At 34.0% G+C, this 56,103-nt stretch overlaps 1 protein-coding gene across 4 annotated transcripts; it reads right to left on the reverse strand.

Annotated features, from left to right (window-relative positions):
* Positions 1-26,410: 26,410 nt before the first annotated feature.
* Positions 26,411-45,996, reverse strand: LOC131155696 (uncharacterized). 4 transcript variants are annotated; one of them, XM_058109008.1, is made up of 9 exons: positions 45,753-45,996; positions 45,397-45,513; positions 31,730-31,791; positions 31,393-31,629; positions 31,146-31,313; positions 30,937-30,986; positions 30,198-30,330; positions 27,163-27,200; positions 26,411-26,904 (listed from the first exon to the last, which is right to left on the reverse strand). In XM_058109008.1, exons 1-9 carry the CDS (start codon positions 45,793-45,795, stop codon positions 26,808-26,810), a joined length of 945 nt encoding a protein of 314 aa, XP_057964991.1. In that variant the 5' UTR covers positions 45,796-45,996; the 3' UTR covers positions 26,411-26,807. The 4 variants fall into 4 exon arrangements, with proteins under 4 accessions (XP_057964991.1, XP_057964995.1, XP_057964992.1 ...); XM_058109011.1 differs by having other exon boundaries at positions 26,794-26,904; positions 27,163-27,213; positions 45,753-45,940; XM_058109012.1 differs by lacking the exon at positions 31,730-31,791 and having other exon boundaries at positions 31,393-31,547; positions 45,753-45,940.
* Between the last annotated feature and the right edge of the window lie 10,107 nt (positions 45,997-56,103).

A 56,103-nucleotide genomic window follows, 5' to 3' on the forward strand; every position in this document is an offset into this window, starting at 1 on the left:
GTAGATGATTCTATTGCTGATTGCTATGATGGATCTAATGTTGAATCATCTATTGAATATTGTGATAGTTTTTTTATTAATGCACTTGATGATTCTCATGTTGAATACTGGAATATATCATGCAATGAATCATCCGATTGCCCTAGTGATATCTATGTTATTAGCTCAGACAATAATCCATGTGATGCATGCTATGATGACTCTTGTGCCAAATCATGTAATATATTTTATGATGAGTCATCTATTGGTTTTGATAATAATACTGTATGCATTGATTCATATGAATGTTATCGTAATAAACTTTGTGATGAATCATGTATTGAATTTTACAATGAAAGCAAACCCTCACATATAGAACTAGAAAAGACCTCATTTAAAATGCATAGAATTCTAGTTGAGATATCAAAGAAGAAAACATTCTTGAAAGATGAAAATGAAAAGGTGGCAAAGCACTTAAATGATTTGAAGGAATATCGAGCCACACTAGAAAGGAGAAAAATGGAGAAAGCTTTGAAAATCATTTGCTTAGAAAGAAAAAGTAAAAATTATTCTAAAATGTTTTTCAAATCCCCAAGTGATAAAGACAACCTAAACAACCCCTTCGGGCCTAAAAAGAAAATTCGTTTCAAAAAGGGTTCAGGTTGCTTACATAGAACCAACAGACTAGCCTCACTGAAGAGAAATGGAATAAATAAGCACAATTCCTCACGTGTATTCTATACCTGCTTATTTTGCAAATCTGTGTGGCATACGTGATTTAATTGCTTACTAAGAAGTGCCAGAGGACTAGAAAAGGAAATGAAATGGATAATCAGCGAAGCAAACCCCGTAAGACTTGGGAAAAACAAATTCAAATTGAAAATGCATTCTTGCTGTCCTTCCTTTGTTCCTAGGTTTAGGGGTTGTGACGATTGTAGGATTAGGAAGTGATTGATGATTAAAACGAAATTCTTAGTATGCACACTCACAAAGCTATCTTGTTATACTAAGAACCTTTATCCACTTCCAAATGGACATGGCATGTACACCCGGTATTTAGTTCTAATTGCTTAACCCCTACCGACATGAAAAACATAAAGTTAAGCAGCAGTTGTCCATTGCACAAAGTTGAATTTTAGGGTTCCATCTTATATCTCACATCACTATACCCTAAACTCACTTTTAAACATGAAAAGCCTAAAACGAAATCAAGATATCACTCTAAGGCTTAAAGCACCATTGATCTTGAATGACTTATGCATGGTGTGCTTCTCTTAGCTATAACTAAGTTAGAGGTGCCTTCTAGGGAATTGGACCCTTTGAATTTAAGTTGCAAATCCTTCCATTCTGATTTATCTCATCCATGGGGATTCATCACCAAACCACGATCATACTCGGTGAATTTTTCACTCATCTTTTGGTTCGTATCCTTGTTTCTCTATGTCATCATTTCTATAGGATACTCTCTAATCATCACGAAGCACAGGTCTAAGAAAAGTCCCATACTCCTTTGTGCTCGGTGCCAAAATAGGTCAATAAGTCTATTCTTGGTACACACTTCATTTGAGCAATATCTTTTCACCAAGAATCCCTAAGATTTATGTTTATGCTGTAATATATCACATCTGGACCTTAGGAAGAACTTTGGATCAAAATCAGGCAAAAATAAGAAAATTTCACTATGCTCGGTTGACCAAGCACTTCAGGTATAAAATACCTCGGTCGACCATAACAGTGTTGACTTTGACCCTTACGGTCGACTGAACCCTAGTGAACAAATTCCCTCGGTCGACCAACAGTTTCGGTTTCCCCCTGGTCGACCAAAACATGGCACAGTGCACCTTCTCGGTCGACCGACCCTCCTAGTTCATTTTCGCCTCGATCGACCGAACTGTGTCGATGCCTGGGAAATCTCAAGTGTCGGTCGACCATATCGGCTTCTGGTCGACCGAGCTGCGATATATATATGGTTTTTCTTCATTTTCAGCTCATTTGCGCGAGATTCTTGAGAGATTTTCCATTCCTTTTTTGCATTTCCATCAATCCAAGCCTCACATTCTTCATTTCCATGGCTCACATTGAAGCCCATGACCTTGCACGTGCAGAAGATAAGTATTTTCTCTCAGATAGGTGCAAGGTATGGTATATATGGGAGTTCCATCCCAAGGAGGCAATACTAGGTAAGATACTCGACTTAGATTTCATGAACCAGTACTTTCGAAATATTATAGACATGTTTGAGTATCAGGGGTGGAGAACCTTTATCTCCTACCAGCCTGGGGAACATTACCCGACTTTTGTTAGGATGTTCTATACCAACCTGAGTAATGATAAGAACGGGTACTTCTCCCGAGTTCTGAGGACAGATGTGCGTTTTGACGCACAGTATATCTCTGACGTCCTCAACATTGGTCGTGGTGACTTTGAGTGCCCCGATGTGGTTAACTCCTGGATCTTTAAGCAGGAATTTATTGTAGCCCCATTTGCCAACCTAACCTTGGCTGAACCTGGCACTGCTAGCCAGAACCACCCACCACATTATAGGCAGTTCACCCTAGAGGCTAAGATAGTGCACCATCTGATCACCTACAATGTCCTGCCCAAGGCGGGATCTAAAGTGCACGTATCATTTTTAGACTGCTTTGTTATGTGGTGTTTATTCGCTCAGAAGAAGTTGGACCTGCCCAGTTTGATTATCCATTGGATGATGGTCAAGACGATTGGCCACCAAGTGATAATGCCATATGGGGGCATTCTGAACAAGCTGTTCAGGAACATCGGAGTCACGAGGACGAATGTGGCTTCACTAAAGTTGAGATGACCAGCGGACGCTTTCTCTGGAGTGACCCTTAGACTGATGGGGTACGAGCTCGTAGGGAATATTTGGGCGCCCTCTAGAGCAGCAGCAGCACAGGTAGAGGCCCCACAGGAGCCACCACAGCCTCCACAGCCATCGAACGTGGATCTCATGGCTGCTATCTCCGGCTTGTCTGACATGTTCACACAGTTTCGAGGATCAGTCTAATCAGACTTGCAGGATTTGGCATCGTCATCCACTGCACTTCAGAAGGAGTTCCAGCAGCACTCCATCTCTACTACCAGCCGCCTTACAGACTTGGAGCGGTCCATGATAGCTAGCTTCAGTGAGCTGAGTGACCGCATTCAAGAGATGCAGGATGAGAGAGATCGGATGACTATGGACTTCGATTTGATGCCGCCAACGATGGTGATGGAGGAGAGGATGGAGGAGATGATGGAGGGGAGTTCTAGACTCCGGAGTTGTCCGCAGATCAGATAGTGTGGCCTTGATTCTTTTTGTTTTATCTTATATCATCTAGTCTGTACTGAATAAAAACAACTCCTTCCTTTTATTTTGTACTCTCATGATACTTTGACATACTGCTCTAGTTATTTATGATATATATATCTGCAGTTTCTTGACTTGCATGTTCTAGTGGTTAAATGTGTATTGTATTGAAATGCATGAGTAGTATAGAATGCCTACTGCATGGCGGATGCAGTTTTTGAGAATTGCCTGCTGGTAGATGATAGGTTCTTGCATGCCTTACTTCTATGATACTGTCTGTTTGAGAACGGTTTTTGTGTAGGTAAAATTTGGGAAATGTCATGTTTACAGTCGGCATGCTGCCGAATTTTCTGTAGACATTTGCCCAAATAATTGAAACATTACTTATGTGTGCCAAATGTATATATATATATACATGTGAAGTAATTGCTTCATCATTTGCATACATTTAGGAGGGGCATCTGAAAATAAATTTCTATTTTGTTTTGCTTACAAAATATGTTTGGATTAGATCTGCTATTAAATCAAGTGTGGCTTGGGCTTAAATGGAATGTATTAATCATAAATTTGAAATATGCTCTTGTTGCCACAGTTACTTGATTTGCCATATGATCTTGCATGTGAATCTTAAATTCTTTTTGGGATCATTATGGTTATGATTTTTCTGTTATAATTTAGTATGTGCATAATTGACAACCCAGAAAAATGTTGCTTGATTGTCTTAAAATTAAAGTTCTCTTTTTCATCAAGCAACTCCCCTAGTACCTTTTGCACATATCAAAGGGGAATATATATTTATTATATACATATGTATATCTATATCTATATACTATATATATATATATATATATATATATATATATATATATATTTATGAAAGCAAGAATTAAACTCATATAGAATATATTGTATGTTTTGCTAGTGTGCTTACATGCCTTCATGACTTGTGCTTTCTCTGTATTAAAATTTTGTGTCATGAAATCTCTTAAGGGCGTTGCATTACATAACTGGTTCATTGATAATATGTGAAAATGCATGTGAACTAGTTAGACTATATATATGCTCAAACCTTCTTTTTGGTATCATATGCCGTGTGTCTTTAACTCAAATCTTCCACGGGTCTTATGATATGTTTCAACTTCAAATGGTTTGTATATATTTCTGGTCTAATCATGTTTGATATGTCTTTTGAACCTCGTAATAACCAGTTATATCGTTTGTGTGCTTAATTGTTGAGGTTATCTTTGTCAGTCTTTGTGCATAAGTATGACTATTATATTATTGAATGATTGAAAGATTATACCTCTAATCTATGCGTTCACCATATTGAACTGTTTGAGTAGTCATGGATAAATTGTTAGGAAATATAAACTCAAACATGTTACATATTATACAAGATTTATTTTTGAAAGTCCAATTTACAAACGGCACTCTGCCGAAATTTTTCTAAATCTTTCCAAAATTTCCTTGTATAACTGTACTATTTACCCATGGCCTAGGATTTTATTTCAAATGGCCTTTTTTGCTGTTTCCAAAAGGGGGAGATGGAAGGGAGCAAAAATAATGGGTTTGTTTAAATACATTAGATGCATATTGTGAGGGGGAGCCTTCTTAGGCTTAACCCTCTATCTTTGTTTGTCGTATTTGTCATCGTCAAAAAGGGGGAGATTGTTGACCTTATTGGTCATGCCCGATTTTGATTATGACAAATACTCATTGTATCTAATGAGTGTTTGAGTTTTTGTGCAGGAACTAAGATTGTTAAGATCAAAATGTGCACAAAGCAAGCAAAGCCTAAAGACCAATTTATAATTCAGCATTGTAATATATTTAATTGGTCTGTAATAGTAAGTAGGTATTTGGTTTGTAATAAGCTCACACACATCACATGTATGATTTACTACGTAAGCTCAAACAAACCATGAATGAGACAGGACCTTAGAAAGACCTTAGGTCGACCGACACCGGACTTTTTCGATGTCTTCAAATTGGACCCCAAGTCACCCTAGGACACACACATTTACACATATGTTTGTTAGGCACTTGAATAGGGCTTGTATGTTTCGAAACGGGACCGAAATACACACATGGTGCACTTTCGGTTGACCAGCCAAGTTAGTTCAAAAAGCCCTGGTCGACCGAAACCTCCCTAGGTCAAAAGTTTGACTACTTGGTCGACTGAACCAGGTTGTTCAAAGAGACCTGGTCGACCGAAACCCTCCTTGGCCAACATTTGACCATCTGGTCGATCGAGAACTTTTGTTCTCCAACTACCTGGTCGACCGAAGGGTCCTTGGGAGAATTCCAAACGGTCTTGGTCGATTGAACCAGCCAATTCAAAATGGCCTGGTCAACTGAATCTCGAAAAATTGAGAAATCGCCCTCTATTGGTCAACTGAGCCTTTAGTTCAAGACTCCCCTGGTCGACCGAACCATATGAAACTTGGTCGACCGAAACATTTCAGGTCGACCGGACCTCTCGGGTTGCCCTGATTTTTTACCGCAGTTAATATTTTTAAACAGGGTTAAAATGCTTTAAACGTCATTAAATTTCCCTAATAATTCCTAATAGGTCCCCAATGGTCTTATTTTCTCCCGTGCCTATATATATGAGATCATTTGAGAAAATTAGCAATGATTAACCACTTTGATTAGGGGAGAATTCTCTGAAAACCTAAAATCCTATACTACTCATTTTCTTACTCAAATCACTCATACTTGTCTTCTATTATTGCCTACATCATTTGTAAGTTGATTGAGTGTTTTGCTTAAATAGGTTTGCTCTCCTTGTGCTACTTGTTTGACACGATTTTCTTGAAAGCCAAACCTAAGGATTTTTAGGGGGCTTTTGCTAATAAGCCTATCCTAAGAAGACTTTGTTTGATCTTCTAAGCTTGCACCTTTATTGCAAGATCTTGAGAAGATTGTATTTGTTTTTGGTTGCAATAACTTTTCAAACACTTCCAAATATCTATTGCACTTTTATCTTATAAAACATTTGAAGAGATATTTGTTTGTGTGATAGTGATCCTTGTTGCAATATTCTTTCACTCATATATTATTTTTTGAATACAAAGATTACACATCTTTTGCAAACCAAGCATATACATCATTTAATACGTACATGCTTGAGATATCTTGTTGATTGAAATACTGGAGACTTGACATCTTTGTGTGAACTTATTGGCCGAATATCTTATGATACAAAGATTGCTTGTTTGACACTCTCACGTATGCATTACACTGATAGAAAACACTTTTGAGAGTTGAACCATCTAGACCACATTGAGCTTACATATTGAATCATATTGTGGTGTATGTTATTGCGCGCATTTGGGTACATATCTGCTTTACACGAAAGCACAATCATTGTACCATCTGATTATATACACATTTGCTGTATATCTAGGCACGGGCCTGAAGAGGGAGACTAGCCCTGGAATAGTCCCGGATTGCCTTAGACCCAATTAGGAAAGCTAAGTACGTCGTCCTGTTAAGGCGTGTAGGTTGAGGTCAGCCCCGCTAATTGACCTAGTTAAGGTTGAGGTCAACCCTGTGTTAATTTGACCTGGTTGTAAACGGTGTCACTCCACCCTTAAGTGAGCTATTAGTGGAATCCTCTAGCTTGCGAGCTAGAGGCGGGGAGGTAGGCATAGTTGGCAGAACCCCGATTATATATCGTAGGTCTATTTACATTTCAGCACTTTATATTTACCGCACGTATATGTTATTGTATCAATGATGTGCATGACTTAAATTCCACACATCATTTTTATCTAGGCATTTGGAATCGCACAAAAAGATCCTAGGTTTGTATAATACTGATTGTAGGATTAGTTGAACCTAGGAAGAAAGTTTAAAATTTCCAATTCACCCCCCCCCCCCCTCTTGGGAATACACATTTTCTAACACTTCTTATTTTCAAATTTAATTGACTTGCGCCCTAATCTTTTTGGAAACTTGGGGGGCACTCCAAGTAAACTTGGGCGGCACGAATGTGAATGTTTTTAAAGCCTATATCTACATTTTTTATGAAAATCAAACCTACCAAGCATTGAACATTCTTTCAAAATCTCTTTCACTCAAAGCTATCTTGCTATCTGTTCTATGCTCTGAATTGCTACGAATTTCTTGACAAATCTCCAAGCTTTTTACATCTTCTCTGAAGCATATGATTAGAGTTCTTGATCCCTACCAAGAGAAGTATAACCGGTGATATTTACATTAAGCTTCTTGTTTCATTCCTTCGATATTTTTAAATTGAAGTATATTAGTTTTTCAAAGTGTACTAATCAGCTCTTTGTGAGAGCATTCTCTGTACATCTATTTGATTTGTCTCTTGTAGATTGACGATTCCAAGGATTGTTTGGATTATTGGCTAAGCGTGGGGATATCGCTTAGAGAGGCGGGCTCTAACCTAATTAAATGAGTGACCGAACGAGCGTACATCGTTTGGAGAGGCGAGCTCTAGCCTACTGAAGGAGTGTGTAAACGGTCTTGTTCCACCCGGCAAAGGAACTGATTTTAGTAATCCTTTGGTGGTATGCCAAAGGCGAGGACGTAGGCTAAGTATAAGCCGAACCTCGTAAAAATCCCGGTCTCACTCTCTCTTTCCCTTACTCTTTATTTTCAGCACATAAAAATTGCATGGATGATTTAAATTTCTAAATCATAAATACTACGTATATTTGGAAATCAAGTAAACTTAAAGTTTAATTTTGATTTGGGATTGCGAAAACCGAAAGGGAGTACGTTGGTTAAACCATATTTTTCGGAAACCATACGGGAGTGCGTTACTTGGTTAAACACCCAAATATAAATTAATTAAGAGTTTATTTGAATTCTGAATTTTGGGAAGAGTGTGAATGTTTCGTTTAAAATCATATTAAAGAATCAAATTCATTAATACAGGGCTTTATATCAGTAAGCATAAATTATCATTCACTACAAGGCTTAGTTCAAATTTATATCCATAGGGTTTATATGAACAAACAACCATTTTAAGTTCTGTATATTTCAATCTTGGTTTGGTTGTTTGCTTTCAAAATTATGGTTGATTGGTTTGGTTGATTGATTACTTGAATGATTAAATGTTTGTGTGGTTGTGGATTTAATAAAGAAATAATTTTTTGCTAAATGTTTGAAGAATCAACAATAAGTTAAGAATTCCTAAAAAGATTTAAAAGAAAATTTTTAAAACCCAATTCACCCCCCCTCTTGGGACTACACCTTAGTTTTCAGTATTATTTAAGAGTATTTATCCTCCTTTTCCCCCAAAGCTTTCAAATTTCAATCAAATCCTTTAGAGCTTTATATCCTTTGAATGTGTTGAATGGCTAACTTGGTTGCCTAGGTTTTAATCTATATGAATGCATATATTTCAAGGAGACCTATGCACATGTAATTAAAATTGGAAGTCATTTAATATTGTGCCTCTTACGCATTGAAATTCATATGAAAAGAGGCAAAAGTAGGCTTAGGACCCTAAGAAATATTGTTTATGACTTTTTGGTCCTCTAAGCCAAAGCTTTCAAAGCCAAGCTTGAATCATTAAAAATCTTAAAACACTTGACTAAGATGTTGAAAGATGAATGAGGCATAAGATGGTTAAGTGCATAACTCAAGGGGAGCATTTCTATTTCATAACTATAACTTAATTAAATGCTCTATTTTTATGCCCATATGTCTATATAACACTAGCACTATTGCATACTATCCATATTATAATTAAATACTTAAATTACTTTGATAGATAGTGATTAGTGATTATCTGGTATTGTGCACTGTTATTGAATATACTAATTGAGAATACTAGATTGCATGGAACGCCATCTGCAAGGCTGTTACAGAAATTTATTTACTTGCATGCTTGTATGAAATGCCAACTGCAACAATTGATGCAGTGCTTTGTGAATTGCATACTGGCAATAGATTCTAGGTTGTTGCATGATTTATATGAATTATTTGCTAAAAACAACCAAATTTCAGGTACATGGTAAAATGGGAAAATGTTCAATTTACAGACGGCATGCTGTCGAAATTTCATTAGAATAAAACCATGTACTAAGATGATTATGATAAAATAAATGTTAAATATTTTTGAAATGATGAGTGAAAGTTAAATGAATATTAAATTTCATCCTTGCATAATCATCGTAAATTCAAGGGAGCTTAGCTCCATTCCTAGAAGTAAGAGTATAAAAGATTCACATGCATCACTTCACTTTTTCAATATTGAGGCTCTTTTGAAAAACCTTGAACATCATATCGTATGCTTAAAGCTATATGATCAGATATGGATTGTTCTCAAGGCTATGAACATTAAATCATGTCTTAATATATCTTTTCTAATGCATTTGCAGTCTATAGAAAGATTATACTACTTGCATAATAGAGTAAATTAATCTTTATCTAGTATATTTATATTCTAAGATATTTAAAATGATTGCTTATACGGCTTAGAACTCTTAGGGAATCTATGCTTTGATAAGTTTAGGCAATTCATTGCATTTAAGTTAGAATTCAAATTGAAAGGGGGAGCATCTAAAATTAAAATTCCACATTGATATGCTCACAAACATTTTAAGGCTTAGATCTATGTTGTAATTCATTGTTGCATGTGCTTATTTGTAATATTTTTATTGAATACTTTAAGTGAAAAATATAATACTTAGCCATATACTCTTTGGATTTGTCATATGATCCCTGTTTTTAAATTTACTGATATCTTTGGGATCTATATGATTGATTTTTCTGGTATATTATGAATTGTGCTCAAATGTTAAATCAGAATATTGATGCTTGCTTAAGTCTTGCATTAAAGTTTCTTTTTCAGCAAGCATCATCCCCAGTACTATTTATATATTTTTTAAATTTATTTATATATTTCTTTTAGTGCATAACTGGCTCAGATTACATATGGAAATGCATGTGAACTAATTAGACTGAAATATTTTCAAAACTACTTCTTGCTATCATATGTCGTGTGCTTTGAAATCAAAACTTTCACGGGTCTTATGATATGTTTAAACTAAAATGGTTTGTATATATCTTTGGTCTAACCAAGTTTATCATGTCATTTCAATCTTTAATGAACAGTTACACTGTTTCTGAGTACTTAATTGCAATATTTTTCAAACAGTTATAAAATTATTTTCTATGCCCAAATCTTATACCAAAAGGGGGAGTGTTGTCTAAACAAAATGAAAATTATTTCAAAAGGGGGGAGAGTTATTTTTTACGCTAAAATTTTTAATGCTCATATGGTTTTAAAACTTAGCCCTTTTGCTTATGACAAAAGGGGGAGAATGTTTTCTAAGCAAAATGAAAATTATTTGAAATTTTTTTAAGGGGGAAATATTTTTAAAGGGGTTAAATATTTGAACTGCAAACATCATGTATTTGTGCTTTAAATGTCAAGACTATATGCATTCATTTGAAATGTCTTCTTTCGCGCTTGATCTACAATGTTTATTTTTTAAGTTATGCATATTGGTAGGGGGAGTCTATTCAGGCTTAACTCATTTTGCTCATGTATGTTTGTCATCATCAAAAATGGGGAGATTGTTAACTCTTTGTGTTGTTCTCTCTTCCCTTCGCATTTTAATTTCCGCACTTTAATTTCTACTCATGTATGCTTAATTATATTGTCTTGTTTTTTGCATACATTATTATTTGTGCGATTTGAGACTGATTGGGAAAATACTGAGACTACTATATGTGTTTAAATATTTGCTCAGTTATATATATTGTTAGGTTTATAGTTGATTAGACAGACCCTCGGTTGCGTAATACTGGTTGCGGTTTCAAATTGAACACACATAACCTAAGAAGAATTTTTAAATACCCAATTCACCCCCCCCCCCTCTTTGGAATACACCATTCCTCTCACATTTTAAAGTGATAAAAAATATATTTTTGAAATAACATATAACCAAAATATAGTTATCCAATGATTTTAGTTTTTTTATTAACAAATAGTAATTTGACATAATTATATGTTGACTTAGTAACATTTAGACTTTTCTAAAACAAATAAAAGTTAAGTTGTTGGGAAAGTGACTAATATTCAGAGCAGATCACATGTACCAGAGAAAGCTATATGACGCAAAGGGCAAAGGGACAGAAGCAAGGTGCGGCTAAGGAGGGCAAATCATTTACGGTTTGGGGCCTAACCGTCAATGGTTTCAGGCAATAACTGCAAAGAGTTTTCTTTTGCTCCAAACCGTCGACGATTTGGTCAAATATCGATGGTTTCCATCAGTGCAGTTTCAAATCGGAGGCTTGTAGATTAGCCTTATCTGGAGGATTTTCCTTCGGGGGAACACTATAGATATAGTTTAGGTTTACTAGCAATCTTTTATAGGTATTGGATTCATACTTAAACAATATTGTAACCCAAAGATTGTAACTTTGACATTGGTCATAATGAAAATCGAGGTTGCTGCTTCCATGGACGTGAGCTATTGCTGAACCACGTAAATCTTGTGCGTTCTTAATTGCGTTTTTTTTTTTTTTCTTATTATTTTTTTATTACTTCTTGAGTATATTTCATCATTGAGTGATTGCATTAATAGTTGTTGATTGTTTCGTGTTTGATTGTGTGTTTCTGCTGTGCGTGTTCAAGTTAAACGAACATCAACATTAATGCAATGAGTTATAATATAAAAAAAATGAATGGTTTTCTTTTAACAAGGAATCAAAGTTGGTGAATTGATTTGATATATTAGAGAAATTAATGGGCTTTCATAAGATTGAGGCAAACAAAATATATTAAGGAAACGGAAAAATCAACCATTACTCATACGTAACTACGAACACAAATAGGTAAAACGAATACATCATTAAATAATTGAATTTTTAATAAAATAATTTTCAAATAAAACAAAAATATTATATTTTTGGATAAAATGCTTTCGAATTAGAAATTGCATATACATACATGGGTGATTTCATTTTAAATGACAAGAAAGAGATGATTTTCAATTCTTGATATAATTTGATTTCATAAACCATGTATTTATAGGCTTAGAAAGAGTCTTATTTATGCTACTCAAAATTACTTGGAGTGTCTTCCAAGTTTCTAGAAAGTTTGGGGCATAAGAAATTTAAATTTGAAATTAAAATATTTAAAAAATATAGTCGTTGTCGAGGATCGGTCACCTGAACTATAAGTTCAGTCGCCTGAGCATTCAGCGCACTGTTTTATTTTTCTGTTGAAAAACAGGGACAGGCGCCTGAGGTCCAACTTCAGTTGCCTAAGGCTGCACTGTCTCTTCAGAATTCTTTCAGGAAAATCTTCAGTCGCCTGAACAGATAAAAAATCTATTTTTCTCTTTGTTTTCAAAACCCTTGACTTTCTTGCTTTCTTACATTTAAAATATATTTTCTGGGGTTTTTAAAATAAGGTCTCTAAATCTATTTTATCCCCTAATGAGTTTCATCTTATCCAAAATGATATTTAGAGTTGAAGTACTTCCATGAAACTTCCTAAAACTCAAAAACTCTTTTGTTCTTTGAAGTCTTCATGAATATCCTTTCTTTTTCCTCGAGCATGATCATTCTTTGAGCTTCATTTGCTTTAACTATCTTTAGTCTCCTTGAGCTTCCACTGAATCACTTTGTAAATGTAGTATGACTTTAAGCACTTGATGATCTTTGGTTATTCTTTCTTGATCTTTTTAAACTTGTTATTTTAGAGTTCGTGAAATTTCATCACTTGAACACGAATTAGTTAAATCATCTTTTATTTGTTACCATCAAAACAAAATGTAAAAGCCTTGTTAGGCCAACAACACATACGTAACTGCGAATACAAATAGTTAAAACAAATACATCATTAAATAATTAAATTTTCAATAAAATTGTAGAAATTTTCAAATAAAATAAAAATATTATATTTTTGGATAACATGCTTTCAAATTAGAAATTACATATACATACATGGATGGTTTCATTTTAAATGACAAGAATGAGAACTTTTACTAAAAATAAAAAAAAATTTGATGTACTTCACCTATCTTTCAACATATCGTATCACATTATTTTTTAAAATAAATAAAGTATTTATGCCTTTGTGTGTTAATGGTAATCAACTTCTTATCGTCGTCATTGGTATAACATAAAAATTATATAATAAAATGTAGGGTAAAACTCACTGATTTTTTTTCAGAGATTTGACTAAAAGACAATAATCTCTCTTAAGCTTTAAAAAATTTAAGAGACCTCTCTTAAGGTTTTAAAATTTTAAAAATCTTCCCTCATATTTTTCAAACATAAACCTCCCTTTGAGGGTAGAATTATTTTTTTGGTAAACCTAATAAAGGTTCGTAATATTTTTAAAAACTTAAGAAAAGTATGTAATATTTTTTAAATCACAGAGGAACTCCCTATTTTTTTTTTTTTTTTGTCAAATCTCGAGGGGAGGTGATTATCTTTCGTCCTAAAATGCATATTTTATAGGGATAACAAAAAAGTAAGTGTGAAATGTCAAAAATTGTCTTAATTTTACACATTTTTTAAATATTAACACATGCTTATAAGAGGCACGGCAACGGGGGCAACACTGTAAAATCACCGTAGAAGGGTACAATCGTAGTTTAGCGCAAGTAGGAGGGTGAATATATAAACACGCCAGACTGTCCCGCCAAGCCTCCTCCAATGGCAACACTCCACTATTGCTTTTTGACCTGCGGCGCCCATCCCCGAGCCCACGGTAAACCGTAAATATGGGTTAAAAAGTTTCCTGGTTAAAAAGAGAAAAGGTTGAAAACAAACACGCCCCAGCAGGCCGCCCCCATACTTCAATTAAAGTTGGATTTCTATCCACCCCTTTTTTCTCCATCGCATGCTATTTATGATTGAGTCAAGTTTTGTGATAGTACCTGCCTCGTGAAGAGAGAAAGTAGACCGTTGTTCCGATTCGCTCCATTTCCGGCATCAATTTTTTAGGCTTGCTCCCACGAACGAAACGGTACAGATGTATTTAAGGAATTTTTTTAATACCTTTATATGGATAGGATTAGTATAAAAATATATTGAAATTAAAATAGTATTCCTAAGAGGAGGGTGAATTGAGTTAATTAAAAAGTTTTAGTTCTTTTTAACTTCTTACTTGTTTTAGTGCAACAATAAAAATGTAAGTTGATCAATCAATTTGTAATCACAACCAAAACATACCACAAAGTACTGAAATTTAAATAACTCAATCAACCACGATATTAAAATCAATCAATCAAGATAATCAAGAACTTGATGCTTTCAGCTTTTAGTAATAGTCCTGTGTTTATATGCAAACCCTATTTTGATTTTGATTTGTAATACGCTCTCTTAGTCAAGGTTTCTACAAATTAACCAACGTACTTTCTTGTGGGTTTCTACAAAAGGTTAATTAAAAAAGTACTTTCTAAAATTAAGAATCTTCTTTGAATGTTTTACTTAAGCCTTACAATCAACAATATGCATTCAACAAATAAAAATATAGTGTAGAAAGTAAAGAGTAAAGTAGAGAGAAAAACACCAAGTTTTTACGAGATTTGGCTTATCCCCTACTTACGTCCTCACTTTTGGCAAACTACCAAAGGATTCCAATATATTAGTTCATTTGCTGGGCTGAACAACACCGTCACAACCACTCCTTAATTAGGCTAAAGTCTGCCTCTCAAAACGATATTCCCTTGATCGGTCCAACGACCCAAGCACTCGAACCGTCAGCGAATCTACAAGACAAGAGTTGAAACAAGGTGTACAAGAGATGCTCTCAAAAGAGCTGATTACTACAAATTCAGAGCTATATACTTCAAAGCAAATCAAATATGAAATTTAGATTGAAATCCCAAGAGTGTATCACCGAATGATTCTTTCAATGGATGAAAGAATTTAGAATTGTAGCACAATACTAAAGATTGAGAGTCGGCAAAGCTTTAGTAATTTTCGTGCAAGTTGAGAGTGAGAGAGCCCTTAAGAGTTTGAGAGCAATTGAGAGATTATGAATGTTGTAATTGATTCTAGGTGATTGAATTAATTGATCTTAGGTGTATTTATAGTGTTAGAAAAACATTTAACTTAATCCCCAAGTTTACTTGGAGCAGTGTCCAAGTTTTGAACAGGTTTGAATCCCAAGTAATTTATTTTTCAAAAATATGTCTGTTATAGAATTTAAAATCTGCCGCGTGGTAGTAGCCTGAGGGGTTCTCATCAGTCGCCTGTCAATGAATTACACAACTAAAATACACAGGCAATAGGGTGGCAGTCGCCTGTCACCTTGGGGTCAAGCGCGTGTCACTGAATAACCCAATTTTAAAAAAGAAGCAGAAGGGTGACAGTAGTCTAATGAAATTTCATCAGGCTTCTCATTTTGCACCATCAGGCACCTGTCAAGACCCAGACAGTAGCCTGGCGACCTTCTGTCTATATATTTTAAAAGCTTTTAAAGTGGCAGCCTACTAACCATGTTCAATTAGGTGCCTATTAAGTAAAATTCTGGCTTTAAAAATATTGTTGTTTTCTCTCTCTTTTCTTATCTATTCTTGGAATATTAATTTGTTTTCTTTGAAAAATATGTTCAAAGATTTTAAAAATTAGAGTCTCTAGGTCTCTTCATTCCTAATGAGTTTCAAAATGAAATTTCATAATTTGAAAATACTCGAAGTACTTACAATACATTTCCTATTGGCTCTCTTCATTTCTTTTGAACACTTTGAAAAACTTCATCAAGTTGTTGCTTTGAGTTCCTGAATTTTCAATATTGATCACTTGAGTTGATATGAGCTTTCAATGTTCTTGTAATCTTTGAGTCTTTCCATGTTGGTCTCTTGAGCTTTCAGAATTGATCACTTGTCTTCATAAAGTATGTTTTTGTTTCAATATTTGAAATATCACAACTTTAAAGAACATTAAATAACCTTACTTTGTTATCATCAAAATCAAGAGTCTTAAGTCTTAGTTAGACCGACAATCTCCCCCTTTTTGATGATGATAAATAAAGAGAAAAGATAGGTGAACTTTAAAAGTCTCCCCCTTACAATAAGTATAAATCTTCAAAGTTAATATAACATGAAATCACAATTTCAAATACTTCACAATTATAGCATTTCAACAAGTGATCATGCTTCTATATAAATTCATCATTTCATAATCATCATGCATACTCCCCCTTTTGACATGAGCATAAACATATTCCAATATATTCCAAAACATAATATATTCCAAAATATACATATCATAACCATTTTTTGCTCATACACATACTCCCCCTTTTGACATCAAACAAAAAGGAAATAATACAAACATATAAAGAGTAAGTGTACCATACATAACAAAATATGAACAAAAGTCAAAGTTTCTAAAAGTTACAAAACATCATAGGTAAGCATAATCAAGCACTAGATTTTGAAGTACTATTTTCAGCAACTTCTTTTCCTTTGGAACCTTTTCCTTTAGAAGCTTCTCCTTCTTCCTCAGTCTCTTTAGTAGAGTCCTCATCAGATTTTTCTTTAGATGCTTCATCACTTTTCTCTGATTCTTCATTGGATTTAGTTTCACTAGCAGGTGTTGAACTGATATCCATGGGGGTTGCACTAGTGATATGTTGTTCTATCTTTTCAAGACACTGATCTAGCGATGAGTATTTAGTGTACATAGTGGAGACTTTTTCTTGAAGTGAAGTGAGACCAGTCCGCATATCAGAGCTAAAGCTAGAATAATGCTGGTAGAAGGGAATGAACCATGTAGGCATATCAACTTCTTTAAGAGCTGGATTAGGGTCTTCTGGCTCCGGTTGTGTAGGCCTATTTCTTCTATACAACCATCCTTGAGTGTACTTCTTGTAACCCATCAATTTTAGTATAGTTGAGGAGAATAGATCATAATGGGTTCTTTTCACTAGTTTGGAAGTGTGAGGACTTGAAGGTGAGAAAAAATCAAACAGAGTATTACTCCATAGGGAAGTACAATTCTAGGAGCTTCCAATTTCATAACCATCCATTTAAGAATCAAACTTGCTAAATCCAACTTCTTTCCTTTGAGTAGGCACCACATTACAAAACAATCCAAGAAGGACACATGATCATATGATCTTGCTCTAGGAAGGACATTGTAGGCAATAAGTTTGTGAAGAATTAAAACTCGTAAATTAAGCTGCTTATAGAGTGGAGGATTGCCAAAGTAAATAGGAGGATCATTCAGCACAAGTGGCAAAAACTCTTGTGGAGTGAATCCCTACTCCATAATCCATTGTTTTTCAATGGGATTGCACTCGAATTCATCACTCTTTATGCGAAGAATTTTGCCTAAAGAGTGTGGTGTAAGGGTGATGGTTTGTTCTAGTAGATCGGTAGAAATACCTACCTCCTTCTTCATCAAGGTTGAATAAAAAATTTTGGTCATATCAGGATAATACCCTTTGGCTTGGTGTTTAATAAATTTATCCCATCCTATGTCTTTGAACAAAGCTAGGATTTCAGGAAAGTCTAATTCAAAGAAGGGAATATCCAAGACTTTACCAAATTTTGGATCAATGGTTGAGATGTGATTTCGATACAATGATTTGGCGTGAGAGGAGACCAGCCATTTCTCTACTTCATCGTTACTTGCTGAGCGAGAGTAGGAAGTTTTGTCCTTGTTTGCAATGGTTTTTATTCTTGGCATTTTGAGATGTTGATTGAAAACCGAAACCCTAGGTTGAGGAGGATTAGGGTTTGATGTGGTGAGGTGGTGATGGAGTGAGGGACGAATTTGAGAAGGAGAATGGAGAGGTAAAAAGGAAAGAAAGGATTTTTAAGAGCTATAGAAGAGTTAACAGTCGGCTGGGGTTTAAAAAATGTGTTTTTCGCATGTTTTAGAATTGAACCACCGCTCAACAGGTGCTTGTATTTGAAGGGTTAGGAGCCTGTTGAGTTATATTTCAATAGACAGTAGTCTGTCAGGCGCCTGCCATTCAGCTGGTAGTCGCCTGCCATGCAGGCTGCTTGCATATTTTTCTGTTGTCTCTTCTAGTTGACTTCACATATATGTAACATTCCTAACTCTCGTCTAATAAATACAAATCGATCTTCTAGAAGTGGTTTTGTAAATATATCAGATAATTGATCATTTGTATTGACAAACTAAAGAACTATTTCCTCCTTTTGAACATTATCTCTGAAGAAATGATGTCTAATGTCAATGTGTTTAGCTCTTGAGTGAGATATTGGATTCTTTGAAATATTTATAACACTTATATTGTCGCACTTAATGGGAATTGTTTGGCATTCAAGATTGAAGTCTTTTAGTTGTTGTTTCATATATAGTGTTTGTGCACAACAACTCCCAGTTGTTATGTATTCAGCTTCAGCTGTGGATAATGCTACGAAATTTTGCTTTTTCGAAAACCAAGAGACTAGTGAGTGTCCTAGAAAGTGACAAGTACCACTAGTACTCTTTCTATCTATTTTACATCCGGCATAATCCGCATCTGAATAGTTTATCATTTCCAAATCAGTTTCCACAAGCCTGGATCAAGGGTTCCTATCAAGTATCTTAGAATTCTTTTGACTGCAACTTGATCAAATTCCTTAGGTGCTGATTGAAACCTAGTGCACATGCACACACTAAACATGATATCGGGTCTACTAGCTGTTAAATATAGTAAACTGCCTATCATTCCTCGATAATGTTTTGTGTCTACTGGTTTTCCCTTTTCATCTTTATCAAGGCTTGTTGAGGTGCTCATAAGGGTTCTTATGGGTTTACTTTCTTCCATATCAAACTTTTTCAGCATATCTTTAATATATTTAGTTTGATTTATGAATGTTCTATTTTTGGCTTGTTTGATTTGTAACCCTAGGAAATAATTTAACTCTCCCATCATACTCATTTCAAACTCTTTTTGCATACATGTTGCAAAATATTTACATAGTTTTTCATTTGTAGCACCAAATATGATATCATCAACATAGATTTCAACTATTAACATATCTTTGTTTTTGGTTTTCATGAAAAGGGTGGTGTTTACCTTTCCTCTTGAAAAATCATTTTTAAGTAAAAATTTACTTGGTCTCTCATACCAAGATCTAGGAGCTTGTTTTAAACCATACAAGGTTTTAGTCAATCTAAATACATGATTGGGATGCTTTAGGTCTTCAAAACCTGTTGGTTGTTTTACATAAACCTCTTTATTTATATACCCATTTAAGAAAGCATTTTTTACATCCATTTGATATAGCTTGAATTCCTTATGGGTTGCATAGGCTAGGAGCATTCTAATTGCTTCAATTCTTGCTACAGGGGCAAAGGTTTCATCATAGTCAATATCTTCTTCTTGATTATATCCTTGAACTACTAGCCTAACCTTGTTTCTAACAACTATCCCATTTTTATTTTTCTTATTTCTAAAGACCCATTTAGTTCCTATGATCGAATGATCTTTAGGTTTGGGTACTAATTGTCATACTTGACTTCTTTCAAATTGATTAAGTTCTTCTTGCATATCTATAATCTACGAATCATCATTTAATGCTTCTTCTTCATTTTTAGGTTCATCTTGAGATAAGAACACGTAGTGATTACATAGATTTTTCAAGGATGATCTAGTGGTTATGCCTCTTGATGGTTCTCCAATTATTTGATATTTTGGATGATTTCTAACATATTTCCATTCTTTTGGTAATTCAGGATTTTCTATGGATTTATTATTTGGTGTCTCTTCAATAATGTCTTCTTTTTCTTTATCTCTTCTTTTACTTTAACTACTTCTAAGTCTTCTGATTTTTTAGTAGGTTGTCTTTCTTCAACTTTTGGTGCTTTGTTGAAAGGGTTTTCTTCATCGAAGGTTACTTGTATTGATTCAACAATTGTAAGAGTCCTTTTATTGTATATTCTAAGGCTTTACTTTTTAATGAATATCCTAAGAAAATTCCATCTTCAACTTTTGCATCAGATTTTCCTAACTCATCTTTATCATTTAATACATAGGATTTACAACCAAACACATGAAAGTATGAAATATTTGGCCTTCTACCTTTTCAAAGTTCATATGGTGTCTTGTTTAAATTTGATCTAATAAATACTCTATTGACTATATAACATGCAATGTTTACCGCTTCAACCCAAAAGCATTTAGGTAGGTTATATTCATTTAACATTGTTCTTGCCATTTCTTGTAGTGTTCGATTCTTTCTTTCTACAACTCCATTTTGTTGTGGAGTTTTAGGTACTGAAAAATTATGACTAATACCATGTTCATTACAAAATTTTTCAATATCCTTATTAATGTTGAATTCCTTACCTTGATCACTCCTTATATTTGATACATTATATCCTTTTTCATTTTGAAGTTTCTTACATAAATTTATTAGTAAATTACAAGCTTCATCTTTTGAGGTTAAGAATAATACCCAAGTGAACCTAGAATAATCTTCTACTATTACAAAGGCATATTGCTTACTTCCTAAGCTTTGAGTTTTAGTAGGACCAAACAAGTCTAAGTGGATGAGTTCTAAGGGTATACTAGAGCATATATGTTTCTTCTTTTTAAAGCTTGTTTTAATTTATTTACCTAGTTGACATGTGTCGCAAATTTTATCCTTTATGAATTTTGAATTAGGTAGCCCTTTGACCAAATTCTTTTTGGATAATTTGGATAGTAAGTCCATGCTTGCATGTCCTAACCTTCTATGCCACAGCCAACTAGCTTCATTCATGGTAGGCAAGCATGTTACACTTTGATCAACTAGGTTGTCAAGGTTTATGCAATACACATTATTTACCCTATAAGCTATGAATAGGACTTCTTGTTTATTAGGATTTTGAACTAAGCATTTATCTTGCTTAAAGATTATATCAAATCCTTTATCACTAAGTTGACTTATACTTAGGAGATTATGTGTTAGACCATCTACTAACAACACATCATCAATAGTGAGTGAGGGTTCTTTGCCAATTTTACCAATTCTAATAATTTTACCTTTAGCATTGTCGCCGAAGGTGACATATCCCTCATCTTTTTGTACTAATTTAGTGAACTTGGACTTATCTCCAGTCATATGCTTTGAACACCCATTGTCCAAGTACCACTTCCCTTGATGGTGTTGTCCTAAAGCATGCCTACAATGAAAGATTTAAGATGTTACTTTTGGAACCCAAACTTTCTTAATTTTCTTTAAATCATATCTAGTTCCATTGTTTTCTTTCCATTCATTTTTAACTTTAACATACTTCTTTTTAAGAGGGCAATTAAACATAATATGTCCTTTGTTCTTGCACATGTAGCAAATGGTATGTTCATGTATATTTGTGGTGTATGTACTTGCATAATATTTAGCTTCTTTTACAAAGTACCCCATGAACAACTTCTTCTTTCTTTTATTTGTTATTCCATTATAACCGATTCCTTCTTTATTTGGTCTAAGTCACTTGATTCACTATCATCATTGCTTAATCTTTCATTAGCCGCTTTTAAAGCAATAGATTTCTTGTGCTTAGGTTAAATATTTCTTTCTTTCAAGACCATTTCATAAGTAAGCAATGAACCTATAAGTTCATCTAGTAATGTGGTTTTAACGTTCCTACCTTCCGTTATTGTTGTGGCCTTTGGTTCCCATATGGGTGGAAGACCTCTAAGTATTTTTTGAATTATCTCATAAGTAGTGTAGGTTTTTCCTAAGGCATTGAGAGAATTGATTATATGAGTGAACCTTGTATACATACTAATAATGGATTCATCTGAGTTCATCTTGAAAGCTTCGTATTCACTAGTTAGCATATCAATCCTACTGTCTCTAACATCGATTGTTCCTTCATAGGTTACCTCTAACTTATCCCAAATTTCTTTGGTTGTTTTGTAGGTCATGACTCTATTGAATTCGTTAATATCTAAAGCACAATACAAAGCATTGATAGCACTTGAATTAACTTGCAACATTTTGTGATCTAAGTCAGCCATGTCCTTTTTTCTCCTTAGGGACTTGTTTTCATCTACTAGTTTGAAGGGAATTAGGTCACCATCCGAGACAACCTTCCAAGCTTTCCAATCCATAGTTTGAAGATAAATTCTCATACGCTGTTTCCAAAAAGTATAGGTCAATCCACAAAAGATTGGTGGCCGGGTTGAGGATTGACCCTCTCCGAAGGGAGCTATTCCTATGTGTGTCATTTTGATCTTTATATAGCTTCTTGTTAAGATTTACTATAACTGGGCTCTGATACCAATTAAAATTAGAATAGTGTTTCCAAAAGGGGGGTGAATTGGGTTAATTAAAAAGTTTAAGTTCTTTTTAACTTCTTACTTGTTTTAGTGCAACAACAAAAATGTAAGTAAATCAATCAGTTTGTAATCACAACCAAAAAACACCACAAAGTACTGAAATTTAAACAATCCAATCAACCACAATATTAAAATCAATCAATCAAGATAATCAAGAACTTGATGCTTTCAGCTTTTAGTAACAGTCATATGTTTATATGCAAGCCCTGTTTTGATTTTGCTTTGTAATACGCTCTCTTAACCAAAATTTTTGCAAATTAACCAACGTACTCCCTTATGAGTTTCCGCAAAAGGTTAATTAAAACGTACTTTCTAAAATTAAGAGTCTTCTCTGAATTTTTTATTTAAGCCATGCAATCAGAAATATGCATTCGACAAATAAAAATATAGTGCAGAAAGTAAAGAGTAAAGTAGAGAGAAGAACACCAAGTTTTTACAAAGTTCGGCTTATCCCCAGCTTACGTCCTCGCCTTTGGAAAACTATTTCCTTTGCCATGCAGAACAACACCGTTACAACCACTCCTTAATTAGGCTAGGGTTTGCCTCTCCAAACGATATTCTCTCGTTTGGTCCAATGATCCAAGCACCCGAACCGTCAGTGAATTTACAAGACAAGATTTGAAACAAGGTGTACAAGAGATGCTCTCAAAAGAGCTGATTAGTACAAATTCAGAGTTATATACTTCAAAGAAAATCAAATATGAAATTCAAATTGAAGCCCCAAGAGTATATCACTGAATGATTTTTTCAATGGATGAAAGAATTTAGAATTATAGCACAATACTAGAGATTGAGAGTCGGCAAAGACTTAGTAATTTTCGTGCAAGTTGAGAGTGAGAGAGCCCTTGAGAGTTTAAGAGCAATTAAGAGAGAATGAATGTTGTAATTGATTCTAGGTTATTGAATTAATTGATCTTGGGTGTATTTATAGTGTTAGAAAACATTTAACTTGATCCACAAGTTTACTTGGAGTAGTGTCCAAGTTTTGAACAGGTTTGAACCCCAAGTAATTTATTTTTCAAAAGTATGTCCATTATAAAATTTAAAATCTGCCGCGTGACAATAGCCTGAGAGGTTCTTGTCAGTCGTCTGTCAATGAATTATACAACTAAAATACACAGGCAGTAGGGTGGCAGTTGTCTGTCACCTTGGGGTCAGGCGCTTGCCACTAAATAACCCAATTTTAAAATAGAGGCAGAAGGGTGACAGTAGTCTGATGAAACCTTGTCAAGCTTCTCATTTTGTATCGTCAGGCGCCTATCAAGACCCAGACAGTAGCCTAACGACCTTCTGTCTGTATATTTTAAAAGCTTTTAAAGTGGCAGCCTACTGACCATGTTTAGTCAGGCGCCTGTCAAGTAAAATTGTGGCTTTTAAAATATTGTTGTTTTCTCTCTCTTTTCTTATCTATTCTTGGAATGTTAATTTGTTTTCTTTGAAAAATATGTTCCAAGATTTTAAAAATTAGAGTCTCTAGGTCTCTTCATTCCTAATGAGCTTCAAAATGAAATTTTATAATTTGAAAATACTCGAAATACTTACAATACATTTCCTATTAACTCTCTTCATTTCTTTTGAACTCTTTGAAAACTTCATCAAGTTGTTGCTTTGAGTTCCTGAATTTTCAATATTGATCACTTGAGTTGATATGAGCTTTCAATGTTCTTGTGATCTTTGAGTCTTTCCATGTTGGTCTCTTGAGCTTTTAGAATTGATCACTTGTTTTCATAAAATATGTTTTTGTTTCAATATCTGAAATTTCACAACTTTAATGAACATTAAATAACCTTACTTTGTTATCATCAAAATTAAGAGTTGTAAGTATTGGCTAAGCCAACACATATGATGTAACCTTACTTTCATATAATGAAATTCAGTCTTCGCTCACTTTTGTGGATGTTGGCATACTATCGAATCACATTAAATCCATATGTTTTTTATTGTTTTATCTATCTCTTTGTTTTTCCGTACTATTCATCATAATTGTCATACGTTTCACAATAAGTTTAATTTACAAAATAACTTAATAAATTGAATTTGAGTTTATAATATTATTTGCAAGTGTAATTGAATTTTTAAGTTTATTATTTTTATAGTATATAAGTCATACAACATATATTTAATGTGATGTATATTGTATATATATATATATATATATATATATATATTATATATGTATTAAAATTAATTTATAATCAAATTCAACTTAATCTAACCAAACTTGAGTTTAAGAACTTATACCGAATTTGAATTGAGTTTTAAACTCCACTTTTTAAAGTTGAGTTGAGTTTTAGTACAGTGAACTAAACTTAAATACACTAATATAATCCTTCCCAATTTTTGCTTGAAGTTTATAAGAGGTTCTTATTTTTTATTCTCATTTTTTTGGTTTTGGTAATGGGAAATCTTGACCATTCTTTCGTTTGAATTCTGAATAAAAAATATGAATACCCAAAACATACAAATATATATATATATATTTTTTTAGGGTCCATTTGAGTTAAAGATTTTATTTAGGGAAAGGAAAATAATTTTTCATTATATTTTCTTTTATATTAAATTTTATTAAAAATGAAAGTTTATTGCTATAAGATTGAAAATTAAGGAAAACTAAATATTAATGATGTGAAATCAAAATTTTGTTCATAAATTTAATATATTTTTCATTTTCCTTTTTACTTTTCTCGACAACCTAACATGATAATGTGAATTCCTTGATATATATATATTTTTTTTAATATTTTTTGAGTTCTAAACGAGGCTTTAAAGATTCTAAATAAAGGAGGCATATTCTATGTTCTAAAATTGATAATCACTAATATTGTTACCTTTTTCTTGGAATAAAAAATTAAATAAAAAATATAATAACTAATAAATTCAATTTCATCATATTCTTACCTACCAAATTTATTACAAAATACACTTTTAGAATTTATCTGATATTACTAAAAATGTCAAGTTTGTTTTAGGCTTGAAAACCACATAATAGTAATCTCATATACCGAAAGACTGAAAGAGTCACATAAAACAAAATATTAAAAATTTGATTTCCATGCTCAAACCGGAGTATTATTGTACATTATTATGACATATATATATATATATATATATATATATATATAAAACAAATTAATATTAAAAATAAAAGTGGCAAAATTAGAAATAATTATATTATTATATAATAAAAAAAAGACAGCTCGGTGCACAAAGCTCCTACATATGTGGAGTTCAGAGAAGGTACAAATTCTAATGAGTTTATAGTACCCATTCTTATCCTACATTTTAACAAGATGTTGTTTTCACACCTTGACCCGTGAACTGTAAGTCACACGGCGACAACCTTACTATATATGGTATAATAATATTATTATTATTATAACATTGTAATAATATCACGCAAACACTATTATGATATCCACAATAATAAATTATTTTTAGGGAGAGAATATAAGGACTATGGCAAGAAGGCCCTAGGCACAAGTTAGGTCATACCGCATCTCCTGATTCTGCAGCCAAATTACAAGTCCCTTGTGGGGGGACATATTTAGATAAACAATGTACTGATGAATATAAGGAGCTAGAGGACATCGGTAGCAGTTAATAAAAGGTTCAGAGCAAGTTACTCAAAAAAGGAAGTAGATACAGTACCAGTCTAATAAAAGAGCTAGATACTGGTTTAAGGAACTCCCCAAAGTCAAATGGCAATTGGGTGTACCTAATTTTACGTTAAAGGCTTTGAGTCAAGACATGCACCAATCAAGGCTTCTTAATTTCTATATGCCGTTTCCCTACCAAGCTTCCAACTTACCAATGTCAACCGAAGCAATTCCTCACAATGTTCCAACCATAGTTGGGGAAGGAGAAAAACAAGGCAGCATTCATTATTGATCTCTGATAAAAATTCGATAGATTGATATTTCTGTGGGTGATACAATCATGACAACAATACACTGAATGTGTACTTACAAAAACAATGGATGGAGTTCGGCTTATTTGGAAACAGCTAAACCCAAGGCGCGGAAAAATGAACAAGAAAACAGAGAATGACAACAACAATTCAATCAAACCAGGAACCCTCCAATAATAAGTCCTGCTGTTTAAACTATCGCACAGGAACCCACTGAGATTTTTGGCCTCCTTATATGGAAAAAATCTTCCAATAGTTGAAGAAAAAAATTATTCCCAAATAAATCTTCTCATCACGGATGAATTGGCAATTAGGGTAGCTATTTTGTACTTAGTTCAGTTAGGTCAATGTAGTTGCATACAATCATCTGCGGATTAAATAGCATCCAGTCCAGCAAGCTTGCGCAGCTTCTCACAAAGCACAAAAGTAATTGTAGTTTGCGGACCCAATCTAGCGAAGATTGCAAAACCCCTGAAAAAAATTCAAAGTTAACAGCCTCCGAAAATAATAATAAACACATTAAGAATAAGCCAATCAGCTTGTCATTGCTTTAGTTCTCTAACCATCCTAGAAATCATAAAGCATTGTGATGCTGCAATAATAGACAGTGCCAACGCTAAGAGGAGTAAGAGTAATGTATCAGAAAAATTTTGAAAATTTTTCCAGAACAAGGGATAAGTGAATACACCCCCCAAACAAAGCATGAATAACCTGTGCATGGAATCTCACCCTTTGTAAAGTGACTTAGAACCTTCTGTAAGCATAACCTGAAATCACAAGCTATGAACATATTAGATAAGAAAAAAGAGTAGCTAGGTATAGCATATATGCACGTTTAATTTTTTTCTAATTTGTAAGTACTGAAAAAGCCAATTTTCCATGAAAAGTGATGAAGGTTCACAGTATGTCTTATTTACAAACAAATTGGGGCTCCACCAAACCACAGAGGGGCCAGCCCAATGCAGACATGGTGTGAATGCCCAAGTAGGCAAACAAGTTTGGGTAGGGCAACTCAAGGTCCAGTTTAAAGCAATCCATGTTTCTCATGTTTCACCATATGGATTACCTATCTTTCGGTTTCCTCCCGCAATTTTAAAATCTTTGAGAAAATGGTTCAGAAATCAGCCAAAAAGACTAACTTTGACTGCCTTGACTGGACTCCTTGGTATCGGTTAGGACCCAAATTTGAATAGCAGGCAGGAAATGGTGTGAGCTTTCAATCTGATAGATGAGATGCCTTTCATAGTCCCATGTGGGCCCCACAAAAAAATGTTTAAGGCTAAGGCTACATTTGGATTGTGGTATTTCTCTTCCTTGGGACAGAATATAATAAGATGAGAATGTAGAACAAATTATTTAGTGTACAATAATTTAGGGAAAAAAGTCACCCACGCAAAAGCTTGTGTTATTCCATCCAAGATGGAATAATAAAACTCTCATAATGAAATTTGGGAATAGTCATTCCTTGCCTGTTCTATGTTATTATGATGACTACATATCTTCTTTCGTAAGTTTTGAAATCTTCATATTATGATCAAATGTAATCCCCAAGTCTTAAAACCTGGCTCGTACATATCTCACATTTTCTTATGCAAAACTTCAACAATTATTTGTTTTTGATAATCCGGAGACTTCAACCACCATCACGTAATACCTCAAGGGGGAATCAAACCTTAGATTTTGGGATCACCAAAGTCACAAGTCGCCCTTACCACTTGAGCTAGCCCTGCTGGGCAACTTCAACAATAATTTGGCTATATTGGCTAATGCACAAAAGAAAGACTGGCAAAAATTTATTAGAAAACTTCAACCTAAGAAACAACTCGAATCTGTGAGATAATTGCAGAAAACTAGCCAAAATAGTTGACGACAAATAGCAAATGAATCTCTCTTAGCAAAAAGAGTTAAATGAATATTCAATCATGTGGAAATCAGTCATGCATGTTTCTTAAGAGTCCGGAGAGTAAAAATGGAACTAGATCATGGTTGCATATTGCATAAGACGATGGGATCATGTTCCCAACCCTTTGCCCAAAGAAAGTGTGAGATGAGGGTACTAAAAAAAAGCTTGACTATTAGTGACAATTAATGTTTTAAAAGGTGAAGGTGTAAAGCAAGGCATTTTAACCCTTAAGAGGCAAGGCATGAGCCTTAAGGCGTTGGGGTGTAAGCCTTTTGAGAATTTGTTTTTAAGATAAAAATATGTAAATAAATTATATGTACTATAAAAATAAAGGAAAAATTAAGAAAACCACAAATATAATGTAAAAAAGAAAAAGGACAAAAGACACTAACCTCTCCTAAGGTTTGCCCAAAAGACAATGACCCCCCCTCCCTGAGGTTTCAAAAATTCCGAGGATCTCTCCGAACCTCCCCTAACCTAAGATTTGTACAAAAAAAATAACACAAACCTCCCCTTACATTTTTCAAAAAGACAAGTTTTTTTAGGAGAAGTCTATCCCTTTTTGGCAAACCTCACGGGAGGTTTGTGACATTTTTGAAACCTCAATGGAGGTTTGTGGCATTTTTGAAATCTCAAGAGAAGTCTCCATCTTTTCGTCAAACCTCAGGGGAGGTGAGTGTCTTTTGTCCAAAGAAAAATTAGATATATTTTGCAAACTAGTTGTTGGCCATTCAAAAATTGTTTACTTCAACACGTGACTAAAATCATGACAAGATAGTTATACTATTATAAAGTTCAAACTATTTTCATAATCTCAGATACAACTCTCAGTTATTTTGCAAAGGTTGAGGTTCAAGAGTTTTAGAAATCAACTCATATATATTATGACATTGCTTTTATATAAAACATGTAGTTAAAATTTTCTAACCAGTTCTAATTTGAGAATCACACACCAAAAATGCATAAGCCTCAACTAAAAAGGTGCAAAAGGCATGCCTTTTGAAAAAATGTGTAAGCCTCAACAGGTAATGCGTCAGCCTTATTGGAATTCGGTATTTTAGATTGAGCCTCAAGGTGTTTTAGGCATGCCTTCCCTTGAGGCTAGCCTCGATTGAACCTTTTAGAACACTCTAACAATCAAAACTGTCACTGATACTTATTAGTGATGGATCCACAACTGCAACTGCTGTTACTAATAAAGGCATCACTAATAGATTTACCAAATCCTCACTAAAAGTAACTATTAGTTACAGTGTCTAAACCATCAGTAATAACTCTTTTCAGTGATAAAAAAAAATTCCTCATTAATAACCACCTATTAGTGACTGATTCAAAACATTCGTTACAATTAGAATCTGTAACCACTAGTTGGTTATTAGTGACTATAGTGGGTTACTAGTGACGCTTCTTCAAGGGTCATTAATTCTTAGTTTCTTACTAACTAAAAGTCAGGTTTTTTTATTGGAGAAAGCATAGGAATTCCAATCTCCAACAGAAGTTACAAAATTTGCACATTACTTGACATGAATTACATATACGACAAGAGCTGTCAGCTTAACTTGGGGGACAAATGGCTGTCAAAATGTCTTTGTGCCCAATAACAATGCTTAATTAATTTCGGATAAAAAACCCTACTTACGAAACAGCTTATCATCACCAAAAATTCATAAACACTCTCCAGTTTAAAAGGTCTCAACCTCCCCTGAATGCAAATCCAACTCATGTGCATTTTTTCCCCTCACCTAAACCGAATAAACCTAAGTCGACTGTAACTGCTTGGTAAAACATAATGATAATTCAAGTAATAAAAATCAAATAAACAAGGGAAGAGCCAAATCAAGCTAAAATCAGAAGCCAATACCTGGTATGCACAATGAAATCCATTTTGGTAGCCTCTAACTCTTTTAGACTCTCGCTGCAACATTAGACGTGTTTTAATCATGTCTATTGGTGCAGTTATGAGGGTACTCAATATGCCTGCCACCGTACTTGAGCTTCATTGACATACAAAACACAATCATCATAGGAACTAATGAAACTTGCAGTAAAATGAAAAAAAAAAACTTGGCAGACATGTTCACTTACAACAGGATTGCCAGCATTTTTCTACTAATCAAAAGATAAAAAAGTCTCCAGAATATTTTCAACATATTAAACAGCATTCTAAATACTAGAATGTATTGCTGGTCACCCAAGAGAAAACATCATCTAATTAGGTTCAAGCAACTGGGTAAGCCTGTTGATGCAAAACAATTTTTTTAATATTTAATAATACCTGATAAAATGCATCTACAAGGTTGTATCTAAGTACAAAAGGTAGAAAAAAATTATCAAAGTCTAATTGTACATTATATTATATTTTTCTTCACTTTAAATCATTATAATATTATTTCATCTTTCAGTCAAATGTCGATCCATATTTCATAATCCTTTGGCCTACAATCTTTTATGATTAATACTTTCTATGAGGAGTTTTGGGTTTCAAAACCACTAGTTCAATTTGCAATAGCTAATGATAAAGAGAAAAAATAAATCATAAGAACAATAATAGTGGCAGTGGCAGCAGCAGCAGAAGTAGGAGACTAGGAGCTGTGCCATACATGAGATGTAGAGGAAATCCTTCTTCAAGAGGTGTCCACCTTATCAAAAGCTGCATCAAACAATTCAAATAATTTAATAGAGTACAGAGATAAAACAAAAAACAAAAAATTATATGCACTTTTAATACTGCCAACTGAACAAAATCATACTACTCAGAAACTGTAGAAATTACTTCATGAAGTCAAAAATAGCAAGCTTAGAACTTGACCCGCTTGGATTCATCATACGTTGCCAGTTGTGATGCTGTCAAAGCAGCAGCTCTGGTCATAGCAGGGCCAACACCCTTCCAGAGAGCTCTTATTCCCTCTTCCGAAGCAATTTTGCGCATTTCTCCAATTGCTCCTCCACGTAAACTTGAATTCATCTGCAAACGCACCTGGTGAAAGCAAAACAAATCCTAAGACCAAACGCAAAAGAAGCGTTGAAAAAAAAAAACATAAAAAAAAAGAGCATACCTTCAGAACTTCTATTGGGTTGGTCAGTGCAGTTGCAGCAGCACCAGAAAATGCCCCAGAAGCAATTTTAATCAAGATATTGGTGGAACCAAAAGCCCATTCGTAGACGTACTTTGATGGTTCATACAAACCCAGACGGAGGCCTCCATAAAGTACTGACCTAGCCAATGACGGTGTCAATCCCAAATACAAAGACCCAAGGCCTTCCTTTTTCACTAATTGAACAAAAATCCGTCCCTGTGCATATCCAAGTGTAAGTGTACCAAGGCCAAACTGCAATTTAATCTGATAAAGTAGATCATGATGATAGAAATGACGTTAAAGCTTAATAAAGTACCATTCCAGTTAGAGGGCCCTTCTGGCCAATAAGTTGCATTTGCAGCCGAACTTTGAGAACATCTGCATCCCAATAATATGAAATTATTTTGAAACATTTATTTTTGTTTAATTTTTCATTGATTAGTCTATCCTTCAGCAAATTTTTGGTTTAAGGTCATTTTTCATGTCTTTATCTTTTTCAGATGGGATGCCCTCATGCTCGTTGCAAGCTCATAATTTTTTTTAAAGAAGAAGGTAAGAAATATATATTAGCTCAAGTGGAAAAAAGAGTACAACATGAGACAAGCTTAAGCATTAAGGTTGCTCAATCAATGACAACAGCTATTAATATACAAAAGATTACATTGGGTAATAGAATCAATATAAGGAGTATCATACTCAAAAACAGCTGGCGTTATGTGACCTCCAAACATGATAAATCAAAGCTGCCCAAGCCAATTGATTTTTGACAGCAGAAGTGAAGAATCCAGAGAAGACAGCCAAGTGATTTCTCATTCCCAGCTAGGGAAAGATCTAGGAGTCTTGAAGACACAATCAAAGAACAAGTGATATCTAATTTCAGGGTAACTCTTGCAAAAGATGCAGCCAGGATTAAAGGAATCATTCCAAGTAGCCAGCTTAACAAGTGTGGCTAGCCTGCTTAGGGCTGCTTGCCAACATATGAAGGCATGCCCCTAGGGATTCTTTGCTTGAACCAGATCGAGAAGTGCCAGTTAACATGAGCAGGCCGTGTTACAAGAGAAGACACCAGGCCGTGTTACCTGTGCATTGAGATTTTGAACAGGATCATGACTTAGCATGCACGGATGGTAAGTACGCTATGGAAGCCACGAGAAACTTGAAGCAAATATGACTTGGCTTAATCCATGGAAGTAGAAGAGTAAAATGATAAAGGCAATCCAGATTTTCTGTTGTAATTTGCATTTAGTCTTGATTGTATTTGCATGTCTCATAAGATATGATGGGAAGCTCAAAATGACATATAGATCCTAGGATGCATGTTTTTCATGACATATTCATATGCACTTGTCCTAGGTTGGATCGGCATTTTAGAGGCTAAATAATAGGGAACTCGTCGACTAGTCCCTTGACCTAGTCGACGAATGTATGAAGGCCACTCGTCGACAAATGCATGTTCCCGTCAACGATAAAATAACGAGACCCTAATTTTCTTAGATAGTCCCGTCGACGATCAAGTGTAGGAAACTCGTCAACAAGTGTGTCCACTCGTCAATGAGTCCGTCAAGCCGACTGACGCTCTTGCGCGTAATCGGCGAATTATTTTTTAATTAAAATATCTTTTAATGATCCAACTATCAGAAAACGTCTAGATGCCGAAAGTACTTATAAATATCAACCCTAAAACATAGTTTACAAGCTTTTGCCTACAATCTATCGCATTTAGACATCTTTGGGCATTCTCTCAGTTTTCAAAGAGCATTCACATACATATCTTGCAAGCATCTTTGGTATTGAGGTTTGTTAAACAAGTTTTATCTTTGAGCATTCAGATCTTCATCTCAAAAGTTTTTCTTCTCTCATATTTTTATATTTAATATTTTATTGAGAGCAAGAACCCTAGGTTTCCAGACATCCATTGTTTGAAAAATATTTTGAGAAAAGTTTTATACTAAGGCTTAAATCTTTGAAGCATTCACTTTTATACTTTTACTCAGATTTTCTACTATCTTATTTTTGCAAAAGCTAGCTTTGAGCAAACCCTAGATTCTCCAACACATATTATTTAAAAAAACAATGTTTGGAGATATATCTTATTGGACTTAGATCTTTGAAGAAATTCATTATACAAATTTTTATAGAAAGATCATATTTTTTATTACAAAAATCATATTGAGAAAAACACATCTACTCCATTGAGCTTCATGTTATATCTTGTGAGAGTGTTTAGGATTTCACTTGTACACATTAGCTTGTTGAGAAGCATCTGAGTGTATCCGAAAATTTTATTCATCTATTGCATTTAAGGTTCAGGTTGTGAACCAGGGTGAGGTAGTTATGCCTCGTGAGCAGCGGATTAGGAGGAAATTGTACCTCTTGTAAGCAGCAGATTAGGAGGAAGTTACGCCTCTTGTAAGCAGCGGATTGTAACGGGAAGCTCCTTCCCAGTTTAAGGAGCGGAATAGTGGAATCTTTGCCCAAGGCGAGGACGTAGGCCGAGTTTGGCCAAACCTCGTAAAAAATTGTGTTTGCGTCTCTCTTCCCTTATCTCACTTTAATTTCCACTCGCGTTTAATTATTTGTATATTGTTTATGTATTAAATATTTATTACATTTGTGAGTGATCGGGTAATATTGGTTGTTTGACAAAGCCACACTTTGAAATTGCTAATTTGTGTAATACTGAATTGTTTGTCATCTAACCCGTGATTGTGTGGTTGCACTTTTTCAAAATTAGGAGTTAAAGACTAAGATTTTTTAAAATACCCAATTCACCCCCACCCCCCTCTCTCTTGGGATTACACCTAAATTAAATTTGGTATCGGAGTCTCGTTACATTAGACTTAACCGTTTTTGTAAAAGATCACGATGGCTTATGTTGGTGTATCTCCATTCGGTGAGGGGAGATCTTATTCTAGTCCTCCAATATTTTGCAGTGAAAATTTTTCGGTTTGGAAACTAAAAATAAGTAACCTTATAAAATCAATGGATTGGAGGGCCTGGCAAGTAATCGTTAAAGGAATTAATATGCCATTGACTAAAACATAACATGCATGCAAATTCAAATGTCATGGATATGTTATATCGTGCGTTAGATTCTAATGTTTTTCGTAATATCATGACATATCAAAATGCAAAGGAGATATGGGATGAGCTTGACAAGAGATATGGAGAGACCAAGAAAGAAGTGACCACCACTCCTGAGACTTCACGCTCAAACGGGCAAGAAGTGGTAATTCATGAACAAATTGCATTAGTCAATGAAGAGGTACATATATCTCAACCTATTTTAGTAAATGATTTATTTACTGATTCATGTGATGATTTCTGCGATAAATCTTATGAAAAATCATGTGATGAATCCTGCGTTACATCATGTAATGAATCATCTGACATCTCTTGTGACAATATTGTTATTGATGCATGCAATGATTCATGTGATACATATTGAGAAAATTCTTGTGATGAATCATCTGTTGTACTTAATGAGGAAATCATGCCTTCTTGCAAACAACTAGAAATTGCTTTATCTGAAATGCATAATCTTCTAGTTAATATTCCTAAGAGGAAAAAGTTCTTGAAAAATGAAAGTAAACGGTTGGCAAAAGAATTAAAAGGTCTAAAAGAATATCATGCCATGCTAGAAAAGAAAAAGATTGAGCAGGTGTTGAAAATCACCAGCTTGGAGAGAGAAATAGGTGAGTATTCTAAAAGTACACCAAAAGCCAAAAATGAAAAGAGTAATCATGATAAATCCTTAGGAGTTAAAAAGAAAAATCCTGTCAAAAAGAATTCAGGCTCATCAAATAAATTCCATGATCATTTATATGCCTCATCTACTAAAAATAGGCTTAATAAGAAAATTCTTTCACGTGTAAATAACGTATGTTCATATTTTGAAAAATCAGGACACATTAAAGGTGCTTATGCAAGGATAGAAAATTAGTATGGGTTGTCATGAAGACGCCCTTCTGGACCAAAGAAAGAATGAGTTCCAAAGGGAATTACAAAATCACTTAATTCTTCCTTAGTTCTTAGGATTAGTTATAGGGGGTAGTGATGACTAATAGGCTTGGGAAGTGGTATGTGCTAATGAAAAATCTTAGTATACACATTCATCATGCTAAGATTCTTAGAAGAAAATTAAACCAATATGAAAATTCAAGTAATATGTTCAATCTGAACCAAATACATAGGTATCATAATGATTGGATAAATATGAAATTATTATCTTGAATTATATCTCAGAAGCAAGCTCGAATTAAATCCACTTCCAAATGGACAAGACATCATTGCTAGGAGAATAATCTTTTAAATGACTGACCAATCCTTAAAATATGAAAATCTAAAGGTAAGCATACGTTGCCCATTGCACAAGACTAAGTTTTAGGAAATTAAACATGCTAAATATCATCTAATCCTAAAATCATCTTAGAAGCCTTAAATCATTGATCAAAATTTAGGCATCACTCTAGCCATAAGCACTATTAATTATAATTTCCTATTATGTTAGTGCTCATTCAAAGACATCCTTCTTCAATCAAATTAGGGACATCCACTACGGGAGTCGAGTTTCTCATCTAGTTAAATCAAAATATTCCCTTCGTACTAAAATTGTAACATATCCCTAATTTTGATTCATCTTCTCCATGGAAAATCTCTACAAACTACGATCACATTTGGTAAAGTTTTTCCATCCGTTGGTTCGTATCCTTGTTCAAAATTGTGGTCCTATTCAAAGGATAACCTCCAACCGTGGTTGATTGGAAATCAGCAATGAGCTATGCTTAAGAAAGAATTAATATTTCTAAATGCTATTTGTCTAAATAGTTTGGACATATTCACTTGCATAAACATATCTTGAATATGGTCCATTCGTAATCCTCCCAAATACTTTTATGAACTCAATCATAAATTATTTTCTAAGAGTATTTGTATGCAACCCTTTCACACATTAAGATTCATAAGAAAAGAGGCAAAATAGGCTTAGTGCTCTTAAATGAATATTCATTGTGACCTTTTGGTCCGTTAAGCCTAAGAATTCAAAGCCAAGTTTAAATCTCTGAAAATCTTAGAGCTCTTGGCTAAGAAAATAAAGAATGATGAGAAAATAAAAGGCATAAGATAATAAAGAATCATAATGAATAACTCAAGGGGAGCATATATCTTTCATGGCCATATAAATTTAAATGCTCTCATATCATTTATGCCCATATAATTACAGCACTGCAGCACACTATCCAAAATTCAATAAATGATAAAATTTCTTTGATGGATAGTTTATGTTGCACGAACTATTATTGAGCCATATTGACTATCTTGAGTTGATTATCTACTGAAATGCAAGCTTGCATTGAATGCCACTTGCATGGCTGATGCAATAATGTGTATTGCATGCTGGTAAATACTCTAGGTTGTTGCATGCTTTATATGAATTATTTGTCGAAAACAACCAGATTTCAAAGCAGGTTTTATGGGAAAATGTTCAATTTATAGACGGCATGCTACCGAGATTTTGTTAGAATTTTTCCAAAATTAAACCATATGCTAAGATGATTATGATAAAATAAATGCTAAAATATTTTTGAAAGAATGAATGAAAACTAAGATATTAAATTTCATCCTTACATAATCATCGCATATTCAAGGGAGCTGAGCTCCATTCCTATAGAAAGAATATAAAAGACTCATATGCATCACACACATTCAGCTTCTTGAATATTGAGGCTCTTCTAAAAACCCGGAAAATCCTATCCTGTGCTTAAATTTCTATGAGTTCATATGGATTGTTCTTGGCTATGAACATTTTTTTGTATGCATTAATATGTATTATGTATTTTCTGATGCATTGTGGCCTACAAGGACAACTATACTGATCGGGGATAAATATAGTTGATAAATATTCAGTATAGTTGTGTAGAAAGTTTCAGAACGATTGCTTATACTAGTTCGCACTCTAAATGAAATTAATCCTTGATTAGCATAAGTAGTTCATTGCATCTAAGCTAGGATTCAAATCAATAGGGGGAGCATCTAGAAATAAATTTCTATCTTATTATGCTCACCAATATGTTTGGCTTAGATATGTTTTTTTTTTTAATACACAGTGGCATGTGCTTAATTATGATAATTTGATTAAATACTTAGCCACATACACTTTGGATTAACCATTTAAACTTGAATTTGAATTATCTGATCATTAGGATTCACATGGTTGATCTTTCTGGTTATATTTTTTTTTAATGCTCGTAAATAATTAACAAAAAAAATGATGCTTGCTTGATCTTTTATATTTAAGTTTTTTTTTTTTTTTTTGCAAGCATCATCCCCAGTATTTATCGAAAATCATAAGGGGATTTATATTTTTATACATATATATATATATATATATTAAAAGCAAGAAATAAATTTATATATAATATATTTTATCTCTTGCTTATGTGCTTAAATGTTTTCATGACCTCTGCTTTCTTTGTGTTAAAATTTTAAGTCATGAATTTTCAATTTTTTTATGAGGGGGAGAGTTTTTCTGAGCTAAATAAAAACTGTTTCAAAAGGGGAGAGTTATCTTTTTAAAGATAAGGAATTTTTTTCAGTCAAACTTGTTTTATACCTAGCCTAGCCCTTTTGCTGATGCCAAAAGGGGGAGAGAATTGTTGAGCAAAATGACAAATATTTTATATACTTCTTGCATTTTTAAATGAGCTTTAAATTCTACATGAGATATGTGTATATGCTTTATTGCTAAATTTATATGCATATTGAGCTGAACTCAAAATTCTCAACTTGAAACATTTCATTGTCTTCTCTCTAGATATGATTGAATTACAATGTCTATTTTAAATTTACGAATTTTGCTCTTGTATTTGTCATTATCAAAAATAAGGAGATTGTTGGTTTTTTTAGTCTGATCTCTGTTTTGATTATAACAAAGCACAATTATTTTACCTGTGCATTGAAATGTTGAACAGGATCATGACTTAGCATGCACGAATGGTAAGTATGCTATAGAAGCCACGAGAAACTTGAAGCACATACAACTTGACTTAATCCAGGGAAGTAGAAGAGTAAAAGGATAAAGGCAATCCAGATTTTTAGTTGTAATTTGCATTTAGTCTTGATTGCATTTGCATGTCTCATAAGATATGATGAGAAGCTCAAAATGACATATAGACTGACCCTAGGATGCATGTTTTTCATGACATATTCATATGCACTTGTCCTAGGTTGGATCAGCATTTTAGAGGCTAAATAATAGGGAACTCGTCGACTAGTCCCCTAGCCTCGTCGACGAATGTATGACGGCCACTCGTCGACGAATGCATGTTCCTGTCGACGATAAAATACCAAGACCCTAATTTTCTCAGACAGCCACTCGTCGTTGAGTCCCCTAGCCCCGTCGACGATCGAGTGTAGGAAACTCATCAACGAGTCCGTCGGGCAAACTAACGCTCCTGCGTGTAATCAGAGAATTATTTTTTAATTAAAATATCTTTTAATGATCCAACGGTCAGAAAATGTCTAGATGCCAAAAGTACTTATAAATATCAACCCTAAAACCTAGTTTGCAAGCTTTTGCCTACAATCTATCGCATTCAGACATTTTTGGGCATCCTCTCAGTTTTCAAAGAGCATTCACATACATATCTTGCAAGCATCTTTGGTATTGAGGTTTGATAAACAAGTTTTATCTTTGAGCATTCAAATCTTCATCTCAAAAGTTTTTCTTCTCTCATACTTTCATATTTAATATTTTATTGAGAGCAAGAACCCTAGATTTCCATTGTTTGAAAAATATTTTGGGAAAAGTTTTATACTAAGGTTTAAATCTTTGAAGCATTCACTTTTATATTTTTACTCAAAGATTTTCTACTATCATAATTTTGCAAAAGCTAGCTGTGAGCAAACCCTAGATTCTCCAACACATATTATTTAAAAAATCAATTTTTGGAGATATATATTATTGGGCTTGGATCTTTGAAGAAATTCATTATACATATTTTTATACAAAAATCATATTTTTTTTATTACAAACATCATATTGAGAAAAACACAACTACTCCACTGAGCTTCATGTTATATCTTGTGAGAGTGTTTAGGATTTAACTTGTACACATTAGTTTGTTGAGAAGCATTTGAGTGTATCCGAAAATTTTATTCATCTATTGTATTTACGGTTTGGGTTGTGAACCGGGGTGAGGTAGCTACACCTTGTGAGCAGCTGATTAGGAGGAAATTGTGCCTCTTATAAGCAGCAGATTAGGAGGAAGTTACGCTCCTTGTAAGCAACGGATTGTAACTGGAAGCTCCGTTCCAATTTAAGGAGCGAAATAGTGGAATCTTTGGGTAGTTTACCCAAGGCGAAAACATAGGCCGAGTTTGGCCAAACCTCGTAAAAAATTGTGTTTGCATCTCTCTTCCCTTATCTCACTTTAATTTCCGCTCGCGTTTAATTATTTGTGTATTGTTTATGTATTAAATATTTATTACATTTGTGAGTGATTGGGTAATATTGGTTGTTTGACAAAGCCACACTTTGAAATTGCTAATTTGTGTAATACTAAACTGTTTGTCACCTAGCCTGTGATTGTGTGATTGCGCTTTTTCAAAATTAGGAGTTAAAGACTAAGATTTTTTAAAATACCCAATTCACCCCCCCCTCTCTTGGGATTACACCTAAATTCACAGCATTTAATAGCAATCCCAGATCGGTACATAAATTGTGCCCTAATTTGGAAGCTAGAGGACTTAAAGGGTGCCAATTATCATAGAAAGGTATTTCTGCTTACCCACTTTGTGCCTAAAACAACAATAGGCTGATTCTCTGGCTTTAAGTATGAGCTGCTAGCTCGTATTGAAGAACCATATTTTAATTTTTTACATCATATTCCTATAGTTTAACCTAATCTATACCCATATTATACTTTAAAAAGAAAGAAGAGTGGAAGTGTGTTTCCACACACAGTTCAAGCATTCTACCTATTGGTTACACACTTTTTCGTTGCATTCCTTCACTGTATTCCTTCGAGTCTTATATGATAAAATAGTTTTTGTGTTTGTTTTCATAGTTGCTGAAGAGACCACAGCTACTCAGAATGGGGAGCGTTTCAGGTCATTGTATAGGTATGAATACAAGAACAGGGTACACTACTTAATAGGGGTGCAGTTCTTGGCGGAATAGGTTAGCAGCCACACAATTTTGGATCACTGTGTACACTTGAACCACTTATTTGCCACACTAGTCATCTCACTACAATTGCAACAAGATTTTTAAAAATCTTATTTTATTTTTATAATTTTTCAATAGGAGAAACAGCAGATAGCTAAATCACTATTATCCTTATTCAATTAAATTGCATAAATGGTAAATGACCAAGAACAATCAATTACTAAACCAATTTATTTCTTTTAATGTAAATTACTTTGCTAAATTTTTAGAAATACACTAACACTACACTCTTAAGTCAAAAAAAGTTGTTGGCTCTTTAATTAAACAAGCCAATATTACTAGTTGTAAATCCGTATTGTACAGCTTTCAAAAAGTAATACCTTCTTTAGGGATAAATGTCAACTGGGACTGTTGCCATTCCGTCCACTGCCCTAGTTAATAATTAGTAAATAAATAAAGCTTTTCCGTAAAATAAAAAAGACTGTGACTCAAAAGCATGCTCTCTCTCTCTCTCCTCTCCAACCTTCCAAATCACAGCTACCAATTGGCTTTTGAATCACTCATCTGTACTTGCACCATCAAGTACCATTCGGAGCACCAATGGAGATTTGGGCAGCTAAATCCTGCCTTACATCTCTCTAATTTGAGACAATTTCAACGGAGTTCCTTATATTATTCAAAAGATTCACTTCAAAAGCAAGTTTATAGTCAGATTTAATTCTTTTTAAAACTTTGATTTTGGTCATACGATATTTTATTTGAATGGTTAAAAAATCTGGGTCCTCACTTTTAGCAATTTCAGTCCTGACCCCCATCCATTCAGGATGCAGATCAACTGGTAATATGTTTATTCTTTTCACTCTCTCTCATTGCATCCTTTAAACAATGGGCATGTGTTTTCACAGAGTCTAAACATTTTACCAATTCGTTTCACCCTTTAATCACATCCCTTCTAGTTAGTTGGCTGCCAATGACATTGTATTTATTTGTTTCACACTCTCTCATCATATCTCTTTATGTCGCCTCTTAAAAGAACATTGTACCTATTAGTTACACACTTTTTCATCACATCCTTTAGTGTACCCATTCAAGTCTTATATAATATAGTAGTTTCTATCGTAAGTTTTCGCATTTGTCGGAAGACATCTTGTCACACACATTCTAAACATTGTACATATTTGTTTCAGAATCTTTCATCGCATCCCTTCTTTGTAACCATTTCACATTTGACATAATTTTATAATTTCATCATTTTTTTTATTTTTACTTTTTACATTTGTTGGAATGAGATGTATTAGTTGGAGAACAATAACATTGTACCTATTCCTTTCATGCTATCTCATTGCATTTCTTTACCTCTTCAAGCATGTCATAATATTAATCCTAGCCACTTTGTCTGATCCAAAATAAAAGAAACAAAGAATCTACATGAGTTTTGGTACACAGTCCAAAAATTGTATCTATTCCTTTCATACTCTTTATATCACATTCATTAATTGCACCCTTTAAAGTATAATACAATAGTTTTATTCACCTTTTTTCCATATTCACTTAAAATCGGCAAAACATTGTTCCGTTCAAGTCCAATAGGCACTTGGTACAATCCAAAGGTTTCTTTATCTATTCATTTCATATTCTTCCATCACATCTTTCACTGTACCCATTCAAGTCATATATGATGTAATAGTTTCATCATGTGTTTTCACATTCACTGAAAAATCTACACATGTTTCTCCATAAAATCCAAATATTGGATCTATTCGATTCACTCTTTTATGACATTCGTTAATAGTACCCCTTCATGTGTAATATAATAATGTAACTATAACTATAACAGTTTGTCATCTACTCTTTTTATCACATTCATTAATTGTACCCCTTCAAGTATAATATAATTGTTTTATTCACTTTTTTCCTATATTCTCTTAAAATCGGCAAAACATTGTACCATTCAAGTCCAATAGGCACTTGGTACAATCCAAAGATTTCTTTATCTATTCATTTCAAACTCTTCCATCACATCTTCTTACTGTACCCATTCAAGTCATATATGATCTAATAGTTCTATGATGTGTTTTTACATTCACTGAAACATCTACACGTGTTTCTCTACACAATCCAAATTTTGAATCTATTCGATTCACTTTTTTACAACATTCATTAATAGTAACCCTTCGTGTATTAACAATATAAATATAATAGTTTGTTATCACGTTTTTTATCATCCAATCAAAACCCAGCTGGGCAATAGCATTGTACCTATTCGTTTCATATTCTCATCGCATCCCTTCACTATATCCATTCAAAGTCCGATACAATATAAATCTAGCCACCTCATATCCTTACATATTTATTTCACACTTTCATCACATCTCTTTATTGTACCCATTCATGTTTTATGTAATATAACGGTTTTATTGCATGTTTTCGCATTTTCTGAAGAGACAATCTGTCAGTTAGGCTGCCGATAACATTTTACTGATTTATTTCACATTCTTTTACCACATCCTTTTATTGAACTCTTTCAAGTATGAAACAAATAATTCAAGTCACCACATCCATTCCAGAAGTTTTTCTTTCTGTCACGACTATTTCAGCAACAATATTAACAAATTTTTAAAAGTTCTAATGTAGTAGTGATTTAGATTACTTTTTATTGATCTATCATGGTGGATGAGTAGTATAACATTAAAAGATAAAAAAATGAGCACATATGCAATAATTTAGGCATAGTATTGGTTGAAGACAAGATATGAGAGGGGTGGCTTAGATGGTTTGGGCACTTGAAGTGCAGGCATAGTAGAGCACCTGTGAGGAGGAATGAATTAGTTATTGGTTCTAGTATGAATAAGGTAGTGAGGAAGGATTTAATAACCCTTAATTTAATAGAGGAAAATGCTCTCAATCGGGTGAATTGGCGTAAAAGGATTCATGTAGCTGACCCCACCTTGTGGGACTTATGGATTGTTGTTGTTGTTGTTGTTTTGCTATTGTTTCTATTAATCTATCATCTCATTCAATTGACAAAATAATAATGTCGTCTACTTCCAAATTCACCAAAAAGACATCCATAACATTTTACTTGTTGCTTTCAGACTCTTTCATTGCATCCCTTTATTGTAGCCCTTCAATTATGATATGATGTAATTCTAGACACTTGGTCCAATCTAAAGGTTTCTCTTTTTGCTCATGACTATTTTAGTAACAATATCAATGTGCTTAAAACTAGTTTAGTGACATCAGTGAGGTAGAATACTTTTCATTGATCTGTCATCTAATCTAATTGAAAACAATACTCATGTCGCATGTTTAGACATACGTTAAAAGAGGCAGCTTGTAAGTTGCGTTGCCTATAATATTGTGCCTATTGGTTTCAGAATCTTCATTGCATCCTTTCCCTTAGCTATACCATTTCAAATATGATATGATATAATCTAGCCATCAAGACCAATTCAAAGATTTATGTTTTGCTCAGGACTACTTCAGCATAATGTTATGTATGTTGTTTTCACACTCCTTCACTGCGCCCATTCATTGTACACCTTGAAGTATGGTATAAAATAATTCTGGTATTCCAAAGAAATAGGAAAACACACTTTCTATTTTCTACCATTAAATAAAAATTTCAAAATTACTTAAATAATTACAATGCTTGTAGTTTATTTGGAATAAAATGCTCAGACAGTCCATGCTGGTATTGATTACTTTCTAGAAACGAGAAAAAAAAAAAGTCTAATGTGAAATAAAGAACTAAACTGTACTTATTTCACATTAAAAAGTGCTAAGAGTGTACTTAATATTGAAGATTAATAACAAAATTTTAGAGAATTTGTCAAAAAAAGTATTATTGGCTTATTAAGTTTTATAATTCATTGTGTATACATTCATTTATGTGCAAGTGCCACCTTACTATTTTCCAAACATGACTACAGGTTCAAAACATTAAAATTGAACAAGTTTCTATAAAATTGATAGATTAAATATTGCGAACGACAATGTTCATTTTCTTCCAAAACAGAGGTATGGATTTTCACAAATGTGTTACTAAAGGCGCAAAAGTATTTTCCTTCAAACTTAAAAGAAAAAAAGCAGAATTATGAACCCTATTGGCCAAGGATACATAATTTCATGAGTACTAAGCACACAAATACAATGTTTCTTCTAAAATAAAATTCCCTAAAAGCTAATTTCTTCTAAAAGGTTTCTCTCTTCTCAATAGATGCTTTTTATGCTTGGAGCAACAGGAATCAATTAATCACGTCCTTCTGCATTGTTCATGGACCAAGAATTTATGGAACTTAGTCATCTGCATTGTAAATCAAAAGTCGGTCACTGCAGCTATGGTGGAAGACGAGTTGTGGGCTTGGAAAGGGACCAGATTAAAGAAGGAAGGTAGAAGATCTCTCACCCTCATCACCCTGGCTATTTTTTGGGCAGTGTGGAGAGAAAGAAATAGAAAGCCTTCGAAGGAACCATTTCTCCTATTCAATCCGTCATGGACAAAGGGTGGCTATGATCTCTAGCTGGCATTATGGGCTGATTGGAAGGGACCCCTTTGTAATCCTTGATTTTCTAGACGCTTTTCATAAAGGGTTGTTTTTCTCCTGTTGTTTTCCTTTGGACTTGGGTGGCATCCCCTTGATGCCTCTTTTTAATATCATTTCTCTTTACTGATCAAAAGACCAAAAAAAAAAAAAAAAACCACCAGTGTAGGATTTGTACATCAAATAGTTGAAAAAAAAAAAAATACAAACATTTTTTTTTTTGGTCCTACAAAACAAAATTAAGCAATTGAAACGGCAAGGAAAAGGATTAACCTAAAGGATGTGTAACGCCGGTCGCCATCGCAACAGAAATTCCACTAGTACCAAAGTGATATAAAACATGGGACGGTGAGACTGCCCAAATCCGGTGGTCATTGCCTTTCACACGTCCTGAACATTTCAGTTCACAACTCAGAATTTTCACAAAGGGAACACAACCATGAGCACAGATTATTTCCAACAACAAAAAAATTAGTACCGGGAAACGATCCCATGTTCCGTTGGCAACCAAATTGAACGGAAAAATTGAAAAGAAATTCAGAAGTTTTTTATTTATGCCAGTTGGTTCCCACGAAAATAAAGCTCAACTTAGCACCAGCCAAATATTGAGAGAGCGAGAGTCAGAGAACCTGAAATCGATGGTCTCTCCGAAGCAGAATCGCCGTCTGTCATTGCTCTCAGGCTAATGAATTAGGCATCGGAGGCTTAGAGCTGCAATTTTGCTAAACTGCCATTAGCGTTCGACCCTTCCCTCCGGGTTCTGGTTCAGGCACAGAAAACGTTTCTTGTAGGGAGCCTTACTTTTCCGACAAAAATTATGCCAAATTTGACGGCGTATTATTATTATTGCTAGCCGCGGGCACGCTGCGACCCGCGTCCTACACGGCTTTGACTGATAATTATAATTTTTAAATAATAAATAAATAAATAAAATTCAAAAATATTATTTTAGAAAAGTTTGGGGTGATTAGAGGTTTCTTTTTTGTGAATATTTATAGGTAGCTATAGGATAATTTTAAAATATATTTGGATACTTATTTTTTAAAAAAAATTATGAATAGCTATGAGGGTATTTTGGAGATATTAAAAATTAAACCAAGAATAATAGCAAGATTATTGTTGTGTTGTTACCCATATGATGTATTAGAAAGAGAATCTCTTTTCTTGGTTTATTTTTAATATTTTCAAAATGTTCATAGAATTATCATAAAAATTTCAAAAAGATCCTATAACTATTCATGTATATTTTAAAAATATATTTATAAGTATCCATAAATATTTCAAAAAATGTCCTTATAATTATTCGTAAAATTTTCAAAAAAAAAAATCCCTACAACAATCCGTGAATATTTTAAAAATAGTCCTACAACTAACTATAAATATTTCAAATAATACGCCTAATTACTCATAACTTTCCTAAAATAATACTTTTTACAATATGCTTATTTATTATTTTTAAAGAATTATTTTATTGTAATTATCACTCAAAAGTTGAGAAAAATGTGTCTTGCGTATGCCCGCAACTAGTTGTTGTTGTTATTATTTTTTATTTTTTTGATTATAGAGGAAGTCCAGCCACCAACGAGCCCTTCGGACCCTCTTGTGCGGTACCAAACCTACGAATCAGTGTCCTCCGCCCCCAAATCTCGCTGATCAAGGTAAAACCTGGATTGCGGACACGGCTTCCGTACATCAATTAGACGTTCGGTCAACCCGACCTTCGGGACACATCTTCATTACCATCCACGGTCCCCACTGACTCACAAAGAACTCTCACCATCTACAGTCCCCGCTGGCTCACAGAACAAACTCTCCCCGTCCACGGTTTCCACTGGCTCACAGAATAAACTTTCATCATCCACAGGTATCGCTAACTCCGTGAGTGTATCTATTTAGAATTGAATCTCTGATACTCCTTCTTACGTGTTGATGTCTTTCCACCGCACCATGCCCGTGAGATTTATTGTTGTTATTATTATTATTAACCATAGGCACACACGATATACATGCTTCGTAGCTTTTGAGTGATAATTATAACGAAATAATTTTTAAAAATAATAATAAATGAATATATATTTTTTAAAAAAAAATATTATTTTAGAAAAGTTTTTAGTGATTAGGGGTATTTTTTTGAAATATGTATGGGTGGTTATAAGAATATTTTAAAAATATACATGGATAGTTATAAGGACTTTTTTGAAATTTTTATGGGTGCCTATAGGAACATTTTAGGCATGTTAAAAACTAAACCAAGGGAAATCACTTTGCTAATAGTGGAGATTTTAGGAAAGTTATGGGTGATTAGAGGTATTTTTTTAAATATTTATGGGTAGTTATAGAATAATTTTAAAATATAAGGAACTTTTTGAAATTTTTATGACTAGTTATAGGAACATTTTAAAAATGTTAAAAATTAGACCAAATCTAATAGTAGAGATCCTTTAACTTTAAATATTCTAAAGAATATTGCTAATCACTCATAACTTTCCTAAAATCTCTACTATTAAGAAAGAGTTTCCCTTTCTTAATACTACTATTAAAATCTCCACAGCTTTTGAGTGATAATTATAACAAAATAATTTTTAAAAATAATAAATTAATATATTTTTAAAAATATTGTTTTAGAAAAGTTATGAGTAATTAGGAATATTTTTTGAAATGTGAATGGATAATTATAGAAATATTTTTAAAATATATGTGGGTAGTTATAGGGACTTTTTTGAAATTTTTATGGGTATAGAGACATTTTAAGAATGTTAAAAATTAACCCCAAATCTAATAGTAGAGATCCTATAACTATCCATAAATATTCCAAAAAATACTGCTAATCATCCATAATTTTCCTAAAATCTCTACTATTTAGAAGGGGATTCCCCTAATTTCTTGGTCTAATTTTAAACATTTCTAAAATGTTCCCATAACTACCATAAAGCTTTCAAAAAAAGTTCCTATAACCATCCATGTATATTTTAAAAATATTCTTATAACCACCCATATATATTCTAAAAAATACCCTTAATCACTCATAACTTTTCTAAAATAATATATTTTTTATAATATATTTATTTATTATTTTAAAGAATTATTTTATTACAATTATCACTCAAAAGCTTAAGAGCACATGTCCAATGTGTACCCGCGACTAGTTATTATTATTATTATTATTGTTATTATTACTACTAGTCATAGGCATGCATGATATGTAATAACCTAGAAAATTTAACAAAGCCTTGTCGACGAACACAGGGGATTCTTCGATGAGAATACATGGAGGTCTCATCGATGAGGACACGTCTCATCGACAAGAAGATGCCAAGAGGGGGTTTTTGGCAGTCTGAAATTTGTCGATGAGGGATTCAGGTTCATCAACGAACTTCTTCAGGGACTTGTCGATGAGATAACGTGTCTCGTTGAACAATCCGGGGCTATAAGTACTCTTAAAACTGGATTTTTGCAGAATTTAAGCGCAGGAATTCCTCTTTTCTCTCTCTCAACGTCCCTCTCCCCTTCTCTCTTCAATTCTGGCCTCATTCCTCGCCGGATCAACGATCTGAGGCCACCACGACGCTCCTAGGAAAGTTCTCTGCAAGTTTACAAGAGTGGATCGTTGTTTTTTTTGGAAATCAGAGAGGTGGAAAAAATTTGATCATTTGAAACTTTGAAAGAATGAGTATGGGGAGACCAATAATCAGAAGGTAGGACTTTAGGATCAACCATGGTTCTATGAGAACCAATATCAATATATGCAATGGCAGATATAGGTTTACCATACTTTTCAATAAGAAGCTGAATTTTGACATGAGGACTTATCTGAGTTTGTTCAAGAGCAGGTAGAGTTTAAACATTAAAAATATCTTTTGAATAAGATTCTTCAGAATCAAATGCTTCTGAATCAGTGAGGACAAGGATAGTTTCCTCAATCATTTCTTCTTGTTCTGATAGGATTGATTCAATATTAGCTTCAAGATCCTCAAATTGCAATTGTTGGGCGAATTTTATAGATTTTGCTCTATTTTCAAGACATTATTTTGCATAATGACCTTTTTTTCTTGCAAATAAAACATCGAGGAGATTTGTTATGACCTTGCTTTGACTTTCTCTTGAAGAACTTGAATTGTTTTGATTTCCTCAAACCCCTTTTGGATTTATCAAAGCTGATTTCTTTGAAGTGCTTTTTCTTCTTGGGACTGTAGATGCAATCCCTTTCTTTGCATTTGATTTGTAGATAAGGCTTTTTGCATTACTTTGTAAACTTATGATTCTGCTTCAACATCTTTGAGAACAACTGACGAGTATCACATAGTTTTTCAATAGTAGAAAGGACTAACTAATGAATTTCTCCAATAGAGATATCTTTGAGTGATCGTGAGAGAGGTGCAATCTTTCTCTGCAATTCTGGTTGGATATCTTCTAGTAAATAACTAATATAAACTTGTCTGAGATTTTCATCATTAAAACCACCAAGAAGATAATATCACCTAGACATTCTTTGACAATGGAAATCAAGATCTTTTCTCTTAAAGGAGCAGCATCTCATTTCAAAATACTCTTGTCTAACCTCATTAGCATAAGCATCAAGGTCTCCAATAAACTCTCAATAAAGAGTTCCCAAAGTATGAGAGGGAGTCTAGGATTTAATGAATTGTATATGTCTATATTCACCAAGACTTTGAAACCAGTATCTTAATGTTCCAGTAAATCTAGATGTGAATTCAATAAGAACTGTTTCTAAAGTATTCCCAAGTTTAGAGAGTTGAAGATCAATCCATGCACCAAATTCATCAATTTACCCTCTCCATTTGATTGGAGGTAATCCTTCAAAAGAGAGCCAAGAGCAATTGGTAGGATTTTGAGGAACAGAATGTTAAGTAGTCGAGCTAGCCTCAGTAGGTTCTTCCACAATAGGAACTATGGTGTCATTTCCTCATGATATTCTAGTGTCCTAGATGATCCAGGATCAATAGGAGAAGCCATCAGCATATAGGTGAGATCAGTAATCTCTTACTATGAGGAAGACAATATTTCAATGGGAATGTAATGACCCAAAGAATAATGGTATTTAAATAATAAAGAGGGAGAGAAATGGAAATAGAAACAGAAGGAGGCAGCAGACTTCATCGACGAACGTTGCATTTTAGGCTCGTCGACGAGGGCGTCCTTCGTCGACGAGTAGATACCGAGAATATATCTGGGCGACTCTGAATTTCATCAATGAGGGGGGAAGTTCATCGACAAGTTGCCTTCTTGACCTCATCGATGAGGTGACGTGGCTCAAAAACGAAGGCCATAGTATAAACGAGGATTTTTACGCAGAAATTTGGTGAAACTTTCTCTCTTATCTCTCTCTACGGTTCCTTCTCTCTTTCTCTTCGATTTCGGCCCCATCGTTCGTCGAATCGACAATCTGAGGCCACCACGACGGACCTAAGGAAGTTCTCCTTAAGTCTGCTGGAGTGGATCGTCGGTGGGACGGAGTTGAATTTCATCCTAGATTCAGGGTAAGGTCTTTTGTCAAAGTTTGGCTCTCCAGTAGTTGTAAGAAATGTAGTACGCAAGTAACTAGTGATATTTTGTTATGGGATATTTGATTTTCAGGGTGTTGAGTGGGGAGCCCAGCGGGTGTAAGACCCGTCACAATAGGGGATTTTAGTAGGAATCAGGTTTGGGAAATATGCTATGCTAGGGAAATCTATTATGATTCAGTATAAATTATATGTTTTAAGCAAATTATTATTCAAATTATTTATACAGTTCCAAACCCTGATAACATTGATATTTAATTGTGGCACGAGTTAGTATTAGCTCAGTACAAGGTTTCCATAATTTTCAGAATACCATGATTTTCATCATATGCGCAGAAACGTGTTTTGCAGTATTTTCAAAATATTATGATACACCTATTTCAAAACCATAACATTTAGCTCATACAGTAAATTAGATATTTCAGTTATTCAGTTAAGCAGATATCTCAGAAACTCAGTTATTACAGTTTACTCAGCAATTTATATGATGTTATGGTTATTTCAGGTGTTATAGAATCATGGTAAAAACAGTATTTTTAGAAATATCAGTTACATATATATAGTATCAGACCCTGAGGGACCATATTCAGCAGCAAAGCACGGTACCGTAGCTATATTCAGTTCAGAGTGCAACCCCTATTCAGATAATAGGTGGCATTCAGAAGTCGATCGTGCCTATGTTGTAGACAGGCTCCTCATCAGATATGGGTTGAGGGGGCCGATCTGACTGTCGGAGTTCAGTTGACTTACCCTAGTCGGCCAGTCAGGTTAGGTTCTGCCTTCGGGCCGTACAACTCTGTCATGAGGGGTTAATTCATGACTTCAGTTATCCATCTAGGGAATTTTCACAATTATTATTTATGCATATTATGATCAGATTTACACATGACAGTTATACTTCTAAGTATTATCAATATTATGAATAGAATATTCTGAATAATCAGTTTATGTTAAGCTACGTAAGCATGTTTTATATGATAACAAGTATATAGGTTTTCTCAGTTTTGTTATATATGGTATTTCTTATTTAGATCAGATTTTCCAAGTATATGACTCACTTGCTACACCCTAGTAATAACATGTTTCTTCTTACTGAGCATCGCCTCATCCCACTTAATTGACATTTTTCAAGTGATCCAGTTAGGCGAGCAGATCAGGCTCACAGGTAGAGGGCTTCAGTGCTGCCCTCTCAGTGGGGTGAGTATTTTGAGAAGGGAATACTTTTGTATAGCCCTAGTTTCAGTTAAGGGCATTTTGGGAATAATTGTATATGTACATTTGGGAATATTTTGGCACTCTGGTATTGTATATATATGATTATGGTTAGATAATTTCAGCTTCTCACTGCTTAGGCTGTAGCTAGATTTATATTAGTAGGTATCAGAGTAGTATAAACCTTAGTTATATGTATATAAATATATAGAATTTTAGCAGGTCATTACAAGAAACATTACTGTTACTATCATCATCAAAAGGTATTTCAGGAATGAAATCTACAAGCAGAGATGGAGTCTGATCAAGAGGTAAAAAGGGCTTTTTTGGTTTTTGATCAATGGACTTGGAGGGCAAGGGTTACGGTTGGATAAGAGAGTGTCTCTTAAAGATTTCAGCATGGATTTGAAATGCTTGGAATAATCTGGTAGGTAAGATGGAGATGGAGGTGACTAAAAGATCAAAGAGTAAGGAGGAGTGTAAGGAAAAGCTTTAAGAATATAGGTAGCTGGTGGGGATGGATGATGATCTCGCTTTATTTGAGATAATTGATCTTTAAGCCTTTTGATTTATGCTTCTTTTTCATCGAACATTGTTCCATAATATCCTGCAGAAATATATTTTCTGAGCTCAGCATCAAGACTATCGATTCTTCTTTTAAGATCAGAATACATAACTTCAATTCTAGAATCAAGGTGGCCAAGACGTTGGTCCATCCGAGTGCCATAATGTATAAGCTTATCAACCTTGTGATCAATAGCAGATAAAGTTGTATTCTGGGACTTGGCATTCTAAGTTTGCCAATTCAGGACTTGTTAGGCTTGTGAGGGGAGTTTTTTGGAACCATTTGGTTGGATTTCAAAAGGTTGGACAAAAGGTTTGGAATGAAGGTTGGATTCTGTGTATGACCTTAGTTCTAAGGGAGGAAAATGTTTGTCATATGGGGAAGCCATGAAACAGGGAATCGATTATGCATGGGTCTGGTTAAAATGGGGTTTAGGATTGAATCTTTTGGAGGATCTGAAGGAATTAAGCCTTCTTGTTTAAGGATTTCAAGAGTTTTTTTCATATATCCAGAGAGGCTTAGGTTTAGTAGATGGTTTTCAAATTCCTACCCATGGACTGCTTGGATCATTAGGTTTTTTGTGAACAGTGGGAGGTCTGCATGTTGCCCTGGTACCATTTCTTCGTGAAGAATGGCAATCACAATCAGGATCACACATGAAAGGATCAACATCCCAAATAAAATGTCCTTCAATTTTGTCAGTGTAGATAGGAGATCCGTCTGCTGCAACACTGCTTAAAGGAATATCTTCCTCAAAAGTAATTGGTTTTATCATCAGGGATTGGAAGATTGGAGGAGTGCTGAATGAAACCATATCTTTTGGATTAAACACAGTTTTCACAGTTTCATCTAGGAGTCATTGAAATTTTGGATTTGTAATATGGATGGGTGTTAATTGTTGATGAAGTTGCTCATAACTGGTAATCCATTCCAAAGGAATAAGTTGCTTTAATTCTTCTCTGGGAATCTATAATGGAATTTGAAGAATAGTGGGAACATCATCTTCTCTTTCAGCAGTAATCAGAATTGTGTCTTCGGATTGTCCTGGGAGAGGAAGATCAACTGCATGATCTTGGAGTCTATAGATCAGCTGATGATGAAGAGTCGCCATGTAGGCTGAAGAGATCTGCAGAGCACCAGTAATCTGAAGTTGAACCTTTATGCAATTTCTCAGATTTTTGTCTCTTAGAGGAATATTGAAATTGGGGAGAAAGGTGAGACAAACACTACCAACTTAAAGAGTGGTAAGCGAAGTTCCAATAGCTGCATGCTCATACTGGGTATAGGTAGTATTAAGAAGGGTAATCCTGACTGTAACAGGAAGTCCTTTACGGCCATGAAGTGTAAGAAGGAGTTAGACAACTCCAAAGTGAAGGTGAGTATAACCTTCTCTGATCCATTAATTGATCAAATCCTGGTCAAGCTCAAGATCAACATACTATTCTTTGGAGGAGGCTGAGATAAGACATTTATCAATGGCTGTAGTTAGGAAATATTCTTTACATGGGGTATATTATGAGAAGCAAGGAGAGTATGAACTTGACCGGCTAGAGATTTATTTCTTCTGAAAAATATTATAAGGATTTACAAGAGGAAGAGAGGTTTCTTGAATTTGAGCAGAGTAAGGAATATAAGAATATTCAACTATGAAATTAGGAATAACTTCCCAAGAGGGGGGGGGGGTGAATTGACTTTTTAAAACTTTCTCTTTAGTCCTTTTAAAGTCCTTAACTTCTTTTAATATTTAACCAATTCTTTGACTTGTTTATTTATTTTGTCAATCAAAAAAGAACTTGGTTTCTTTTGAACAATCAATCAACAACACAATTAAACACAATTAAACATTCAATCTTCAACCACACTTTGAAAGTAAAAACAATCAAACAATTAATCACAATTTCCAAACCAATACAACGACAATTTATTTACCAAATGCAGTACTATTAGATTGATGAAATCATTCAAGATTTAAGATTCTTGGAATATAAAACAAATCTTTATACCATCCAATCACAATCAATATAATATATGTAACTTTCAGCTTTTGATGTTTTCAGCCCTGTGGTGAATGTAAGTTTTGAACAAAGCCCTGTATATATGAAATTTCTTCTTCAATATGATGTTCAATATAAAATCCAATTACTCTTTCCAAACTTCAGAATTCAAATAAACTCTTAGGTTAATTTATCTTTGGGGTGTTTAGCCAAGTAATGTACTCATGTATGGTTTCTGCAAAGAGTGGTTCAACCAACGTACTCCTTTTCGGTTTCCGAAATCCAAATCAAAATCAAAATTTAAGGTTTACTTGATTTCCAAATATACGTAGTTTGTATGATTTTAAATTTAAACCATCCACGCAATTTAAATATGTACTGAAAATAAGAATAGGGAAAGAGAGAGTGAGATGAAGATTTTTACGAGGTTCAGCTTATACCCAGCCTACGTCCTCGCCTTTGGTAAACTACCAAAGGATTCACTAAACATGTTCCTTTAACGGGCAGAACAAACCTTTACAACACTCCTTGGTTAAGGCTAGAACCCACCCTCTCCAAACGATGTCCTCTCGTTCGGTCACTCCTTAACTAGGCTAGAGCCCGCCTCTCTAAGCAATATCCCCTTGCTTAGCCAACGATCCAAAAAATCCTTGGAATCATCAATCTACAAGAAATAAATCAAATCGATGTGTACAAGAACTTTCTCACACAAAGAGCTGATTAGTACAACAATTTAGAAACTAATATACTTCAAAGTAAATAACAATATGGAAATTAACTTGAAGCTCAATGAAGTATATCACCGATTAATTCTTTCAATGTTTGAAAGATTATTAATTTGTAGCACAATTCCGGTGGAATAAAATCAACAAAAACTTAGTTGAATTTGTGCAAGTTGAGAGCAAGAGAGAGCCTTAAGAATTTGAAAGCAATTGAGGGAGATTTTAAATTTTTGCTGAATTTGAATTCTTGGTGTGTTGATTCAATGATCTTTGAGGCTTATTTATAGACTTTAAAAGGTATGTAACTTGGTGCCCAAGTGACTTGGAGTATCCCCCAAGTTTTCACAAAGTTTGAGCGCCAGACAAACCATTTAAAAAATGTTTCCGTTGAGTTTTTTTAAGTTTCTATTCGTGGTAGTCGCCTGCTATGTTATTTTTAAAGGAGTAGTAGGGCAGTAATGTGGCAGTCACCTGCCAAGACAAAGCCAATCGCCTGGCTTGACCACCCAGGCGCCTGTCCTGGTTCAGGAAGTCTATTGGTTGCTGTCAACTTCGAGTACCCTTCTATTTTTTAATCATAACTTTTTCTATGTAACTTCAAATTTGATGACATTGATATCAAATGAAAGATAAGAGAAAATCCTACAACTTTAATGTTAAACACCTTTTAAAATAAAGAGTTTTTGATAGAGAAAAATACACCTCAATGTAGATGTAGAAAAATTAACAGCATTTTGAAAATCCTCTTTTTGATGTTTTTCATTCCAAAAATGATTCTAACCTTTTGAAAATAATTTTTGACCTTATAAAAATATTTTTCAAATATGATAAAAGGTATTTAGGTCCAATAAATTAACCTAAGAGTTTCATGTATCCATTTTGAAATTATTTGAAGTACTTACATGAAATTTCCTATAAACTATTTAATTTTTTCAATCCTTGAATTCCTTGAGGTCTTTATGCTT

Source organism: Malania oleifera, chromosome 5, assembly GCF_029873635.1.
Source record: "Malania oleifera isolate guangnan ecotype guangnan chromosome 5, ASM2987363v1, whole genome shotgun sequence".
NCBI lineage: Eukaryota > Viridiplantae > Streptophyta > Magnoliopsida > Santalales > Ximeniaceae > Malania > Malania oleifera.

Excerpts from the sequence above, each read along its gene's own strand:
- LOC131155696 (XM_058109008.1), bottom strand. The coding sequence starts at position 45,795 with ATGACAGACGGCGATTCTGCTTCGGAGAGACCATCGATTTCAG. Across the intron at positions 31,630-31,729 it reads AGGGCCCTCTAACTGGAATG|GGACGGATTTTTGTTCAATT; the intron begins GTACTTTATTAA and ends GGATATGCACAG. Across the intron at positions 30,331-30,936 it reads GGATTTCCTCTACATCTCAT|CTCAAGTACGGTGGCAGGCA; the intron begins GTATGGCACAGC and ends ATGTCAATGAAG.